We start from the raw sequence: 72089 nt of genomic DNA, 5'->3' as shown, positions 1-72089 counted from the left end.
GCTGTCCTAAACGATATCTAATAGTACCTATAGGGAGTACTGTCTGCGGTATCGCTAAATATATTAGTGTCATAAATCGTGACGGTTTTTTTTCTTTGAATCAGATCAAATTAGAACGGAATTACTTAACGAGGGATAAATACTCTGCCACTTCGAGTACGAACCATCGTTTAAGGAAGACTTGCACTAAAGAACAAGGTAAAACAATCGACCGCGTCCGTTTCCGCACTGGATTCGTTACACGCAAAGCAAAGCAAAAGCATCAGCTGCATATTGCCTCCCTCCGGACCAAAAGCTATGCGATTCAGGTCTTGGGTCTCGAGGTCACAACAGATTCTTGGTCTCCGGCAGGACCAGCACTTGGTTGACTCCCAGATGGTTGGTCACTTGGGGTGTGTTTGCCACCATAGTCCAGCAGCCTGGCTGCGCTCTCGGGTTGCAGCTCCCGTGTTTGTGTCGTCTGGCTTGCTCGGGAGACTGGCTGTTCGCGTATAAGTTTAAGCTCTCGGTCTGGCTCCACAGAAACGAGATCAAGGTCCGTTTACTGGGAGCCTGGCTGCTCGTGGCAAGTATTCCGCATTTAGGTAGTTTTAGTCTTCTAGCCCAGCTGCATACTGAGTGATAAACACCAGCTCGTATGAGCCAGACTCATATGGTAAAGTGCGCAAACAAAGTGAGTTACAGTAGCCGGGACAGACTAGCTTCATCCTGGACCAGTTGAACGGCCCGAGTTGGCCAGACACAGCGTAGCAAACACGCCCTTGGGTTCTCTTTGCTACAGTTCTTAGCGGCTCTACTTTCTCTCGCATATATACTATTTATTTACATATTATTTTTTATCCTTCATCTCATCAGTCCTTTTTTCTCCCACCGCTCTGGCTACAATAGAGAAGCCGGAGTGATAGGAGCTCTACCAAATTGACAAATGAGCTCATGCTTGACTCCAAAGAGGTTGTAAATCATGATGGGTAATGTCTACTACATCTCAAAACAAGTATATATATCTCCATTTATTATAGAGTGTAATACCCAAAATGTATAAAATGATAATATAGTTGATCTCCTGATTTCGTGTGCCATCTTATCATTATAACAAGAGAATAACTATAAATAAGAATGAGTAATTAAAACCAATGACACTTAAAAAATATGCATCATGCTGGGATTTATGGAGTGTGTGCATTTGGTGACAAATAAATCAACATTCAAATTGAGGATTTAATACCTACTTTGAATAAATAGAATAGAAGGAGAGAAACACTATAAATCACAAAATAAAACTTATTAATAAAATTTTATATTGGCAAGTTCAAATTTAATATCTAACCAAATTACAAATTTGCCACAAAAAGAATTTCTTTAGAGTTGAAGTTTTGAATTTGGAAAGGAATAAAAGAATAATAAAAAAAGAGAAAGCAGTTTTCAGCCGAGTGGGCCTCTAGTCCCTCCATTCAGCCCATCTTCGGATTCACCCCGCTAGCCCACGTTCCCTCAGCTCGCGCAGCCAGGTCCCACACGTCCAGCCCACTGCCAACTCTAGTCTCTCGCCGACTAGTGGTCCTGTTGGCTGCTCCCTCGCGTGCACACGGTCTTTGGCTGGTGGCCCACTGGTCAGGCTCTGCTATCGCGTGCGCCCAGGTCACCCTCACCGCTGGGTGGGGTACCGCGGCCGGTACGTCGTCTTCACCATGCCGCAAAGCACGGACTCCGCAGGTATGGCTGCCGTGATTCTTGGTCGGATCCGCAGCACCAGGAGAAGATTAGGTCTAGCCGCGGGGTATAAGGCCCTCCCCACCTCGTCCGCTCCTAGTCTCCGGGGTTCGTTGCGGCTGAGAGAATCACCCTGGCCACCTGAAGCTAACCCCAGCCGCGCCATCGACTGTGCGTCTACCGTCGACCTGCCCTCACACCTCCGTTCGGTGCCGGTTGGATGGCACGGGATAACCACCACGAGGCGGGGGCACCGTGTTCTTCCTCAGCTCGCGCGGATTTGGCCCACGGTGGGCACAATTCCTTACCAAAAGTCGAGGTTCTGCCATTGATTTGGGTGCGGCCGCCTCCATCGTTGAGAGATTATGTGCCTCCATCTCGGGTAAGCATCTGTTCATAGGGTTCGCCTTTGTCTCCGCTGTGGGTTGGGACTTCCATTTTAGGAGATCGTGAACTAAGTCGTTTGCACATCTCACCGGCGTGCGCCGCCGTGCTGCCTGTGTGCGCCGCCTTGACCCGGTGCGGGGTTAGGAGAAGGCCTCCTGGCCGTTGGATCGGTTAGGGGCGTCTAGGATTAGATCGGGATGGCGGTAGGATATTGACCGCAGATCCGAGAAGCAACGATTTAGATTAGATTATGTATACCCCTTCGTCCACATAGAATCTCGGTCGTGGATCACTCGATCGACGGTTCTGGATGAGCACTGTTTCATTGAATCGACGAAGTTGATCGAGGCCCTTGATTTCTAATCCTGCGGCGGGGGATCCACCGTAACCCTTCGTCGTTGCACTTTCGCAAAAGAGACCCCGTAGTTTTAAGGAATAAACCTGCCGTCCCGTATTGCTGTGCGCTGAGTCTTGGGAAAATTTATGCCGAGCCCCTGCACTTTCTAATAATAATGGCGCAGTCCAGGAATTAAATAAAACCGGAAAACAGATTTAGAAATGGATTTTGAGTATAAAAATAATTGTAAAACTTGGGCAATTCATAGAAAATTCATATTAAGCCCAAATTAATCCGTTCCAATTCCTATAATTTTGTAATATTATTGTATATCATCTAGTACCACTGTTTTGACATGAAAGTCACATTAAAATTTATATCTCATTTAATCTTGTACAAAACACACAGAATCTTCAGAAAATCATAACTCCTCCGTTTTAACTCTGATTTGATCCATTCAAGTTGCGTTAGTCTCATAGCAACACGTAGATTATTATTATTCAGATTGTTATTATGTTTGGTGTGATGTTAATTTTATCTATACCATGTTTGTTTGTATTGCTACGACTAGCGCGAGGACACGTGTCATCTGAAAAGCAAGTTGGTACCTGGAATCTCAAGTCCCAGGCAAGTTGTGCCCTTGATCACTTCTTTTTACCTACTCATGTTCTAATTAATCATAATGATCTGCATAGATTAATTTTGATGGGACCTAATAGGTTACCCTAGTTTGTCTATCTTTATACCTTGTTTACCACTGAACTTTTTTGGGTAGTACTTGCTAGTGCTATATGTGGTTTTGGGCATTGAGATACACATTATTTATGACTATACTTTTGTTATCCGTTGTTATTTACTGTTCATGTCAAGATCATTAATGTTAATTGGAACATAGAGTTTAACTTGAGAAACACGTGCCACCACAAGGGTTTATGGACGCCCTTGGCTGATTAATTAGGAAAGCTAGTGGAGGACTACCTTACCCGAAAGGGGCAAGGGCAGTAGGGGAGTGGTCAGTGTAGGGAGGTCCTTGGTTGATTTTGCTGCGATGGCGGTCAGGCAAGAACCCTGCATTGGAGCTTCCTATAACTATAGCGGGTTTTCTGAAGCTAGTGAAACTTTGTAAAGACCTCATAGTGTTACCCTGCCTCGCCTCCTCGGTAGAGGTGTATGGGAAGTCGCGATCCCTTGGCAGATGGGTAACATGACTTGTGGGTAAAGGGTACCACCTCTGCAGAGTGTAAAACTGGTATACTAGCCGAGCTCACGGTCATGAGCAGCTCAGGACTCTCTGATGATTAAATTATGGAACTAAATTCAATTTGTCATATGCATTGCATCGCAGGTGATGTTGTTACTTTTGTTCTACTACTTAATTGGGTTGGTATTTACTTATACTTAGTAATTGCTAATAAAATTTTGACCAACTTTAAAAGCAATGCTCAGCTTCAACCATCCTCTTTGGTAAGCCTTACACTTCACGTGAGCTCCCACCTTTGGCGAGTTCATGCACATTATTCCCCACAACTTCTTGAGCGATGAACGTATGTGAGCTCACTCTTGCTGTCTCACATCCCCCCACAGGTCAAGAACAGGTACTGCAGGATGAGGCGCATGGAGGATGCTGCGATGTGTTCGTGAGAGGTCTAGGCCGTCGTCTCCCAGTCAACTTTGGGTTGCTGGATCGTTTCCTCATATGATGTAATTATTTAATTATTTTTGTACAGAACTCCTATTATATAGTAAAGATGTGACATTCGATCCTGTGCCACTATGCATCATATGTGTGAGACTTGGTCCCAGCACACCTGGTGTTTATGTTCGCGCCCGGGTTTTGGACCCCTAAAATCCGGGTGTGACATAGAGCCAAACTTTATAAAACTAGTGCTCCCTCCGTTCTTTTTTTATTTTATCGCGTTTACTTCAAAAATAAACTAGCAGACAACAAATATTCGAGAACGGAGTTAATAATATTTTTATAATATATATAAAGTATCATCAAACTGATTATGAAATATATATTTAAAATAATGATGTCTAGAGATATAGACATTTATAAGTAAATTTAAGAAACGAGATTTACATTTATTTTAAGATAAATTGAGTACACTATTTGTAGCACAATCTTTATTTAACGTTGTGCGTCTCTTCAGGTTCCTAACGCGCAGTTCCTATTTTGACATTTCAATTGATTAATTTTCTTGCATAGTTAGTTAAACTTTCCTTTTCTTCTAGAATATAAGTAATTCCTTTCATTGCATGCTAGCTTCTTAAGGGCATGTACAACCTAGAACATGTTGTATGGTCCTTTAAGTATAAAATATAGCTAAGACATCTAACTTTATTTCTAGTTAATGTGTCTTAGGATGATGTTCCTTACACTCAAGATGGACCGAAGAATATACCGTTCCGTGCAAGTTTAGGAGTATAAAACCGGAGATGATTGAAGGGGCTAGATTCTCCTTTTTATTCAATTATGAATTAGAAGGGAAATTTAGCCCCTCCAATCTCCTACAGTTTTCTGGCTCCCAAACTAGTCCTCCATATACCCGGAGACACGAGCTAGAGACCATCCTTAGTCAAGAGCTGATTCTTGGAGTTTGTTTTCACTCAAGCCCCTAAAATCAACTCAAGTCACGATGCATTCATTTGCATTGTACTTGCCCTAATTCCTCCATTTTCTTTTTATAAATATCGATAAATATCTTTAATTAGTTTATTCTTTTGATTAGTTTTTTAAAGGTTGATGGATTTCATTCGCTGATTGTATTACTAACGAGTGAGCGCACAACAAAAGTTAAAACCTACATTGTTAATTACTACTACATGTTCCACAATATTTGCTCAGCACACATACCTAGACGGCATGTTATTTGAGAAACGTTTGATAAAATCCTTCTAATTTTACGATTTTTGGAATAATAGTTATTCTATCCAATGCAATAACAACAAACCACTTGTTGTATGGTGACTCAAATTCTATTAGTACTAGGACTCAATAGAGTTATACTAGAGATTTTAGTTCTATTAGAAGTTGAGTATAGAATCCTACAAGTATAACTTCTATTTGCATGTTTAAATACTTCGATCCTCAGGTCACGATGGGATTGGCTGCCACCCTCTCTAGTCTCTCCTCAGGTCGTTGGCTACTCATCGACTGACTTGGCATCTATGTTTCAACTATGGATGGTAATGGATCTCGATCCAAATGTTTCTTCATAATAAGTTAGAGCCTTTAATTGATTTTAGTTAAAAAATAATAGCAATAGAGTCTGATTCTAATCTGATTCAATCATTAAATTTTATAGTGTAAAATCTAGAGCCCATTACCATCCCTAGTTCCAACCAATACTAGAAAGGATCACCGTGTTAACACGGTGGTGGCTGGGAAGATCGCTGGTGGTGATCTCTTGAGATGGAGAAGCAGGGAAGGTAAGAATGGAGCAGGAGACAGGGAGAAACGGCAGCAGCCGAGAGAATCTTAGGAAACAGAATTCGGTTACAATCTTTGATGCCTTCCTCCAACTCCTTTCCACTACTTATTACATACCAGCACAAAGCCCACTGGCTTATAGCTCAAGCGACACCATTACAACCATCTTCTGCTGCAGCATTTGCCTCACGCCATCCACTCTGGCCCAGAAAGCCGCACGTTCTTCCTCCTAATTCTGACGCTCCTTTTCAGCCCATGGACACTTTCAGCCTTATCTTCCTGCCCCAACTCTCCAGTTACCTCTGCTGATACTGGTTTGCTGACATTCCCCGGTCAACGAAGTCCTGCTTGACCCCAAGCAGGTGACAGAGGAAAAGCCTGCTGCACAGCCTCCAAGTTCTCCCAAGTTGCCAACGAAGGAGGTAAGCCCGACCACTTGATCAAAGCCTGAGTATTGCCTTTGGAATCAAGACACCTTTGCAACACCAGTTCAGGGATCTGGAAACCTACCAACGACACCGGCAACTGATCCACGGTCACAGAAGAAGGAACAACTTTCTTTACCTGCGAAACGTGAAAAACTGGGTGAATATGCGATGAAGCTGGCAACGCCAATTTGTAGGCCACTGACCCAACTTTGGCGATGACCAGAAAAGGTCCAAAGAAACGGAAAGCAAGTTTCTGATTGGAGCGAGGTGCTAACGAGGACTGCACATAAGGTTGTAACTTGAGGTAGACGTTGTCACCCACTGCAAACTGTCGCTCCGATCGGTGCTTGTCAGCTTGAATTTTCATGCGCTGTTGAGCCCGCGCCAAGTGCTGATGTACCAATGCGGACATGACAGATTTCTCCTGGAGCCAATCAGCTAACTGAGGAGCTGGACAAGCATCCTGAAGATCAATGCCAAAATGCTTTGGTTTGTACCCATACAATACTTCAAATGGTGATAGCTGAAGAGCGGAATGCCAACTCACATTGTACCAGAACTCGGCCAAATAAATCCACTGCACCCATTTATGAGGACAGGCATTCACAAAACATCACATAAACGTTTCCAGACATTGATTGACCCGCTCTGTTTGTCCATCCGATTGTGGGTGATAAGCACTGCTCATATTCAATGCAACGCCTGTCAAGGAGAACAAACTCTTCCACAATTGACTTGTAAAAATTCGGTCTCGATCCGACACAATAGCAAATGGTAAGCCATGCAAACGGTATACTTGTTGCATGAACACGTGAGCCACCGAAGCAGCAGTAAAAGGATGCTTCAAAGGTATGAAGTGCCCGTACTTGGAGAACTTGTCTACCACCACCAAAACACAGTTTTTACCACGAGATAGAGGAAGACCTTCCACAAAATCAAGAGTGATTGTCTGCCAGGCACCGGCTGGAACAGCCAATGGTTGAAGTAACTCTGGATACTTGCTTCTATCCAGCTTAGCTTGCTGACAGATATCACATGAGGCCACAAACTCCTGGATACTCTTCATACCAGGACAGGAAAACAACTGCTTCACTCGATGATACGTGACAGGAAAACCCGAGTGACCTCCGACTGGAGAACTATGCATGGCCTTCAAAACAGTCTGTTGCATGGTCACATTAGAGCCTATCCAAATCCTGTCTTTGTACCTGATCAATCCATCACAGAGACTAAAATTTGGTACAGCAGTGCTGTCGAGGGAGAGCTTGGAAAGCAAATTCTTAGCATCTTCATCCGACAAATAGCCATCACAGATAGATTGACACCATTTGGGCTGAACCACAGAAATGGAATGACAGATTACCTCTTCATGTGTCCTCCGAGAAAGAGCGACAGCCACTCTATTCTGGATGCCTTGTTTGTAAACTACTTTGTAATGTAGGCCCAGTAGTTTAGTAAAAACTCGTTGTTGCCAGGGTGTATGTAATCTCTGATCATTAAGATGGACCAAACTCTTTTGATCAGTAAAGATAATAAACTCTGCGTGAAGCAAGTAAGGTCGCCACTGCTCCACAGCTATTAAAATAGCCAAATATTCTTTTTCATAAGTTGAAAGCCCTTGAGTTTTAATTCTGAGTGCCTTGCTAATAAATGCCAAAGGATGCCCCTCTTGTAATAAAACTGCTCCCACACCAGACTTGCAAGCATCAGTTTCAATACAGAAGGTTTTGTTGAAATCCGGAAGTGCCAACACAGGTGCAGTACATAGGGTTTGTTTGACAGCAGTGAAGGAAATTTCATGATCAGAAGTCCAAACATACAAGACACCATTGCGAAGTAACTCGGTTAAAGGCTTGGTCAAGACAGCAAAGTGACGAATGAACTTCCTATAATACCCTGCAAGCCCCAAAAAGCTCCTTAACTCTTTCACATTGAGAGGAGATGGCCAATCCCGAACAGCAGCCACTTTGGCTGAATCAGTTGCAACACCTTGCTCACTAATGATATGCCCCAAATATGAGACAATTCGTTGGGCAAAATGACATTTCGATAATTTAATGTGTCAATGATCCTGCTGCAATAGCAACAACACATCTCTCAAATGATTAAGATGCTCCTCAAATGTTCTACTGTAAACCAATATGTCATCAAAAAATACCAACACACATTTCCTCAACAATGTAGCCAGTGTGGTCTTCATAGCTCCTTGGAACGTCCCTGGAGCACCAGACAGCCCAAATGGCATGACCACAAATTCATAATGTCCACTATGAGTCTAAAAAGCAGTCTTAAATTCTTCACCTGACTTCAGACGAACCTGATGATATCCCGAGACCAAATCCAAGGTGGAAAACCAACTAGATCCTGCTAGCTCATCCATCAATTGATCGAAAACAGGTATAGGAAATTTGCCCTTCATAGTTAGTGCATTCAAATATCGATAATCCACACAAAAACGATAAGAGCCATCTTTCTTCCTGACCAATAAAACATGAGAGCTGAAGGGAGAGGAACTGGGCCTAATAAGGCCTTGTTGTAACATAAGAGTGACTTGTGCTTCGATTTCATCCTTAAGTGCAGGTGGGTACCTGTAAGGGCGGATGTTTACTGGTTTGGCTCCCACCAATAATGGTATAGCATGATCACAACTTCTTACTGGTGGCAACAAAGTTGGAGCCGAAGTCACAGAAGAAAACTGGGACAGTAAGGACTCAATCTCAGGGTAAAACTTGGAGCTCTCACTTGCAGGCTCGGGTACAGACACTGATGATATCTGAATTAGCAAGCTCTCACTAGCCCCATAGTCTGAGCCATACAATGTAACGAAAGATCCATGATATGTAATAGAAAGCCATTTGTGACGCCAATGCACATGCATAGGGCTGTGAACCTCCAACCAATCCATTCCCAAAATCATGTCATAATGCTGCAGGGGAAGGACCTTCAAATCTTGGTGAAAAACATAACCCTGTATCGTCCATTCAGCTCGAGGTAAAACGGAAGAGCAGTGCATAATACCTCCATTAGCCACCTTAACCTTGATATGTGCTTCCACTAACAGGGCAGTAGGTAATTGTTGAATCAAGCACTGGTTCACAAAAGAATGTGTACTGCCTGAATCAATTAAGATGGAAACCTCCCGCTGGTGTAGCCAACCCAACAATTGGAAAGCCTTTTTAGCTGGACCACCACTCACAGCCTCAGACAACACCACTAAAAACATTTGGTCTTCATGTACAGATTCAGACTCGGGCTGCTCTGGCAACTCCTCAGGGGTAAACAACTCCCATACCTCCTGCATGGCCTAGAGCTGCACCGTTGCTGCACAAGTATGGCCCTTATGCCACTTTTCTGCGCATCTATCACACAAGCCTTTGGCCCTACGAAAAGCCCGCAGTGCACCCAGTCGCTCATCCACTGACTTAGACGGTGGCACTGGACGTGTATCAGAGTTGGATGACACATTCCGATCCCCAGAAGGAGGAGAAGGTAAGGGAAAAGGCCCCTTGCCCTCTAATTTCGACCACGAACCCGATTCAAACCGAGGGAATGCACGACGTCGCCCTGAATCCGCGACCTCCTCCTGCAACAGAGCCAAAGAGCATGTTGTGTCCAAATCTCTCGGTCGCTGCATAATCACAACAGCACGGACCTCGTCCCATAAACCATCCATGAATCATGTAGTAAAGTATAACGGATCATACACAACACCATAGGCAGACAACTGATCCATGAGAGTGGAGAATCAAGCAATATAGTCAGACACAGAATTCGTTTGTCGAATCTTGAACAGTTGGCGTAGCAACGCCTGATGCTGGTTCTTGCCATAGCGATCAAGCAGTGACTGACAAAACAAAGGCCATTGCAAATCTGGGTGTTGACGCTGAACATCTTGGAACCAACAAGCCACAGAAGGCGACAAATACATGGAAGCTACCCGAATCCAGGAATTAGGATCAACAAAGTACATATCAAAATAATTTTCACATCGTGAAATCCAGAGACGGGGATTATCACCCTCAAACGTTGGAAATGATAGTTGTGGTAATTTACCCAACGAATGAAAACCGGACTCAAAATTCCTGTGACGAGATCCACCGGCATCAAACGCAAGACCAGGACAATGGGTACTGGACTGGACAGGAGGAGGCACAAAGTGATGCATACCCTTGTTGCTGGTTGGAACGTAGGTCGTGACGGAGCCAAAACCCTGCTCCGGCAGGATAGGTTCCTCACGGATGCCTCCAAAACCTTCTCCCTCAGGACCACCGAGTGTTCGACCGATAGCTGCAACAGGCTTCTGCAACAATCCTGGTTCCATCGTGGACTCCAGGGATGCCCGATCCCAGTGCTTGTTGAGCTTCCTCAAATCCAACTTGACGTCCTCCATGGTGGTGTCCATCTTGACGCGCTAGACCGCCAAGTCCTCAGCTGCCACCTCCACAACACTGAGGCGTTCTTCCTTGGCATCAGTGAACGCCGAGAAACGTTTCTCCCACTTGAGATCCATAGCCGAAAACTTCTTCTCCATTTCATCAAGGATCATCTTCGTATTAGGATCCATCACTCCTTGACGTCGCTGATGTCGCGTGAAATGAGGGTGAGGCGGTATGTACTCCAGATCGGAGAAGGACCGAGGATCGTTGCACCTTTGATACCAGATGTTAACACGGTGGTGGCTGAGAAGATCGCTGGTGGTGATCTCTTGAGAGGAGAAGCAGGGAAGGTAAGAATGGAGCAGGAGACAGGGAGAAACGGCAGCAGCCGAGAGAATCTTAGGAAACAGAATTCGGTTACAATCTTTGATGCCTTCCTCCAACTCCTTTCCACTACTTATTACATACCAGCACAAAGCCCACTGGCTTATAGCTCAAGCGACATCATTACGGCCATCTTCTGCTGCAACATTTGCCTCACGCCATCCACTCTGGCCCAGAAAGCCGCACGTTCTTCCTCCTAATTCTGTCGCTCCTTTTCAGCCCATGGACACTTTCAGCCTTATCTTCCTGGCCCAACTCTCCAGTTACCTCTGCTGATACTGGTTTGCTGACACACCGGAATTGCGATCGCAAGATCACTAGACGCAAGATGAGAACGAACATGAGATTTTTGGTTCCGTCAAAACAGCCCGCTTTTCTAGTCTCTTCTATTGACTGAAAAACAAACTTGATAGTTACAGACTTGTTACAACACGCTATAAAAACATCGTCCGAGTCCGTCCACAACCGCGCCATCACGCAGTTCAAGCTCGGTTCTAAGTCCACTAGTTTGCGATCTCCCTGAAAACGTGCCTAGCTGCTAGGCCTGCTACGGTATTGTTCGGTTACGTCTAGATCGAAGTGAATTGAGGGGGACTACGCGGGCTCAACTAATTCGGCTGCATGTCCAAGAACACAGCGGCAAGAGAAAAGACTAAAGCCTGACGAAAATAAGAAAACAGACCGACCAAACTGAAAGAAGCAAAGCTCTGAAAGTCTGAATCGAAGTTGCTGAACTCCTGAATGGTGACGGACACTTGTTGACACTCTCGCATCGGTGCCGCTCCTCCCTCCACGCGTCCTGCTTGTCGCGGCACCACCAACAAATCCTCGCTGCCCCATGCCCAGTGCCGTCGTGTGCACACAGGCTCCGCATGCCATGGAGCATGGTTCTAGCCAAGGTTGTGGCCTACAAGAACAAGGCTTCGATGTCCCTGCTTCCCCCGATCTACGGTCTCCTGTCCTGCAACTTGATTCCCCACATCTTCGATCACCATCAGCCCTTCATGCAGCTGCGGTCCTTCAGCGGCTAGGCTTCACACACTGGTAGTCTGGTTACTAATCTACTCCCTCCCCTCTCCTTACTCCCTAGATTTTGCTAGATATGGCTGAATTTGTGTTGTGTGTTCATGACTGGAATTGTTTTTCCCTATTGGACAGATACTGCTAGGGTGCTACCAATCTTATTTAGGAATTACCAAATTAGGATGTAATGCGCCTGGTCTATAGAATACCTGTGGATTTTCCAATTTTGATGATTGATTAGTTATTAATTAATCTACTGTGAATCCTAATATGGCCTTTATTCTCTTGAAATTGGTATTTGACATGTACTAGTACAACATAAATTCGCTAAATCCTAGGCTGAAGTTCTTGCTTATATAACACAGCTAATTTTGAGCCAAGTTTCATCTATGCTAGTGTGAAGGCAAATGAACAGTTACCGGGTAACAGGGTACTAACTTGGTAAGCATGGGGATTCTTCTGAAAGAGCTTACAATTCAACACATTTCCTCCATGCAGGCGACTTAATTTTGATTAGGAGAAAACATTCAGGTATGTGCTTTCTTTTCCATCACTAATAGTAATAAGTAGACAGTGAGAGAAACCATTCATGTTTGTGCATTGCTCGAAAGTCTATAGAAATGGTGCATTTCTTTTCACTTGATTTCTTTGCTGAATAGTTAAAAGTATTTCTTTACAATGAAATACTTGCTAAAGATTATATAATGTAGAAAGGCAATGTGCTGAATACTCCCCCTGTTTTTATATAAACGTTTTAACTTTTGTATATTCATAGCTTTTGTTGTGCACTTAGATCATACCCTAATCTAGACATGTAATAAAAATAATATATCTAGAAAAGTCAAAACGTCTTATAATTTAGAACAAAAGAATTATGTTTTGTCTAAAGATTAAACACTACCTAAAATGTATACTTACATGGCTCATTTATAAATGACATATCTGTACGTTAATTGCACTTAGGTTCTGTAAATTAATTTAACATGCGTAAACTTCGGATCTGAAAGTTTCATATTTGTATCTGTAGTTTTGTGGATATGACAAGTTTGTATTTGGTACCTTGAATTTAACACAACTGCACTGTATTGCTGTGGGGAATTAGAAACAACTGAGTCTTGCAATGAAATCATAAGGCTTTTAGACCTCTAGTGAAGAGCTAATGGAGTTGAGCTGCAGGCAACCATAATTGGGTTGTTATCCTTCAATTTCTTTGCAGGTGTCGTATCGGGCTTCGAAGTCCTTCAATTTCTTTGTATGCTCCTTAACTTTTTCGTCTGTCTTTCCCTATAATTCTTCGTTGTCTTTGCCGATTCTAAAAGTGTGTTGTTCCTCGCATATTTTGATTGGGTTGAGATACCCAACCCTTTTATCGGCATCCGAATAAAGATTCAGTCTATAACAGATCTCATATTGATCATATTGCATTCTGCATGATGCATGTGCATGTCAGATATTTAAAATTAATACAACTCATTAATAATAACACATGCATGTGTAAAAATGAGTGACACTTACAATACAAGCAACATTAGAAGCTGGACGTCGAGTCTCTTAAGGTTCATCATCAGCCACATGTCCTCGAACATAACAATTGCATGTTAATTGCCAATAGCAAAAGCATCTACTGGTATACAAACATTGATCGTGTTGATGCCAACAACAAATGCTCTTATATACCAGTCGTGTAACCTTTTTTATACTAGTTGGGACCTTTTTGAGTACATCCCAAGTGAGTAGAGGTCTGCTAGGCACATAATATTTAGGGACATTCTTGTAATCCTTCCCAGTTGGCTTCTTGATCTTTATGGTACGCATCTCATGCTTTTTTGCTAACAACTCGTGATCAACCAAATCAATACTCCATGTGGTGTGGCTCCGTGCAATCCTTGACAAATTTTTTGTTGTACCAGCGGTTTTCGGCTTCTTTGGATCGAACGAGGAAATCATTGTTGGTATAAAATTGTTTTTGGTTTTTAAGCTCTTTTGGGGGTGGAGAAAGTGGAGCCCTTTATAGAGATGCTGGTGGCGGAGGTAGTGGGTCACAAAGAGGATGAGTACGACAGAGAAGGTGGAGCCCTTAATGGCGATATTAGTGGCGGAGATGGGGGGCTAGAAAGATGTAACACCCGGTCCACTCCAAGACCGGGGTACTTACTCCTGGCAACCCTCTAGGACCATAGACCATCCCCACAGACCAACACGAGTCTTTTATGTGTACTTTGTCCTCACTCCTGTGCACCCGGGAAGACTTTTCGGTCGATCACCCATCCCAAAATTGCTCTAGGCCAAGCACACTTAATTGGAGGTTCTTTCGAGATAGGCTTCCAAAAAAAGATGCACCTTATTGATATGAGTACTATATTAATCCTATTAAGTCTTGGGCCAGTATATCACAAAAGCGGATGAGGAGGTGGCGTTGGTAGGTGAAAAGGAATAGACTAGGTAGCGGGTAAAGATTGAGGAGGTGATGACAGTTTAGCAATAGGACCTGCATGTGATGCCTCTTGAGTTAGGGGAGGTAATGGGATGATGGTGGTGGTGACTCAACCAATTGGACATCCCATTGAGGCAGAGAATGAAATTCTTGATAGCTTGTTGAGAGCACCTAGAGGGGGTGAATAGGTGATCTTGCAAAATATCACTTAAACCCACAAACTTGGTCTATAATATGAGTTAGAGTAAATCAAAACCAAGATTGCAAAAAGAGAAAGAGAGATAAGTTCCTTTTCACTTGATTGCTCTATCAAGATATGGTTTATACTTTGAGCAATATCACAAGTGAGAAGATGGAACTAAGAAGAGATAAAAATTGCAATAATGTAAATGACACAAGAGACATGACAAATTTTATCCTGTGATTTGGTCAAGCGTAATATGCTTGTCTACTCCATGTTGTGGCGTCCCAATGGACGAGGGTTGCACTCAACCCCTCTTAAGTGATCCAAAGATCAAACTTGAGTACCATAGTTCTTCATTATATCTTGAAATCCGTTTGTGTAGAATCTCCACAAGTTGGATTCTCTCACGCCTTACACAAGATGATCACAATCCAAAATCAGAGCAAGGGAGGGAGTAGAACACACACACAAGTACACAACGCAACAACAACATGCACAAAAGAAAAGACAAGAGCGCAACAACAAAACGATAGAGTAACGACTAAAAAATGTGCTCAAATCTCTCTCAAGTCACTCTACGGTATGGTCACGGAGTCTCGTAGTTGTAGTTGAAAGGGAAATATGCCCTTGGGCCAATTCTATAATGTTTTGGTGATTAAGTGTCCAACACATAGTGAGTGAGTTGCTATGTGCTAAACAAGCAAGAAGTGCAAATCATATAACAAGGTATGTTTCTAGACTTAGTAATTGGTTTTTGTATACTAATGTATTTGTCTGAGTGTTAGAAACAGAGCAGAGAAGAAAAGAAACAAATATGAAAAGACTTGGTTGTGTGCAGCCAAACAGCAACTCTGGTCAGGTGCACCGGACATTGTCCGGTGGTGCACCGGATAGTGTCCGGTGCGCCAGGCTGGTCCGCGGTGAACTCGCCGCTCTCGGAATTCGACGGCGGCGTACGGCTAAAATTCACCGGACTGTCCGTTGGTGCACTGAACTGTCCGGTGAGCCAACGGTCGCCAGCGCCAACGGTCGGGCGTGAAATCTGCGGGCGACGCGTGGCAGCTCCAACGGTCGGCAGGGGGCACTGGACTGTCCGGTGCGCCAACGGGCCCGGAGCTGCAACGGTCGTCAGTGCCCGATTTAGAAGGCAATCGCACACCGAACAAGCTACAGTGGCTGTCCGGTGGCGCACCGGACTGTCCGGTGCGCCACTCGACATAAGGCAAGGATAGCCTTCCTTGTTGGCCTCCAAAGGCTCCTAGCTGCCTTGGGGCTATAAAAGGGACCCCTAGGCGTATGGAGGAGTCACCTAAGCATTCTAAGACTCCAACACTCCGCCTCCGCGCATTTGATCGATTGTGTTAGTGATTTGAGCTTCGTTCGAGTTGTGAACTCTCTGTGCTACGTTTTGAGCTCAAGTCTTGGCTTGTGTGCGTGTGTACTGCAGATTTGTGTGTTGTGTGTGTTGCTCTCCTAGCCTTACTCTTGTGCCTTCTTTGTGGTCTTTATTCATTTGATGGAAAAGGAGTCTATCTTCAATGTAGCATCCCAAAAATTCAAATCCTGAAATTTTCTCAAACTCACCCTAAATTCAAAATGAATTTCAAGTTTCATTTCAAAATGTTTGTTTGCGAGTTGATATCAACAAATAAAATATAGTGGTCTATATTATCTCCAAAATCCTCCTCAAAATATCCTACAAATATTTTCTGAGTGATCCCCCTCAAATTCTTTCCAGAAACACTGCCCAGATATTTCCCACTGATCCCCTCTGATTCTTTCCAGAAATACTGCCCAAATATTCCACAGATAATCCTCCAAGCATTTTCCTCCTGAGAAATACCTTCAGAATCATTTTTCAAGTCCCTACAAATATTTTCTTCATAACTTTCCTCATGCCCATACGTATACGTATGCCTCCAGTGTCATACGGTGAGCTCTACAAGCTAATCTCACTTATACAAGACAAATACATGCTAATCTCCCACTAAACCTCTCATCCTCCCACTAATGCTCTCATCCCTCCCCCTAATCCCCCCACCATGGCTATAAATAGAGGGGCAAGGGCCTCCTCTCATCCCACCCCAAGCCATTTCATGGCAACTCTCTTCCCCCCCCCACACACACCCACTCCATGTTCCACACAAGCACACACTAGCACAAGGATCGTTCGATCGTTCTTCGATCGTTCGTCCCCCTGTTCTTAGTTTGTTCGTTCGTTCGTCCGATCGTTCGATCGTTCGTCCGATCGTTCATGGTTCGTTCGTTCGTTCGTCCGATCGTTCGATCGTTCGTCCGTTCGTTCGTCCAAATAATCTTTTTCCTGCCGTTATGCTGCCAAAATTCCGATCGTTCGTTTGTTCGATCATTCGATCGTTCATCGTTCGTTCATAGTCCCTATTCATCGTTCATCGTTCGTTCATAGTCCCTATTCATCGTTCTTCCAGATAATCTTTTTCCTGCCGTTATGCTGCCGAAATTCCGATCGTTCGTTTGTTCGATCATTCGATCGTTCATCGTTCGTTCATAGTCCCTATTCATCGTTCATCGTTCGTTCATAGTCCCTATTCATCGTTCTTCCAGATAATCTTTATCCTGCCGTTATGCTGCCGAAATTCCGATCGTTCGTTCGTCCGATCATTCGATCGTTCGTCCGTTCGTTCGTCCAAATAATCTTTTCCTGCCGTTATGCTGCCGAAATTCCAATCGTTCGTTCGTCCGATCATTCGATCGTTCGTCCGTTCGTTCATAGTTCCTATTCATCGTTCATCGTTCGTTCATACGAACTATTCACTGTCACTATTCACCATTACTATTCACTGTTACTATTCACATACACTATTCATCATCGTTACTATTTATCATTACTATTCATCATCGTTACTATTCATCGATGATATCTATAATTACTTTTCCATCGCCACTATTCATCGTTACTATTCATCGATTAGCCGATCACCCCAAATTTCAACTAGTACTCATACATCATGCTGTCCAGTCCACCTAAGACCAGCCAGACCCATATTCCAGTCATACGAACTCCGGTGACTGTGATTTTCCTTCCAGTAGGGAACTTCCCATCTGGTCACCCATCCTAGGTTTCTCCGAGTTGAGCACGCTTAACTTTGAGATTCCTTCGAACCAGGCTTCCAAACTCAGATTCCAATAATTCTTGTTTCTAAATTCTTATCAAATTATTCCCTATCCAACCATGTCATCCCTTAAGCATGGTTCATATTCCAGAAAACTCCCAAGGTACTCTTGTCCCATATTCTGCCTATAACTCTCCTGTTCATACTAAGTCAGACGATTCATTCGTCACTATTCTCAACAACAGTGAACTTCACTGTGCTACACCACATACACTCAGCTATAAATACACCCAGCTACCCTCTCCCTCTCCACACACTCAACACCCTCAGCCAAGGCAAACACCCCACCCACTCAGTTACTCTGCTCTGCCGGCTACACGCATAGTGTCGCTTCGCCTCCAGTCCACCCTCCTGGTAAGCACCTCCGCTCCACCACTATTAGTATCTCAACACCACATGACACAGATTCTACTCAAGACTCTACCCATCTATATATCGTTGTTCTGACCACTATACTAAATATTTGTTGGTATACTTGCTTGTTTGTATGTTTGCTTATTCATGTTGCATAGTTATCGGAGTGTTCGTGCCGTCTCGTGGAGGCCAGATCTGCAAGTCTACACCAAGCGGTGGAGCTAGAAGCCAGTTCCGCGAGCTCCCCTTCCCCCTTCGCCGAATAAGCACGACAAGCTCACTGGATCCCTTTGATGCATAAATTACCTATGATTTTTCAACCACAACCCTTAGCCTGTTATTTTATGCATGATATGATTTTAAGACAAGTTATTATGGCCACCCAGCCGCTTGCCGCAATCAATCCCTGATATATTTGTTACAAATGATTTGAGGAAAGGTGTGAGTTTTCAAAAGAAAATGTTTTTCAAAATGTGTATGATGAAGGGTTTTCACCCTTATCACCTTTGAGTAGGGATGATCAGGGACTCCCTGGTTTAGGGGAGGGCCTAAGGTGATGGCTCAGCTGGTTTAGGCGTGAGCAGAAGGATTGTCCCCTCACATAAGGACCGGTTTGTCATCTTTCACTACCTGTACTCATGATAAGTACAACCACTCGAGACTGTGTGGGCAGTCACTCAATCTGAACTCGTACGGTCCAACCCCAGGGTTATGAAGGCTGGGGAGCACCGGGAGGATAAGGAGGGGGAATGTTTTGTCCGGTTTGGACATGGTGGTGGCCTGACTCCTTCCGGTATAACCGTTAAGGTTAGGACGTGCGAGGAAAGAAAGAGATTCGGCATTCGGGTCTCACGACGGTGAGATCGCAGAAACCGGACTAGTGGGTAAAGTGTACACCTCTGCGCAGAGTTGAAACCTATTCGAATAGTCTGTGTCCAAAGGAATGGACGAGTCTGGTATGGTATGGCAATTAATGTTTTGTTTTCAAAAAAGGGTGCGTTTGAGAAAAATGGTTTTTAAAAGGTTCGGCGGTTTAGCCGTGAGCTATGGTGGACGGGAAGTCCAGTAGCTGTTTTTGAAAAGGAAAACCAGTGGGAAACTGCTGAGATACCTGTATGGTTTAGTCCAGGGGATTTTGTTATAATACTGAAAAACTTCCTGCTCCTTTTGGAGAGGATGCACTTTGCAAAATACAAAATGTTTTTCAAAACAACCCTGCATAAAATATTGCTGTTTCTGCAAATATCCTGAGCTCTACATATTCCATGCATTATATCTGATTTCCCCATTCTGCGGGTGAAGGTGGGCTGCTGAGTACGTTTGTACTCACCCTTGCTTATTTGTTGTTTTTCAGAAAAAGGAGATCGGGTAAGAGTTACGACTGTTCCCAACCTTGCCTGTGGCTGTTGGACCGCTGATTTGCTTCGCTGCGTATATCGGGCTGCTTCAGCCCCACTCTGATGATACGTCCCGAGTTGTGGACCAACTCTTAAAGTTGTTCGCCACCTTGTAGGTTTGTTTCGTTTGAGCAGATTTGGTATCATCTGATGTATAAATGTGTTTACTAGCCTCCTGGGACTAGTAATTGTATCACATTTGAGTCCCAGAGGATTGGGGACGCTTCAGGTGGTATCAGAGCTGTTAGGTTGTCCGCAGGACGTAACCCTTAGCCTGATCAAAAAGTTTTTGAGTCAAAACTATTTTCTTAAAAAAATTCTTGCTCTTATCCCTTCATTTCAAAAATGGTTTCCTCCTTTCCTTCTCTCAGAAGTCAGATGGAGGTTCGTTGCCAAACCAGCTTCTGCCAGAATGAAGATGGTTTCCCCAAGTTGCTGAGAGCATGCACAGTCCGCCTCGGAATCAGGAGCCAGCCAGAGTATGATGGTCGTGAATTCATCGAGCATGGCACAGAGAAGTGTGTCGTGACTGTATACATTGGATCCAGTCCGCACCATGCGGAATGGAGTGTCACTACTGCTGGGCACAGATTCAAAGACACCTGCCAAGTCGTCGCTCGCAAGGCATTGAGGGCCCTGTGTCAGATCTACGAAGAAGAAGTGGCCGACACTCCGCTCAGATTCTTTCCGCCCTTTCAGAGAGACCGTCCCGCTTGGATGGCCAGGATGCGTGCATTGGAAGAGCAGCAGCTGCTTGAGGACGACCCCACAGTCGTGTACCTCACTGCATACCTGCTCACCCTTGATACACAGTATGATTTCTTGGCTCGGCACCAGCATCAGATGATTGCCCGAGTAGAAGATGAAGAGAAGCTCAACTGTAAGCTCCATGTGGATCTCACCACAGCTCAAGCCCGTGTAGCTGCCTTGGAAAGTCGTGAAGTCATTGCTGTTGAAGCCCTGAAGCAAGCCAAGGATGAGCATGTCCAGAAGTTGATGGAGGCCTACTTGGTAACCCATAACCAACGTAGAGCCCTGCGGATCCAAGAGCCCGCTCCATCCAACCCAGTTCAACCCAGGAGAGCTAAAGACCCTCAGATTCTTGAAGGTAACCCGGTCTCTATCAGAGGAGAGAAGAAGGCTTGGGAACTACCGGAAGGAGTCATAGTCTTAGAAGGAATTCCAGTCTCCCCTAAGGCTATGGATAAGCAAGAGCACCCCGAGTCCTCCCAAGATCCCCCGCCGGAGTTGTGTGAGCCCCTCACCATGAAGAAGATTCCAGCACCGTCCCTTGAGGTCAAGGAAGAAGCTGCAAGCACCCCGTCAGCACCGCCGCCCTCTGAGGAACTACAAGAGCCAGTCCAGCCGCTCAGTCAAAAGGACCGACCGTGAGAATCAAAGCACTGCCCCTGAGTCAAAGTAAACAGAAAAAGAGGACAGAAGGAGTTATTACCATACAGAGAGGCAAAGATTCTTGGAACCAAAGTCCACAAACATCAGGGTCATTGACCCCACCACTCAACCGTGCCCCCCCGCATGCGTGCCCGCCTCCATGCGCACTAGCACCGCCGCCCATGCCCCCTTTGCAGCGCACTACCGCCGCCCACCTCCCTTTGCAGCGCACCCACCGCCGCCATCATCGCCGGCAACACCAGGCCCCCCCCTTCCCTTGTTGCACCCGCTGCCGCGTGGCACTTGCTCCATCACCGCCACTCCGCACCCGAGCACCCACACTCGCCTATAAAACCCCCCCACCAGCTCCCTCAGTTCCCATCCCAAGCAAAACACTCCAGATAAAACCCCCTCTGCTAAATCGCAAGCAACTCCATTTTCCACTCCCTCGCCCCTAAGATCACAATGCTCGGTGATTCTTGGGTTGAAGACTGTTGCACATGGTTCATAGTCTTTGGTTTCCTCCAGTGTATGATAGTAATACTCTTTGATAGAATCCTCGAGTGGGAAGAGCAAAGAGAAAGAAAGAGGCAGTGAAAAGTGAGAAGTGAGAAGAGAAAAGAAGATAGTGAAGAAAAGATGAGAAGAAGGTTGTCCCAGAATCAACCCTGTGTCAGTCATTTCTCCACAGCCTGTTCAAGCAGCAACAGCAGAAGAAGGCCCCATAACACCCTTGTTATGAGGTACTTCAAGGAGTTCAAATCCCCAAGATTCAGGAGTTCTACCCTCATCCATTTTAAGTGGGGTAGTGTTCCAGTAAGGTTCCTGCTATGGAGAAAAAGAAGAAGGCCTGTAGCAAGCTTGTGGAGGACCCGATCATCAAAGCATATAAGTTTCTGGATGAGAAGTGGTCACCCAAGTTTTGTTGATAAAGCACCAGAAGACCAATCAAGGAAGGAATCCATGTGGGAGTTCGCAAGAGAAAGGTTTGCGTGTTGGCATCAATGCTTCTTCAATAAGCTAGCTGCCAAGCGAAAGCTGAAGCCTGTAGATGATCTTTGAGTAGCCAGAATCAGCGCTGGCAATCGGCAACCAGATGCTCCGCAAAGGCCAGATTTAGTTGAAGTTCCATCTCCTCGAAGAGTTGCAAAGTGAAGATATGTAGCTGAAGTAAAGCTATACCCATAACCCTTCTAAGCCGAATCTCGAGGACGAGATTCCTTTTAAGTGGGGTAGATTTGTAGCATCCCAAAAATTCAAATCCTGAAATTTTCTCAAACTCACCCTAAATTCAAAATGAATTTCAAGTTTCATTTCAAAATGTTTGTTTGCGAGTTGATATCAACAAATAAAATATAGTGGTCTATATTATCTCCAAAATCCTCCTCAAAATATCCTACAAATATTTTCTGAGTGATCCCCCTCAAATTCTTTCCAGAAACACTGCCCAGATATTTCCCACTGATCCCCTCTGATTCTTTCCAGAAATACTGCCCAAATATTCCACAGATAATCCTCCAAGCATTTTCCTCCTGAGAAATACCTTCAGAATCATTTTTCAAGTCCCTACAAATATTTTCTTCATAACTTTCCTCATGCCCATACGTATACGTATGCCTCCAGTGTCATACGGTGAGCTCTACAAGCTAATCTCACTTATACAAGACAAATACATGCTAATCTCCCACTAAACCTCTCATCCTCCCACTAATGCTCTCATCCCTCCCCCTAATCCCCCCACCATGGCTATAAATAGAGGGGCAAGGGCCTCCTCTCATCCCACCCCAAGCCATTTCATGGCAACTCTCTTCCCCCCCCCACACACACCCACTCCATGTTCCACACAAGCACACACTAGCACAAGGATCGTTCGATCGTTCTTCGATCGTTCGTCCCCCTGTTCTTAGTTTGTTCGTTCGTTCGTCCGATCGTTCGATCGTTCGTCCGATCGTTCATGGTTCGTTCGTTCGTTCGTCCGATCGTTCGATCGTTCGTCCGTTCGTTCGTCCAAATAATCTTTTTCCTGCCGTTATGCTGCCAAAATTCCGATCGTTCGTTTGTTCGATCATTCGATCGTTCATCGTTCGTTCATAGTCCCTATTCATCGTTCATCGTTCGTTCATAGTCCCTATTCATCGTTCTTCCAGATAATCTTTTTCCTGCCGTTATGCTGCCGAAATTCCGATCGTTCGTTTGTTCGATCATTCGATCGTTCATCGTTCGTTCATAGTCCCTATTCATCGTTCATCGTTCGTTCATAGTCCCTATTCATCGTTCTTCCAGATAATCTTTATCCTGCCGTTATGCTGCCGAAATTCCGATCGTTCGTTCGTCCGATCATTCGATCGTTCGTCCGTTCGTTCGTCCAAATAATCTTTTCCTGCCGTTATGCTGCCGAAATTCCAATCGTTCGTTCGTCCGATCATTCGATCGTTCGTCCGTTCGTTCATAGTTCCTATTCATCGTTCATCGTTCGTTCATACGAACTATTCACTGTCACTATTCACCATTACTATTCACTGTTACTATTCACATACACTATTCATCATCGTTACTATTTATCATTACTATTCATCATCGTTACTATTCATCGATGATATCTATAATTACTTTTCCATCGCCACTATTCATCGTTACTATTCATCGATTAGCCGATCACCCCAAATTTCAACTAGTACTCATACATCATGCTGTCCAGTCCACCTAAGACCAGCCAGACCCATATTCCAGTCATACGAACTCCGGTGACTGTGATTTTCCTTCCAGTAGGGAACTTCCCATCTGGTCACCCATCCTAGGTTTCTCCGAGTTGAGCACGCTTAACTTTGAGATTCCTTCGAACCAGGCTTCCAAACTCAGATTCCAATAATTCTTGTTTCTAAATTCTTATCAAATTATTCCCTATCCAACCATGTCATCCCTTAAGCATGGTTCATATTCCAGAAAACTCCCAAGGTACTCTTGTCCCATATTCTGCCTATAACTCTCCTGTTCATACTAAGTCAGACGATTCATTCGTCACTATTCTCAACAACAATGAACTTCACTGTGCTACACCACATACACTCAGCTATAAATACACCCAGCTACCCTCTCCCTCTCCACACACTCAACACCCTCAGCCAAGGCAAACACCCCACCCACTCAGTTACTCTGCTCTGCCGGCTACACGCATAGTGTCGCTTCGCCTCCAGTCCACCCTCCTGGTAAGCACCTCCGCTCCACCACTATTAGTATCTCAACACCACATGACACAGATTCTACTCAAGACTCTACCCATCTATATATCGTTGTTCTGACCACTATACTAAATATTTGTTGGTATACTTGCTTGTTTGTATGTTTGCTTATTCATGTTGCATAGTTATCGGAGTGTTCGTGTCGTCTCGTGGAGGCCAGATCTGCAAGTCTACACCAAGCGGTGGAGCTAGAAGCCAGTTCCGCGAGCTCCCCTTCCCCCTTCGCCGAATAAGCACGGCAAGCTCACTGGATCCCTTTGATGCATAAATTACCTATGATTTTTCAACCACAACCCTTAGCCTGTTATTTTATGCATGATATGATTTTAAGACAAGTTATTATGGCCACCCAGCCGCTTGCCGCAATCAATCCCTGATATATTTGTTACAAATGATTTGAGGAAAGGTGTGAGTTTTCAAAAGAAAATGTTTTTCAAAATGTGTATGATGAAGGGTTTTCACCCTTATCACCTTTGAGTAGGGATGATCAGGGACTCCCTGGTTTAGGGGAGGGCCTAAGGTGATGGCTCAGCTGGTTTAGGCGTGAGCAGAAGGATTGTCCCCTCACATAAGGACCGGTTTGTCATCTTTCACTACCTGTACTCATGATAAGTACAACCACTCGAGACTGTGTGGGCAGTCACTCAATCTGAACTCGTACGGTCCAACCCCAGGGTTATGAAGGCTGGGGAGCACCGGGAGGATAAGGAGGGGGAATGTTTTGTCCGGTTTGGACATGGTGGTGGCCTGACTCCTTCCGGTATAACCGTTAAGGTTAGGACGTGCGAGGAAAGAAAGAGATTCGGCATTCGGGTCTCACGACGGTGAGATCGCAGAAACCGGACTAGTGGGTAAAGTGTACACCTCTGCGCAGAGTTGAAACCTATTCGAATAGTCTGTGTCCACAGGAATGGACGAGTCTGGTCTGGTATGGCAATTAATGTTTTGTTTTCAAAAAAGGGTGCGTTTGAGAAAAATGGTTTTTAAAAGGTTCGGCGGTTTAGCCGTGAGCTATGGTGGACGGGAAGTCTAGTAGCTGTTTTTGAAAAGGAAAACCAGTGGGAAACTGCTGAGATACCTGGATGGTTTAGTCCAGGGGATTTTGTTATAATACTGAAAAACTTCCTGCTCCTTTTGGAGAGGATGCACTTTGCAAAATACAAAATGTTTTTCAAAACAACCCTGCATAAAATATTGCTGTTTCTGCAAATATCCTGAGCTCTACATATTCCATGCATTATATCTGATTTCCCCATTCTGCGGGTGAAGGTGGGCTGCTGAGTACGTTTGTACTCACCCTTGCTTATTTGTTGTTTTTCAGAAAAAGGAGATCGGGTAAGAGTTACGACTGTTCCCAACCTTGCCTGTGGCTGTTGGACCGCTGATTTGCTTCGCTGCGTATATCGGGCTGCTTCAGCCCCACTCTGATATATGTCCCGAGTTGTGGACCAACTCTTAAAGTTGTTCGCCACCTTGTAGGTTTGTTTCGTTTGAGCAGATTTGGTATCATCTGATGTATAAATGTGTTTACTAGCCTCCTGGGACTAGTAATTGTATCACATTTGAGTCCCAGAGGATTGGGGACGCTTCATTCAACGAGCCAAGAGACGACAAGCCTACTGACTCAGGCTCAAGTCAAAAGAAGAGAGAAGGGAAGAAGAAGAGGCGCATCAAGAAGATCATCTACTACGACAGCGATGCCTCGTCTTCTTCACCACACGACGACGACGACTCTTCAAAAAGGAAAACGGTCAATCAAAACTATTCATTTGATTACTCTCGTATTCCATTTAATTCAAATGCTCATTTGCTATCAATTCCACTTGGGAAACCTCCACACTTTGATGGAGTAGACTACTCTTTCTAGAGTCATAAAATGTGTAGTCATTTATTTTCTCTTCATCCTAGTATCTGGGTGATTGTTGAAAACGGAATGCATTTTGATAGTACTGACAATCCCGTTTTCATAAATGAGTAAATTCATAAAAATACACAAGCTACTACTGTCTTGCTAGCTTCACTTTGTAGGGATGAATATAATAAGGTGAGCGGATTGGACAACGCCAAGCAAATATGGGACACCCTCAAGATATCTCATGAGAGAAACGACACCACCATGATTACCAAAATGGAGCTGGTGGAAGGCGAGCTGGGGAGATTCGCGATGATCAGGGGAGAGGAGCCAACTCAGACCTACAACAGGCTCAAGACCCTCATCAACAAGATTCGAAGCTATGGAAGCACAAGATGGACAGATCATGATGTCGTCCGACTCATGCTAAGGTCATTTACTGTAATTGACCCTCATCTTGTCAATCTTATTCGTGAAAACCCCAGGTACACAAAGATGACGCCCGATGAGATCCTTGGAAAGTTTGTAAGCGGGCGTATGATGGTGAAGGAGGCTCGATATGTGGACGACGCACTAAACGGTTCACTACCCGTCTACGAGCCACAACCCGTTGCTCTCAAAGCAACCAGCAGCAGGGAGGCGCTACCAAGCAAGATAGCACAAGTAGAGGCTACCGGGCTCAATGAAGATGAAATGCCGCTTATCATCAAGCGCTTCAAGACCGCACTTAAAGGACGCAAGGAGTACCCCAACAAGAACAAAACAAAGGGAAAGCACTCCTGCTTCAAATGTGGTAAGACTGGTCTTTTTATTGCTCAATGCCCCGATAATGATAATGACTAGGAACAAGAAAAGTACGGGAAGAGGGAGAAGAATAAGGTCTACAAAAAGGTGAAGGGTGAGGCGCACCTTGGAAAAGAATGGGATTCAGACTGCTCCTCTTCCGACTCCGATGACGAAGGACTTGCTGCCTCGGCCTTCAACAAATCCTCACTCTTCCCCAACGAAAGCCATACATGTCTTATGGCCAAGGAGAAAAAGGTACGTATTCGGGACACACCCAAGTACACTTCATCTAGTGATGAAGAATCCTCCGATGATGAAGTAGATTACTCGAGTTTATTTAAAGGTTTAGATAGAGCCAAAGTAGAAAAACTTAATGAATTGATTGATACTCTAAATGAAAAGGATAGACTTTTAGAAAAGCAAGAGGACATTTTATATGAAGAACATGATAAATTTGTTAGTGTTCAAAAATCTCTTGCTCTAGAAATTAAAAGAAATGAAGTCCTATCTTCTGAGTTGTCTGCGTGCCATGAATCTGTCTCTAGTTTAAGGAGTTTAAATGATGAATTAAGTGCTAAGCTAGAGGAAGTTAATAAATCTTGTTTATGTGTAGAGCATGTTGTTATTTGTAATAGATGTAAGGATTTTGATGTCGATGCATGTGATGAACATCTTATTTTTATTACTAAATTGAATGATGAAGTGACAAGTATTAATGCTCAACTTAAGACTTGCAAAAGTGATTTTGATAAATTAAAGTTTGCTAGGGATGACTACACTGTTGGTAAACACCCCTCGATTAAGGATAGACTTGGTTTTCGAAGGGAAACCAAGAACTTAACAAGCCAAAGGCTCCCATTCTCAACAAGGAGAAAGGGAAGGCCCCTATGGCTAGTAGTCCTCAAAGGAACCATGCTTTTATTTATGATAGGAAAATTGCTAGTCGTCCTCATTATAATAAGAGTCATATTCATGTTGCTTATAATGACTCACATGCTATGTTTGCCTCTAGCTCTACTTTTGTGCATGGTATAAGTAGGCCTAGGAGAAATAAGGTTGTGTATCATATGCCTAGGAAAGTGTGCAATGAACCCACTACTGTTTTTCATGCTTGCAACACTTCTTTTGTTCTTTCATGTAAGAATGCAAAAGTAGTTGCTAGGAAGTTGGGATCAAATGCAAGGGAGACAAAACTTGCATTTGGGTTCCAAAAGTTATTGTGACTAACCTTGTAGGACCCAACAAGAGTTAGGTACTTAAAACCCAAGCGTAAATTGTCTTGCGGGTTTATGCATCCGGGAGCTCAAGCTGGATTATCGACAGCGGATGCACAAACCACATGACAGGGGAGAAGAAGATGTCCACCTCCTACGTCAAAAACAAGGATTCCCAGGATTCAATCATCTTTGGAGATGGGAACCAAGGCAAGGTTAAAGGATTGGGAAAGATAGCCATTACATCTGAGCATTCTATCTCCAATGTGTTCTTAGTTGAATCGCTCAGGTACAATTTATTGTCTGTGAGTCAATTATGTAACATGGGTTATAATTGTCTATTTACAAATATTGATGTATCTGTTTTTAGAAGAAGTGATGGTTCACTAGCATTTAAGGGTGTACTAGATGGCAAGCTCTATTTAGTTGATTTTTCGAAAGAGAATGCCGATCTAGATGCATGCTTAATAGCTAAGACTAATATGGGCTGGCTTTGGCATCGCCGTCTAGCACATGTTGGGATGAAGAACCTTCATAAGCTTCTAAAAGGAGATCATGTGTTAGGACTAACCAATGTCTGTTTTGAGAAAGACAGACCTTGTGCAGCCTGTCAGGCAGGGAAACAGGTGAGAAGCACTCATCATAGCAAGAATGTGATGACAACATCAAGACCACTGGAGCTTCTTCACATGGACCTCTTCGGACCCATTGCCTACCTTAGCATTGGGGGAGTAAGTATGGTCTTGTAATTGTTGATGATTTTTCTCGCTTCACTTGGGTGTTCTTCTTGCAAGATAAATCAGAAACCCAAGGGACCCTAAAGCGCTTTCTAAGGAGGGCTCAAAACGAATTTGAGCTAAAGATGAAAAAGATAAGGAGCAACAACGGGTCCGAGTTCAAGAATCTACAAGTTGAGGAGTATCTTGAGGAGGAAGGCGTCAAGCACGAGTTATCCGCTCTCTACACACCACAGCAAAACAGTGTGGTAGAGAGGAAGAATAGGACGCTTATCGACATGGCAAGAACGATGCTTGGAGAGTTCAAGACGCCCGAGCGGTTTTGGTCGGAAGCTGTGAACACAGCTTGCCACGCCATAAACCAGCTCTATCTGCATCGCCTTCTCAAGAAGACCTCCTACGAACTCCTTACCGGTAACAAACCCAACGTCTCCTACTTTCGTGTATTTGGGAGCAAATGTTACATTCTGGTGAAGAAAGGTAGAAATTCTAAATTTGCTCCCAAGGCAGTAGAAGGGTTTTTACTAGGGTATGACTCAAATACAAAGGCGTATAGAGTCTTCAACAAATCATCGGGTTTGGTTGAAGTCTCTAGCGATGTTGTATTTGATGAGACTAATGGCTCTCCAAGAGAGCAAGTTGATCTTGATGACATAAAAGAAGATGATGTTCCAACGGCCGCAATGCGCACGATGGCGATTGGTGATGTGCGACCACAGGAACAACAAGAGCAAGATCAGCCATCTTCCTCCACAATGGTGCATCCTCCAACTCAAGACGGTGAACAGGTACCTCAAGAAGAGGGACATGATCAAGGGGGAGCACAGGAAGAACAAGTGATGGAGGAAGAAGCACCACGTTCCCCTCCAACTCAAGTCCGAGCAACAATCCAACGACATCACCCCGTTGACCAGATTCTGGGTGACATAAGCAAGGGAGTAACTACTCGCTCAAGATTAGCTAACTTCTGTGAGCATTACTCGTTTGTCTCTTCTATTGAGCCTTTCAGGGTAGAAGAGGCCTTGCAGGATCCGGATTGGGTGTTGGCCATGCAGGAAGAGCTCAACAACTTCAAGATAAATGAAGTTTGGAGCCTGGTGCCATGTCTAAAGCAAAATGTTGTGGGAACCAAGTGGGTGTTCCGCAACAAGCAAGACGAGCACAGAGTGGTGACAAGAAACAAGGCTCGACTTGTGGCAAAAGGTTATGCCCAAGTCGCGGGTTTGGATTTCGAGGAAACTTTTGCTCCTGTGGCTAGGCTAGAATCTATTCGAATATTATTAGCCTATACCGCTCACCACTCTTTCAGGTTCTTTCAAATGGACGTGAAGAGCGCTTTCCTCAATGGGCCAATAAAGGAGGAGGTATACGTGGAACAACCCCCTGGCTTTGAGGATGACAGGTACCCCAACCATGTGTGTTCAAGCTCTCTAAGGCGCTCTATGGACTTAAGCAAGCCCCAAGAGCATGGTATGAATGCCTTAGAGATTTCTTAATTGCTAATGCCTTCAAGGTTGGGAAAGCCGATCCCACTCTTTTTACAAAGACTTGTGATGGTGATCTTTTTGTGTGCTAAATTTATGTCGATGACATAATATTTGGTTCTACTAACCAAAAGTCTTGTGAAGAGTTTAGCAGGGTGATGACTCAAAAGTTTGAGATGTCTATGATGGGCGAGTTGACCTACTTCCTTGGGTTCCAAGTGAAGCAGCTCAAGGACGGCACCTTCATCTCCCAAACGAAGTACACACATGATCTTCTCAAGCAGTTTGGGATGAAGGACGCCAAGCCCGCGAAGACACCAATGGGAACCGATGGGCATGTTGACCTCAACAAAGGAGGTAAGTCCGTTGATCAAAAGGCATACCGGTCCATGATAGGTTCATTGCTTTATTTATGTGCTAGTAGACCGGACATTATGCTAAGTGTATGTATGTGTGCTAGATATCAATCCGACCCCAAGGAATGTCACCTTGTGTCCGTTAAGCGAATTCTTAGTTATTTAGTTTCTACGCCTTGCTTCGAGATCTGGTATCCAAAGGGGTCTACCTTTGACTTGATTGGATATTCAGACTCCGATTATGCCGGGTGCAAGGTTGATAGGAAGAGCACATCGGGGACGTGCCAATTTCTAGGAAGGTCCCTGGTGTCCTGGAGTTCCAAGAAACAAACATCCGTTGCCCTATCCATCGCTGAGGCCGAGTATGTTGCCGCAGGATAGTGTTGCGCGCAACTACTTTGGATGAGGCAAACCCTCTGGGACTTTGGCTACAATCTGAGCAAAGTCCCACTCCTATGTGACAATGAGAGTACAATCCGCATGGCGGATAACCCTGTTGAACACAGCCGCACTAAGCACATAGACATCCGACATCAATTCCTGAGGGATCACCAGCAAAAGGGAGATATCGAGGTATACCATATTAGCACCGAGAACCAGCTAGCCGATATCTTTACCAAGCCTTTGGATGAGAAAACCTTTTGCAGATTGCGTAGTGAGCTAAATGTCTTAGATTCACGTAACTTGGATTGATCTATAGCATACATGTGTTCTATGCCTTTGATCATGTTACTTCATGCATTCATGTTGCTCAAGTTGTGCAAGGGATCCCCGGACCTCACAAGTCCATGTGTGAATGATGCACATATTTAGGGGGAGATGTGCTACAACTTGACCCTTTGAGACTAATCTATTTGTTTGAGTATACTTGATGTAGTCTCAAAGGTGCATTGAAAGGGAAATGTGGACTTGGACGATGCAAAGACTTCCACTGCACTCCGATATTCGTGTAATTAATTCCAAGTTCATTCTTATGCTCTATTTGCCTTTTGCTCTGACTTGACATTTTTGGTGAGGCAATAGGGTTATAGGGCCAAAAATGATCCCGTTTTGGTGCTTAATGCCAAAGGGGGAGAAATTAAGGCCAAAGCAAATGGATCCGCCAACCACTTGTGATTTTTGAAAATAATAGAGTTAGAATTTTTTATTTGTCCAAAATACTCTTATTGCAAAATTTGGTCTCTTGTAGGGGAGAATTTTGATTATGGGAAAAAGGGGGAGTTTTTGGCACTTGATCAATTTTACTCTTGGAATAACTCTCTATGTGCCCAAACAAGTGTGTTTGACTTAGAGATAGGAAAAAGGATTTGATTTGCAAAAACAAACCAAGTGGTGGCAAAGAGTGCTCCAAATATGCCAAATCATAAGCAAAGAAAATTTGGTCTTCAATTGCATTGATATTGCACTTCTTTTGTTGCTTTTTGATGTGTTGGCATAAATCGCCAAAAAGGGGGAGATTGAAAGGGAAATGTGCCCTTGGGCCATTTCTATAATGTTTTGGTGATTAAGTGTCCAACACATAATGAGTGAGTTGCTATGTGCTAAACAAGCAAGAAGTGCAAATCATATAACAAGGTATGTTTCTAGACTTAGTAATTGGTTTTTGTATACTAATGTATTTGTCTAAGTGTTAGAAACAGAGCATGGAAGAAAAGAAACAAATAGGAAAAGACTTGGCTGTGTGCAGCCAAACAGCAACTCTGGTCAGGTGCACCGGACTGTCCGGTGGTGCACCGGACACGCCAGGCTGGTCCGCGGTGAACTCGCCGCTATCGGGATTCGACGGCGGCGTACGTGAAAGGGAATTAGGCTGACACCTAGTTCCTATATAATTTTGGTGGTTGAATTGCCCAACACAAATAATTGGACTAACTAGTTTGCCCAAGTGTATAGATTATACAGGTGTAAAAGGTTCACACTCAGCCAATAAAAAGACCAAGTTTTGGATTCAATAAAGGAGCAAAGGGGCAACCGAGGGCACCCCTGGTCTGGCGCACCGGACTGTCCGGTGTGCCACCGGACAGTGAACAGTACCTGTCCGGTGCACCAGGGGACTCAGACTCAAACTCTTCACTCTCGGGAATTCTCGGAAGCCGGCGCGCTATAATTCACCGGACTGTCCGGTGTGCACCGGACATGGCCGGTGCTCCAAGGAAGCTCGGCCTCCTGAACTCGCCAGCCTCGGGTTCGCGCAGCAGCCACTCCGCTAAAATTCACCGGACTGTCCGGTGTGCACCGGACTGTCCGGTGTGCCAGCGGAGCAACGGCTCCCTGCGGCGCCAACGGCTCCCTGCGGAACATTTAATGCGCGCACAGCGCGCGCAGAAGTCAGAATCGCCCATACCGGTGCACCGGACATCAAACAGTACATGTCCGGTGTGCACCGGACACCCAGGAGGGCCCACAAGTCAGAAGCTCCAACGGTCAGAATCCAACGGCAGTGATGACGTGGCAGGGGCACCGGACTGTCCGGTGTGCACCGGACTGTCCGGTGCGCCATCGAGCAGAAGCCTCCCGCCAACGGTCAAGTTTGGTGGTTGGGGGTATAAATACCCCAACCACCCCACCATTCATTGCATCCAAGTTTTCCACTTCTCAACTACTACAAGAGCTCTAGCATTCAATTCTAGACACACTAAAGAGATCAAATCCTCTCCAATTCCACACAAAGCCCTAGTGACTAGTGAGAGTGATTTGCCGTGTTCATTTGAGCTCTTGCGCTTGGATTGCTTCTTTTCTTTCTCACTTGTTCTTGAGATCACAACTCCATTGTAATCAAGGCAAGAGGCACCAATTGTGTGGTGGCCCTTGCGGGGAAGTTTTGTTCCCGGCTTTGATTAGAGAAGAGAAGCTCACTCGGTCCGAGGGACCGTTTGAGAGAGGGAAGGGTTGAAAGAGACCCGGCCTTTGTGGCCTCCTCAACGGGGAGTAGGTTTGCAAGAACCGAACCTCGGTAAAACAAATCTCCGTGTCTCTCTTGCTTATTCGCTTGGGATTTGTTTTGCGCCCTCTCTCTCGGACTCGTTTATATTTCTAACGCTAACCCCGGCTTGTAGTTGTGTTTATATTTGTAAATTTCAGTTTCGCCCTATTCACCCCCCCTCTAGGCGACTATCAATTGGTATCAGAGGAGGTGCTTCATTAGAGCCTAACCGCTCGAAGTGATGTCGGGAGATCACGCCAAGAAGGAGATGGAGACCGGCGAAAAGCCCACTACAAGCTACGGGAGCACTTCATCGGAAGAGTCCCGCACCAAAAGGAGGGAGAAGAAGAAGAGCTCCTCCAACAAAGGGAAGGAGAAGAAATCTTCTTCTCACCACAAAGAGAAGAAGGAAAAATCTTCTTCCCACAAGCCGCATCGGAAAGGCGACAAGCACAAGAGGATGAGGAAGGTGGTCTACTACGAGACCGACACTTCATCAACTTCTACCTCCGACTCCGATGCGCCCTCCGTCACTTCTAAGCGCCAAGAGCGCAAGAAGTATAGTAAGATCCCCCTACGCTACCCTCGCATTTCCAAACATACACCTTTACTTTCCGTCCCATTAGGCAAACCACCAACTTTTGATGGTGAAGATTACGCTAGGTGGAGCGATTTAATGCGATTTCATCTAATCTCGCTCCACAAAAGTATATGGGATGTTGTTGAGTTTGGTGCACAGGTACCGTCGGTAGGGGATGAGAACTATGATGAGGATGAGGTGGCCCAAATCGAGCACTTCAACTCTCAAGCAACGACGATACTCCTCGCCTCTTTAAGCAAAGAAGAGTATAACAAAGTGCAAGGATTGAAGAGCGCCAAGGAGGTTTGGGATGTGCTCAAAACTGCGCACGAGGGAGATGAGCTCACCAAGATCACCAAGCGGGAAACGATCGAGGGGAGCTCGGTCGGTTCCGGCTTCAAAAAGGGGAGGAGCCACAACACATGTACAACCGGCTCAAGACTTTGGTGAACCAAGTACGCAACCTCGGGAGCAAGAAGTGGGACGACCACGAAGTGGTAAATGTTATTTTAAGATCTCTCATTTTTCTTAATCCCACTCAAGTTCAATTGATTCGTGGTAATCCTAGATATACTAAAATGACCCCCGAGGAAGTTATCGGGCATTTTGTAAGTTTTGAGTGCATGATAGAAGGCTCGAGGAAAATCAACGAGCTTGGCGACCCATCCGAAGCCCAACCCGTTGCATTCAAGGCAACGGAGGAGAAGAAGGAGGAGTCTACACCAAGTAGACAACCAATAGACGCCTCCAAGCTCGACAATGAGGAAATGGCGCTCGTCATCAAGAGCTTCCGCCAAATCCTAAAGCAAAGGAGGGGGAAGGACTACAAGTCCCGCTCCAAGAAGGTTTGCTACAAGTGTGGTAAGCCCGGTCATTTTATTGCTAAATGTCCTATATCTAGTGACAGTGACCGAGGCGACGACAAGAAGGGGAGAAGAAAGGAGAAGAAAAGGTACTACAAGAAGAAGGGCGGCGATGCCCATGTTTGTCGGGAATGGGATTCCGACGAAAGCTCAAGCGACTCCTCCGACGACGAGGACGCCGCCAACATCGCCGTCACCAAGGGACTCCTCTTCCCCAACGTCGGCCACAAGTGCCTCATGGCAAAGGACGGCAAAAAGAAGAAGGTTAAATCCAACTCCTCCACTAAATATGAATCTTCTAGTGATGATAATGCTAGTGATGAGGAGGATAATTTGCGTTCCCTTTTTGCCAACCTTAACATAGCTCAAAAAGAAAAATTAAATGAATTAGTTAGTGCTATTCATGAAAAGGATGACCTTTTGGATGCCCAAGAGGATTGTCTAATTAAAGAAAACAAGAAACATGTTAAGGTTAAAAATGCTTATGCTCTAGAAGTAGAAAAATGTCAAAAACTATCTAGTGAGCTAAGCACTTGTCGTGAGATGATTGACAACCTTAGAAATGAAAATGCTATTTTAAATGCTAAGGTTGATTCACATGTTTGTAATGTTTCAATTACCAATCTTAGAGATGATAATGTTGACTTGCTTGCTAAGATTGATGAATTGAATGCATCTCTTGCTAGCCTTAGATTAGAGAATGAAGATTTAATTGCTAAGGCTAAAGATTTTGATGTTTGCAAAGTTACAATTTCCAATCTTAAAGATAAAAATGATATTCTTCATGCTAAGATTGTGGAACTTGATTCTTGCAAACCCTCTACATCTACCATTGAGCATGTCACTATTTGTGCTAGATGTAGAGATATTGATGTTAATGCTATTCATGATCACATGATCTTAATTAAGCAACAAAATGATCATATAGCTAAACTTGATGCTAAAATTGCCGAGCACAACTTAGAAAATGAGAAATTTAAATTTGCTCGTAGCATGCTTTATAATGGGAGACGCCCTAGCATTAAGGATGGCATTGGCTTCCAAAGGGGAGACAATGTCAAACTTAATGCCCCTCCTAAAAATTTGTCTAACTTTGTTAAGGGCAAGGCTCCCATGCCTCAGGATAACGAGGGTTACATTTTGTACCCTGCCGGTTATCCCGAGAGCAAAATTAGGAAAATTCACTCTAGGAAGTCTCACTCTGGCCCTAACCATGCTTTTATGTATAAGGGTGAGACATCTAGCTCTAGGCAACCAACCCGTGCCAAGTTGCCTAGAAAGAAAACTCCTAATGCATCAAATGATCATGCCATTTCATTTAAAACTTTTGATGCATCTTATGTGCTTACTAGCAAATCCGGCAAGGTAGTTGCCAAATTTGTTGGGGGCAAACACAAGGGTTCCAAGACTTGTGTTTGGGTACCCAAAGTTCTTGTTTCTAATGCCAAAGGACCCAAAACAGTTTGGGTACCTAAAGTCAAGAACTAAATATGTTTTGTAGGTTTATGCATCCGGGGGCTCAAGTTGGATACTCGACAGCGGGTGCACAAACCACATGACCGGGGAGAAAAGGATGTTCTCCTCATATGAGAAAAACCAAGATCCCCAACGAGCTATCACATTCGGGGATGGAAATCAAGGTTTGGTCAAAGGACTTGGTAAAATTGCTATATCTCCTGACCATTCTATTTCCAATGTTTTTCTTGTTGATTCTTTAGATTACAACTTGCTTTCTGTTTCCCAATTATGTCAAATGGGCTACAACTGTCTTTTTACTGATATAGGTGTCACTGTCTTTAGAAGAAGTGATGATTCAATAGCATTTAAGGGTGTGTTAGAGGGTCAGCTATACTTAGTAGATTTTGATAGAGCTGAACTTGACACATGCTTAATTGCTAAGACTAACATGGGTTGGCTCTGGCACCGCCGACTAGCCCATGTTGGGATGAAGAATCTTCATAAGCTTCTAAAGGGAGAGCACATTTTAGGATTAACAAATGTTCATTTTGAGAAAGACAGGATTTGTAGCGCATGCCAGGCGGGAAAGCAAGTTGGAGCTCATCATCCACACAAGAACATCATGACGACCGACAGGCCGCTTGAGCTACTCCACATGGATTTATTCGGCCCGATTGCTTACATAAGCATCGGCGGGAGTAAGTATTGTCTTGTAATAGTGGATGATTATTCTCGCTTCACTTGGGTATTCTTTTTACAGGAAAAATCTCAAACCCAAGAGACCTTAAAGGGATTCTTGAGACGGGCTCAAAATGAGTTCGCCTTAAGGATCAAGAAAATAAGAAGCGACAACGGGACGGAGTTCAAGAACTCTCAAATTGGAAGCTTCCTTGAGGAGGAGGGCATCAAGCATGAGTTCTCTTCTCCCTACACGCCACAACAAAATGGTGTAGTGGAAAGGAAGAATCGAACTCTTTTGGACATGGCAAGAACCATGCTTGATGAGTACAAGACACCGGACCGGTTTTGGGCCGAAGCGGTCAACACCGCCTGCTACGCCATCAACCGGTTATATCTTCACCGAATCCTCAAGAAGACATCATATGAACTCCTAACCGGTAAAAAGCCCAACATTTCATACTTTAGAGTTTTTGGTAGCAAATGCTTTATTCTTGTTAAAAGAGGTAGAAAATCTAAATTTGCTCCTAAAACTGTAGAAGGCTTTTTACTTGGTTATGACTCAAACACAAGGGCATATAGGGTCTTTAACAAGTCCACTGGACTAGTTGAAGTCTCATGTGACGTTGTGTTTGATGAAACTAACGGCTCTCAAGTAGAGCAAGTTGATCTTGATGAGATAGGTGAAGAACAGGCTCCATGCATAGCGCTAAGGAACATATCCATTGGGGATGTGTGTCCTAGGGAATCCGAAGAGCCTCCAAATGCACAAGATCAACCGTCCTCCTCCATGCAAGCATCTCCACCAACTCAAAATGAGGATGAAGTTCAAGTTGATGAAGGGCAAAATCAAGGAGATGAGCCACCTCAAGATGATGGCAATGATCAAGGGGGAGATGCAATTGATCAAGAAAAGGAGGATGAGGAAGAACCAAGACCGCCACACCCAAGAGTCCACCAAGCAATACAACGAGATCACCCCGTCGACACCATCCTTGGCGATATTCATAAGGGGGTAACCACTAGATCTCGTGTTGCTCATTTCTGTGAACATTACTCTTTTGTTTCCTCTATTGAGCCACACAGGGTAGAGGAAGCACTTCAAGATTCGGATTGGGTGGTGGCAATGCAAGAGGAGCTCAACAATTTCACGAGGAATGAGGTATGGCATTTAGTTCCACGTCCTAACCAAAATGTTGTAGGAACCAAATGGGTCTTCCGCAACAAGCAAGATGAGCATGGTGTGGTGACAAGGAACAAAGCTCGACTCGTGGCCAAAGGGTATTCACAAGTCGAAGGTTTGGATTTCGGTGAAACCTATGCACCCGTAGCTAGGCTTGAGTCAATTCGCATACTATTGGCCTATGCTACTTACCATGGCTTTAAGCTCTATCAAATGGACGTGAAAAGTGCCTTCCTCAACGGACCAATCAAGGAAGAGGTCTATGTTGAGCAACCTCCCGGCTTTGAAGACAGTGAGTATCCTAACCATGTTTATAGGCTCTCTAAGGCGCTTTATGGGCTCAAGCAAGCCCCAAGAGCATGGTATGAATGCCTAAGAGATTTCCTTATTTCTAATGGCTTCAAAGTTGGCAAGGCCGATCCTACACTCTTTACTAAAACTCTTGAAAATGACTTGTTTGTATGCCAAATTTATGTTGATGATATTATATTTGGGTCTACTAACGAGTCTACATGTGAAGAGTTTAGTAGGATCATGACACAGAAATTCGAGATGTCGATGATGGGGGAGTTGAAGTATTTTCTAGGATTCCAAGTCAAGCAACTCCAAGAGGGCACCTTCATTTGCCAAATGAAGTACACTCAAGACATTCTAACCAAGTTTGGAATGAAGGATGCCAAGCCCATCAAGACTCCCATGGGAACCAATGGGCATCTCGACCTCGACACGGGAGGTAAGTCCGTGGATCAAAAGGTATACCGGTCGATGATTGGGTCATTGCTTTATTTATGTGCATCTCGACCGGATATTATGCTTTCCGTTTGTATGTGTGCAAGATTCCAATCCGACCCTAAGGAATCCCACCTTACGGTCGTAAAGCGAATCTTGAGATATTTGGCTTACACACCTAAGTTTGGGCTTTGGTACCCTCGGGGATCCACATTTGATTTGATTGGTTATTCGGATGCCGATTGGGCGGGGTGCAAAATTAATAGGAAGAGCACATCAGGGACTTGCCAGTTCTTGGGAAGATCCTTGGTGTCTTGGGCTTCAAAGAAGCAAAATTCGGTCGCTCTTTCCACCACCGAAGCCGAGTACATTGCCGCAGGACATTGTTGCGCGCAATTGCTTTGGATGAGGCAGACCCTGCGGGACTATGGTTACAAATTAACCAAAGTCCCTTTGCTATGTGATAATGAGAGTGCAATCAAAATGGCCGACAATCCCGTCGAGCATAGCCGCACTAAGCACATAGCCATTCGGTATCATTTTCTTAGGGATCACCAACAAAAGGGGGATATCGAGATTTCTTACATTAATACTAAAGATCAATTAGCCGATATCTTTACCAAGCCACTTGATGAACAATCTTTTACCAGACTTAGGCATGAGCTCAATATTCTTGATTCTAGAAATTTCTTTTGCTAGCTTGCACACATAGCTCATTTGAATACCTTTGATCATATCTCTTTTATATGCTATGACTAATGTGTTTTCAAGTCTATTTCAAACCAAGTCATAGGTATATTGAAAGGGAATTGGAGTCTTCGGCGAAGAAAAAGGCTTCCACTCCGTAACTCATACTTCGCCATCACTCCGAGCAACTCTCTCTTCTTTGGGGGAGAAATGAGCATCAAGGAAAAGGACTTCATCCTTTGGGGAGAGAGTAAAAGCTCAAAAGCAAAAGGACCGGATTTTGTCTTTGGTATAATCTTAACTCATTTACTTATGACCAAAGGGGAAGAAATTACAGGAGGGCTCTAATGATTCCATCTTTGGCGATTCATGCCAAAAAGGGGGAGAAATGAGCCCAAAGCAAAAGGACCGCACCACCACCACCAAATTCAAAAACTTAGTGCTTTCCAAAAGTATTTATCATTTGGTATCCTATTGTGTTTAAAAGGGGGAGAAAAGTAGTATTTCAAAAATGGTATATCAAAACCCTCTTGAACACTAAGAGGTGGATCTCTTTTAGGGGGAGTTTTGTTTAGTCAAAGGAAAAGCATTTGAAACAGGGGGAGAAAATTTCAAATCTTGAAAATGCTTTACAAACTCTTATTCATTTACCTTTGACTACTTGCAAGAGATCTTTGAAATGAATTTACAAAAATTTTGCAAAAACAAAACATGTGGTGCAAACGTGGTCCAAAATGTTACATAAGAAAGAAACATTCCATGCATATCTTGTAAGTAGTTATATTGGCTCAATTCCAAGCAACCTTTACACTTACATTATGCAAACTAGTTCAATTATGCACTTCTATATTTGCTTTGGTTTGTGTTGGCATCAATCACCAAAAAGGGGGAGATTGAAAGGGAATTAGGCTGACACCTAGTTCCTATATAATTTTGGTGGTTGAATTGCCCAACACAAATAATTGGACTAACTAGTTTGCCCAAGTGTATAGATTATACAGGTGTAAAAGGTTCACACTCAGCCAATAAAAAGACCAAGTTTTGGATTCAATAAAGGAGCAAAGGGGCAACCGAGGGCACCCCTGGTCTGGCGCACCGGACTGTCCGGTGTGCCACCGGACAGTGAACAGTACCTGTCCGGTGCACCAGGGGACTCAGACTCAAACTCTTCACTCTCGGGAATTCTCGGAAGCCGGCGCGCTATAATTCACCGGACTGTCCGGTGTGCACCGGACATGGCCGGTGCTCCAAGGAAGCTCGGCCTCCTGAACTCGCCAGCCTCGGGTTCGCGCAGCAGCCACTCCGCTAAAATTCACCGGACTGTCCGGTGTGCACCGGACTGTCCGGTGTGCCAGCGGAGCAACGGCTCCCTGCGGCGCCAACGGCTCCCTGCGGAACATTTAATGCGCGCACAGCGCGCGCAGAAGTCAGAATCGCCCATACCGGTGCACCGGACATCAAACAGTACATGTCCGGTGTGCACCGGACACCCAGGAGGGCCCACAAGTCGGAAGCTCCAACGGTCAGAATCCAACGGCAGTGATGACGTGGCAGGGGCACCGGACTGTCCGGTGTGCACCGGACTGTCCGGTGCGCCATCGAGCAGAAGCCTCCCGCCAACGGTCAAGTTTGGTGGTTGGGGGTATAAATACCCCAACCACCCCACCATTCATTGCATCCAAGTTTTCCACTTCTCAACTACTACAAGAGCTCTAGCATTCAATTCTAGACACACTAAAGAGATCAAATCCTCTCCAATTCCACACAAAGCCCTAGTGACTAGTGAGAGTGATTTGCCGTGTTCATTTGAGCTCTTGCGCTTGGATTGCTTCTTTTCTTTCTCACTTGTTCTTGAGATCACAACTCCATTGTAATCAAGGCAAGAGGCACCAATTGTGTGGTGGCCCTTGCGGGGAAGTTTTGTTCCCGGCTTTGATTAGAGAAGAGAAGCTCACTCGGTCCGAGGGACCGTTTGAGAGAGGGAAGGGTTGAAAGAGACCCGGCCTTTGTGGCCTCCTCAACGGGGAGTAGGTTTGCAAGAACCGAACCTCGGTAAAACAAATCTCCGTGTCTCTCTTGCTTATTCGCTTGGGATTTGTTTTGCGCCCTCTCTCTCGGACTCGTTTATATTTCTAACGCTAACCCCGGCTTGTAGTTGTGTTTATATTTGTAAATTTCAGTTTCGCCCTATTCACCCCCCCCTCTAGGCGACTATCAGTACGGCTAAAATTCACCGGACTGTCCGGTGGTGCACCGAACTGTCCGGTGAGCCAACGGTCGTCAGCACCAACGGTCGGGCGCGAAATCTGCGGGCAACGCGTGGTAGCTCCAACGGTCGACAGGGGGCACCGAACTGTCTAGTGTGCACCGGACAGTGTCCGGTGCGCCAATGGGTCCGGAGCTGCAATGGTCGTCAGTGCCCGATTTGGAAGGCAATCGCGCACCAGACAAGCTACAGTGGCTGTCCGGTGGCGCACCGGATTGTCCGGTGCGCCACTCGACAGAAGACTAGGATAGCCTTCCTTGTTGGCCTCCAACGGCTCCTAGCTGCCTTGGGGCTATAAAAGGGACCCCTAGGCGTATGGAGGAGTCACCTAAGCATTCACTAAGCATTCTAAGACTCCAACACTCCGCCTCCGCGCATTTGATCAATTGTGTTAGTGATTTGAGCTCTATTCGAGTTGTGAACTCTTTGTGCTACGTTTTGAGCTCAAGTCTTGGCTTGTGTGCGTGTGTACTGCAGATTTGTGTGTTGTGTGTGTTGCTCTCCTAGCCTTACTCTTGTGCCTTCTTTGTGACCTTTATTGTAAGGGCGAGAGACTCCAACTTGTGGAGATTCCTCGCAAATGGGAGAAAAACTATAAGGAATAAAGCCGTGGTATTAAGTTGATCATTGGATCACTTGAAAGGGGTTGAGTGCAACCCTCGTCCATTGGGACGCCACAACGTGGAAGTAGGCAAGTGTTACTTGGCCGAACCACGGGATAAAAATCGCGTGTCTCTTGTGTTGCCTTCTCTGTGATTGTTTTATCCACAAGAACTCGCTTCTAAACTACTTAGTCGCGCTAACACTTTAATAACCAAGTTTTGTGGCTAATTAGTGTTTGATTTTATAGGATCACCTATTTACCCCCCCTCTAGGTGCTCTCAGTAGTGTGCACTTGTGATGCTTGGGTGCTGAATAGAAGCGCCATGGGGTCCCTTTTATAGCCCTAGGGGCCTAGGAGCCATTAGAAGCTCCATTTGGAAGCTTCATACTTGCCTTGTCTGTGTGTGCACCAGACTGTCCGGTACACACCGAACAATGCACTATGCAATGGTCACGAATCCCCTGATTGATGCTTTCCTGATCTGGGGGCACCAGATTGTTCGGTGACCTAGTTGACCGTTGGCGCTGTTGACATGGACGATGTAGCCATTGGTCGCCAGACACATCGGATTGTCCGGCGCTCTGCCTGGACTGTTTGGTGATTTTTAGCTGACGAGGCCCAGCCATGGCCAAGGCTGACCAGTTCGACCGTATAGGCATCAAACTATTCGGTGCACACCGGATTGTCCGGTGGGTGGCACCGGACTGTCCGACGCTTCCCAGACCTACCCACTTTCTTCTATTTTGTGCTAAACCCCTTTGCTTCTTTTGGCTCGACTTGAGAGGTTCTCTCGCACTTAGAAAAACATAGTTAGCAAGTAGAACAAGTGATTAAGTGTTAGGATCTTACCTTTATCACTCTATTTCAAAAGTATTTGCAATATGTGCAAACTCAAGCCCAAAAAGTGTTTTTCTCTAAAAATAGGTTAGAACCCAAACAAAAGTACTAGAAACATTGTAATGGACCTATGCAACATATTTACAAGTGCAAACCTTACAATTGTACCATTTTACATCAAGTCGCTCACTTGGTTTCATGTTTGTGCTTTCTTTACACCTCTGCTCATGCTCTTATCAATATGGTTAGTGCAAAAATGGTGTGTTGGGCATTTAATCACCAAAACAACTAGAAATGGCCCAAGGGCACATTTTCCTTTCAATCTCTCCCTTTTTGGTGATTTATGCCAAAATACCTAAAGCAACTCAAAAATACTAACTTAACTAGATATGAGCTGTCAAGCTCTAATTGAATAAGTATAGGATTTGGCAAATTTTGGTCATTTAGCCACCACTCATTTTGAATTTTGCAATCAAACTCATTTTTCTCACTTATAAGTCAAAACTCTTTAGCTTTGCAACTCAAACTATTTTTAGAGACTAGTTTTGATCAAATGCCAAAGCTCCCCCTTTGTCCCATAAGAAAGATTTCTCCCCCATAAGAGAATAGTTTTGCAATAAGAGAGCTCCTCTTTGCAATCAAGAGGGTTTTGATAAAAAAGACAAGTTTAGAACTATTTTTTTTAAAAAAACTCTAAGTGGTGGTTGATCCAGTTGCTTTGGCCTTAATTTCTCCCTCTTTGGTATTAAGCACCAAAACTGAGAAACTAGCAGCCTCAAACCTCATTGTCTCACCAAAAATAGCAAATTAAGAGCAAAAGGCAATGAAATACCAAGTGCGACTTGGAACAAAATACAATGATATCATTATGTAGTGGAAGCCTTTTTCTTTGTCCAAGTCCACATTTTCCCTTTCAAACCACCTTTGAGACTACATCAATACAACTCAAGCAAACATATTAGCCTTAAAGGGTCAAGTTGTAGCATATCCTCCCCTAAATGTATGCATGAATGCACAAGGACTTGTGAGGTCTGGGGATGATGTTGGGGGCCTTCGGCTTACGAAGGTCCTCAAAAACAGGATTTAACAGTATTTCTGGAGTTTAATGTGTGAACAGGTATCTTCGGACTCAAATCGGTATCACAGCAGACCAGAATAATACGAAGGTTGATACATCGCCGAAGGTGTGAGCAGGAAAGCTTCGGCATGATAGCAACAAAATGAAACCGACTTAAAGATGAAAAGGCTATTCAGACCTCGATAGATTACAATAGAATTATTATCAAATGTAAAGGGCATGAATGTAATTTTGCATAGGCTGTGACCTGTGCCTATAAATAGGTGAACAGTACCCCCGTACTGGTGGGGGCTGATTGGGCATTCACTTTTACGTCACGCTTGTACTTTCATCTCCTTCAAGTTGAAGGTACATTTGTAATTCAATGATTATTTCTGTTTATATATGATAATAAGACATGGTTGTTTATGTTGTTCATTATATTTCTTATAATTCATCCTTCGTCATTATACAATATATTTATGAAGGTATGCCCTTCATAACCTTCGTCCGAAAACCATTATACCCTGAGAGGAATAATGCTTCGAAGGACGAAGGACTTTACCGATTAACATTTTCTATGTTGCCTTGTTCTTGACTTATAGCATTTGAGAACAAGTCCCCAACAGATGACATTCTACAACTTGAGCACCAAGATAAGCAATAAAGTACAACAAAGCTTAAGAACATGGTCAAAGGGCATAAATACACATGTATGCTATAAATCAATCCAAGTTCCACGAATCTAAGACATCAAGCTCACTACGTAGCTCACAAAACCTTCTTTCTTCTAAAGCCTTGGTGAAGATATCAGCTAGCTGGTGATCAGTGCTAACATGGGAAATATCGATATCTCCCCTTTATTGGTGGTCTCTCAAAAAGTGATGTCGGATGTCTATGTGCTTAGTGCAGTTGTGTTCAACTGGATTGTCCGCCAAACAGATTGCACTCTCATTGTCACATAAGAGTGGGACTTTACTCAGATTGTAGCCAAAGTTCCAAAGGGTTTGCCTCATCCAAAATAGTTGCGCGCAACACTAGCCTGTAGCAACATACTCGATCTTGGTGGTGGATAGGGCAACATAATTTTGTTTCTTCAAGCTCCAAGACACCAGGGACCTTAGAAACTGACAAGTCTCTGATGTGCTCTTCTTATCAACCTTGCACCTGGCATAGTTACTGAGTGCTCGAAAAAACTCGGTAAACTATTTGACACTAAGCAAAGATGGTCTTTTCGGTAGTGTACAATCCTAAGTACCTAGATCATAAATATAGTTAAGAGACAATATCTATAGAGAGTTGCATAGAGACAACCTTTTCGCGAAGATATTGTCTCTTTTTATTTTCTTACACCCTAAATAGTGTTGTAAATACATATATCTCATACTAGACGAACAACATATATCACATTTGCCACGATAAAAAAGGTTACTAAGATCAAATTAATAAGCAAGTGAGTACTAGTCACATTGACACCTCATCTATACCACAATATAATCCATCACTTTAAACTTCGCAAAACCCATCCAACTAAATCACTCTCACACCCATGATCTCCACTAAATACACCAAACAAAATGCACATAGATTTAACACTATCAAAACCAACGATTCAGATCATTGGATAATCCATCATCTCTTAATCACTCAAATACAATGGACAATATTATTTGGATCATCTCTCACCCACGACCCTGCCGCCCTCAACCCCCCCTCCCCCCTCACTCGCGTCGTCGCCACCGTCACCCCCTCCCCTCGTGTCGCCACCACCGTCAACCCCTCCCTTCTACAGGATCATAGAGTTAGCACGGGCTATATGCTAGTAGTGTAAGTCCTCTTGCCCTCTTCCTTTTGTGTGTAGCTTCTTTACTAACTCAGTACGTGACCAAGTCCAAAGTGCTCTCCATTTGAATTTTCCCGTGGAGGATCTTTTAGGTCTAACTGTAGGATTATAGTGAGGCTACGCTAGTGCAAAACAAAATTTTCAACCCTATAAAACTAAGATCTACTGCTGGTATAGGTCATGACATTACCACTAGACGCGCAAGATAGCAAAAACCATCTCGATGTAGATGAATGTGTCGAGCAGTGCCATGCAGTCATCGGTGTCCTTCACGTCCTCGCGTCGTTCGTCCTAGTGCTCCAGATGCAGCACCTTTGAGGTATCCACACGTGTAGGGAGGAAGCATCACGTATCTGACTACTAGGTCCACTACGACGACATGGTGAGAGGAGCGCGACTGTTGGTGTTCTAGTGGGCAAATTAGGTTAACCCTAACCCCACCCCATCCCTCATTACATAGGTGTCTTGATGGGCTTCTAACTCTGAGACCCACCAGCAACCCTAAACCCAGTCTAATTCAGATCCTATCCAAATTAAGCTTTCCTTCTCCTTAAGTGTGTGACCTTATAGGTTCACATATACATAGACATGATCCAAGTACTCTTATTTATCCCAATAATTAACAGCGACATCTAGCAAAACATATCAACTCCTATTTAAATTAGTGCCCTTAGTTTTAGTGGTGTGCTCACCTATACCCTTAGTCGTGTTTTTTGCTCAGCTGTGCCCTTCTGTTCTATAGCACTGGAAGGGCACAGCTGAGAAAAAAACACGACTAAGGGTATAAGTGAGCACACCACCAAAACTAAGGGCACCAATTTAAAAAACTAAGGGCATGATTCTAACAGTAACACCAACTAGGACAAAAGGTTCAACCGGGCCATGACTAAAAAGTGACTTTTAAACATCAACCAAAACAAAAGACCCTTTGATGGCCATAAAATTTAGACCTAGGACTGACGCTTACATGAGTCCTGGACCCCAACACGATAGGGGATAAATGTGCGAAAATTTCTCTAGGTATAATAATAACAATAAAACCTAACGCTAGTGCAAAACAGGTCCTTGCAGCAAGCTTCTTTTTTAAAGAAAAATGCCTGCTTTGAGAAGCTCCCCCTTGAAGAATGCAATTCTGCATACAGCAGCAAGAAGGAATGCAATGGCATACACTACTAAACTCCGTCACCTACCGAAAAATTTACTAGTACGTACTGGACAGCTCGTCGTCATTTCATTGCCAAAGATGTGGCCGACGCCTCGGCGATCAACGAGAGAGGCTGGCGAGCTTGGAGGCAGGCAACGATGTCAAACGGGTGCAACTCAGTTCCATCGAATATCAGATTGACTCCTGGCAAGGCCACGTCCTTGGTGTTGGCGTCCTCGTGATCCGGTTTCGCTGCGGGCGTGGTAGGCTGCTCTTCGGAGACCGATCTTGTAGCAGCCTCATACACAGGAGTGAGCGCATATGACCTGTCGAGATCCAGAAGCATGACAACGAATCAACAAAACTAGGACTGCAAGAACCTTACTCGAACTATGCATGTATGTATGTATATACCTGAGGATCCTCCCATCAAAGCTCAGAACTTCGGTGAAGCATCTCTGCCGTCTCGCTGGTTTGGCTCTTTCGTGTTCAGCGGGGGGGCTACTGGAGTGAGTGGGCGTAGACGGATCATGGAACGGGCTCCATCTGCCGCTGACAATCTGCACCAGTTTGCGCGGGGAGTTGTTCTTGGAGCCTCCCCGCTGATTGAACAGCCTCGCCGTTGGGCCGGTCGCTTGGTACTCGGTGCACAGCTCTCTCAGCCTCCTCCTCACGTTCTGCATCGTCTCGTAGTGCTCAGCGATGTCGTCTTTCTGAAGCATCTGTGACTCGACGACCCTCTCGCAGATCCTCTCGCAGAGCTGTGGGCTAAACAAAGGGATGCCGAACTCTATGGTCAGAGGCACCCACTCAAAGCTTCCGTGCTCGGACGACTCATTCGCCCTGTGAAGCCTTAGCAACCGAAGGTACCCAACCGTGCTCAGCTCGACTCTATTGGACAGGTCCTCTAACAAGAGGATCAGACTCGAGACCTGGTCCTCCGGCAAGTCGGTGCCGACTACCGTGGATGGAATCGACCCATCGGCATTTTTCAGCGGCAGCGGGACGTCTATGGTGACGATGCTCCCTGTCTCGTCAAGATCGTGTTCGCTTAATGGCTGCACCACCACAGCAGAATGCTTTGTCATCGAGTTCAGGTAGTGCAGAAGAAGGCTTCCTTTCACCAAGTTCCCTTCGAACTTGCCGCCTAGTCCGCCCACCACAGACTGATCCCAGGACCATATCAGCGCCTTCTCGCAGCTGGCCAATGGTTCAGGCAGCAACCTCAGCCGCTGCCCCTTCATGAAAACGGCAGATACCGGGCCACAGGTCCCTGATGTGTACAGCGCCAGTTTCATCCAAGGTGTCATGGAAGAGTAGGAAGGCGGACCAAAATGCACTAGACCAGATGGGCAGGGCAGGACTGAGGAAGATGGGAGAGGGATCATGGACACTACGATGTCGTAGTCCCTAGCAAGGAGTCTCTCTAGCGTCGATGGGGCCAGAGAAGCTAAGCTCTCGCAGCGAAGAATGTTGACTCGGTAACTTCTTTTGCTCTTGGACGATGGACCGTTAGCAGCTGAAGCACCCAGCTTTGGAGCCTGGACGCTGTCACAGTCGTGTTTGAGTATGCTTTCCTTGCCTTCAGACACGATCGTCGAAGATGCTGATGATCTATTCGCATCTGCAGCATCAGAATCACCCATCTTGTTGTCCTGCAGTGATAGTTGGCCACCATCAGAGGATTCTGAAATTTGAGTCGAGTTCTCAGCAGCATTATCGACACCGTCGTTTCCCTTGTTTTCCTTAGCACAAGTGGTGTCTAAACCGTCCTGGACAGAGCTCTCCTGGTTATTTGCTTCACTAGTAGTCAGGTCAGCTGTTTCAGTTGAAGTTCCGCCAGACAGCAAGCACTCGAGGAAGGATCGGAGGCTGAAAGCATGGTTTGCGAATTCCTGCAGCACACCTTCAAACCGTTTCCCCTCTAAACTGGCAAGATCATTGCATAGATCAGCAATACAAGAATCGCCAAGCTTTCCTGCCTCGTATAGTGTCACAGCATGCGACTTCAAACCTGCAACAGGTCAGTGGCAACTGTACTGTCAGTTAGAAAGTTCAGACACATCTCGCTGGATATCAGTGATATCGCACGTAGATTTCTGCCAAACATCTGTCAGGCAATTAAATGCAAGGGAAATCTATCTAACCTGGAGACAGTGAGCCCATCATTAAGTATGAAGTTACATTAGCATCGACAATGAAGCCCACATAAGCCATCCCGGAGTTCTTGTGTCCATCAGAATCACTGCTAAGCAACTCATGACCAGACTTTTCTGAGGCGACACTCGTACGAGAGCTTTCAACTTCATCGCTGAGAATGTTGTTGGACAGTGCAGGAGTGCTCGAATCCCTAAGAACAGAGTCGGTATCCAGAAGCTTCACAGCCCATCCTAATCGGCAAGCAAACGATGCAGCTGCCTGGAGCTGGTAAAGGTCGACTTGTAAAGTTGTAGCCAGTTCAGCAACCGTGGCATTTTCACTTGATACAACGAATACAGCATACAGTAGCCTGCGGTGTAAAAAAAATCGGGCACTGGTTTTAACAGCTACATAAAAATCTAGCAGTTGGCTACAGTTAAGTAGGGAATGCAGTTCGTTACAGCTTCACAGAAGACTACTGATGGAAACTACTCACTCTTCAATTGGATCTTCGTAGGACTGATCCTTGTTTGAAACAAAACCTTCAAGCCTGGAAACTGAAGTGGTGGTATGAATTCAAAACTGAAGCGTCACAAAATAGATGGTTGGCTACAACAAACCAGAGACCTAAGGTGTCTATGGTCCATATATTCCTTTTTAGAGACAGCATGACAGATTCAAGCTTCTTCCTGACCTTTTCTTCAGCAGCACAAAAAAAAGGAGAAAAGAAGAGAGGCAACTATGCAGATGAATATGGCCATATGGGCCCGCATGGCAATGATCTTAAAATGGGCCCAAGTCATGAAATCATAGAGTTAAATAGTGACAAAGCTAAAAGCTTTGCTGATGCTTCTTACCTCTAAAACGATCATCAGGATAAACAGGGACATCGAAGTATACCATCCCTCTCCTATAAAGGCCCCGTACTACCTCCGGGTCAAATAGAACATATGAATTGACTTCCTCCTTACATATTTTATCTATCGCTGATGTCTCGTCTTCTGAAAGCTTCTACAGCAATGTAGCGCATCAGTTCCCATCAATGCAAGATACTACTAATGTATTTTTTTTTTTTGCATTGAGAGCAAACAATGTATGCTTTACGTGATAGGAAGATAGCACTGTATTTCTTTTTTTCTTTTTCCTGTCAAATTGCAATGCCCTTAATCGACAGAAATAAAAATCACCATGAATGGATCTGACCTTAAATTCTTCCAGTGTGAAGTTGACAAATCGAACGCCCCACCATGGTTCTATTGCTAAATCTGCAGGTTCTGCTGGGAGCAACTCTTTCGCAATTGATTTGTTCAGTTTCCACATTATCTTCTGAAATATCCGAAAATGGGGTTATTTTTGTAACAGGAGAAAACATGGAAAAGGTCATTTTCAGTATGTTCTCGTTAATTCCATTCAGGCCCTGTTCGGTTAGATCAAATTGAGGTCAGGTATAAGGGTTAGTTTGGCAACTCTATTTTTCCATGTAATTTCTATTTTTTCCTTGATAAAATAAAAATCTCGTCAAAAAAATAGGGTTGCCAAGCTAGCCCTAAATAAACTTAACCGTTCTAGAGTAAACGAACATGCCCTTAGGAAATAATAACCCAAGTGTGTCCATTCCTATATCACAGCAAGACTACACATGCCAACAATAATGTTAATGAAAGATCATGGTACAGTTGATAAATACCTTTGATCTGCACTTATTCATGATATCAATAAATTCATTTCTTCCTACCCCTGTAATCCTCAGAGCATCTGCAGCACTGAAATTTGGAATACTGTCGTATGGTTGCTCTGCCAATATTATAAACAAGTCAGATAAAAAAAACCCCTATTATTTGCAACAACAAAAAAGCTATCCACAATCAGTATGTACCCCCCCCCCCCCCAATTTCAAATTATAGGCCACTTTAGCTATTCTAGGTCAAACTTTTCTAACTTCGACCAAATTTATAGAATGAACCAACATCTACAACATGAAACTAGTTTCCTCAAATTCTCCATGAAATATGTCTTGATAGTGCATTTATTTGAGCTTGTGCATGGTAATACATTTTTCTAAAAACTTAGTCAAAGCTAGCAAATCTGACTTCGAACAAAGCTAAAGTAAGCTGAAATTTGAACCGAGTATTAGTACAAAGGATCAAAGAACGGGTGTACAATAATCTCCATAATATAGATGCTTTGAAAAGTGAAAAGTGCATATTGCCGTAAGCCTAGTCAGACTTTTCTAGTCTCCAGAATGAGCAGAAACCAATTACAATTTACAAATAGGACATATACAAGAAACAAAACTTATTAGCATGATGCGAAGATTGTGTCGTAGGTTCTCAAGAAATGATGTTTACGAGTTATATCATTCCTTTCTTTCATGGTGGAAAGTATTGAAATATCCCTATTAATTAAGGTTTTAGGCATGACGGCAGCTGAACTAGTGGAATGCGATGGCATAAAAATTAATGTTATCTATAACAAACGGTTACCATTCTTCATAGCTTCGAAAAGGACATCACAGTAATATCTGAAGGGTGATATCCTCATCACTCGGCATATGAAGTCTGCAAGATGGTATGGATATAACTGCAAAAATATTGTTCCATGGCAGTCATGATATAGATGTTTTACAAAAGTACCCACGGGCCTAAGAATATTAGTAAAAGAACTGTGTTACATGAGCAAGCTTCAGTCATAGTATTTAGCATTTCGAAGAAAGAAAGAAAGAAGTATGGAAACAGGTAGATTAAAATTGTTTATGATCGTTTTGAAGCCTGGCTAGGAACTCTGCTGTTCAGTATAAGTTTCCCAGTTACTTGTACAAGTAGCTTATAAACAAGATATCATCAGAACAGGAATACAGGATACAGATTTTTCTCTTTTCTGCGGGATATCCTAAAATAACTGACTAATTAAGGATCGGAAGAAGAAAGATGTGGACAACGTACTGCAAGGTTTTTGCGGAGATAGCGCATCAGGTCCTCATAGTAGTCCCCTTCCTTGCATACTTTTCTGGCGAAACAGGAGCTCCATGGCAACCTCTTACGTATACAGTAATTCACAACCCTGTGGCAATATTTGTATGTAAACCAGAGGAATCCAGACATGCATGTGTGACAACAAATGAATGAGGCGCTGTGCAATCAAAAAGGTCGCTGCTCATTATACAACAGGGATGATGGCTTTGAATTATGTTCTGCAACAAATTTGGTATTCACGAACTGCATGGTGTAGAGATATTGATTATGGTTATTTGCAAATTTTTTTCATCGTGTCCATTGCCTTCTGCTCTTTTTAGGTAGCTAGAATCATTGCGTTTTTAAGGACGCATATAATGCTTCTAATTCTCTTCGCATTTTTAACAGATGTCAACAGCAACTATCAGTAGTTCAAACAAACGCCCCCTAATTGTCGGGGTTTGATCTGTCGCTGACATTTACGTACCTGCGGTGCCATTCTTCCTTGGAGACCAGCGCTGCCTGGATGCGCTTGGGGAGGACCTCCCACGACGACTCCTCCCTGATGGCCTTCACCATCATCTGCTCCTCCACCGTCGCCGCCATCTGCTGCTGCATTCTCCGATCCTCCCCTCTCGACGACCTGCCTGCTTCCCTTTTGTTTTTTTTCCCTCCTCGATCGAGCAATGCAAGCGGCACGGCCGTCTCGGATCCCGCCCAATATACTCCTGATGAGAGAGGAGAGGGAGATGCGGTCATGCGGACGAACTCGGCGTGGAGAGCTGCTGCGAGACCCGCGCGAGCTCGCCCGCGAGTTCCTCCACGACCACGACGGAAGGTTTTTATTTGGGGGCATCAGGACATGCAGCCACGCGTTACTATGATGCGAACAATTTTATTCATTTTTGCTCGAGATGTAATTGCAATAATGTTGTCTCTTTAATAAGTGTGTTTGATCTCTACCCCTTAAACCCACCAGTTTAAACTAAACTAGGTACACCCCACAAATCATCCCATGCACTCATGTCTCTACTAAAGCCACCAAAAAATTTAACCCTAGATAAATCCCACTATAAAAAACCAACGGTCCAGATCGTTTTATTTGTCTATTCTCTCTTACTTAAACACATCGGACGGACATTTTTTAATGGATCATGCATCAACGCTACTCATCAATCATCTAAGCGCCTCCCTTCCCACGAAACCCCTTCCCCAAACTACCTCATCCCCAATTCTCTCTTCTACCTACTTGCCTCCATCTCGGCGAGCAGTTTGTTGTAGACTACGGACGACGGATGTTCGCGGAGGACGACGCACGAAAGCCTATTTTGTTTTTCTCATTTTCTGTAACCTATAAAACGTTTTGCAGCCATTTTTTCCGCCAAAACGATTTCTGCAGCCTTAATGACAGGTTCATCATGACAATCTTCAACCATGGCAACATTCATCACATACCGAAATTTGTAATTTTAAATGTGAAAACGCGATTTGATTCAACAAATAAACAATCATGAGCAAGGGAACCCCGACCACACACCAGAGCAATGTTACACCTTAAGCGTCAGGATCAAATGATCATTGAACGTTCGAAAAATGAACACCTAAATAAAACTACTTCATCTCTATCTCTACCCCTTAAACCCATCAGTTTAAACTAAACTACGTACACCCCACAAATCATCCCACACACTCATGTCTCTACTAAAGCCACCAAACAATTTAACCCCACATAAATCCCATTATAAAAAAATCAACGGTCCAGATCATTTTATTTGTCTATTCTCTCTTACTCAAACATATCCGACGGACATTCTTTAATGGATCACGCATCAACGCTACTCATCAATCATCTAAGCACCTCCCTCCCCACGAAACCCCCTTCCCCAAACTACCTCCGCTGCTCTCCTTGATCCCTAATTTTCTCTTCTGCCTACTTGCCTCCATCTCGGCCTCCCCCTCCACTCCTCGCCCCCGAACATCCGGCGCCGTCCACACCCCCTGCACCCCGACTCCCCTCATTCTTCGCGGCCGCGATGGCGGCGTCCATGGCATCGCCGTAGGGCGCGCTCCGAGGCGTGGAGGGCCTCTCCCAAGAGGAGCTCTTCGTCTGGCTCCCCGTCAAGGGCATCCTCGTCCAGGACCAGGAACCCAGGGTCCCTGTTCGACATCGGGTTAGCCCACAAGAGCCTGTCGAAGGTCGCTCTTCGAGGACCCGCCAGACTGCAAGCCGTCGGCCTCCAGCGGGATGAGCGCCGCCACCGCCGCCAGGAGGGAGGGCATGCAAGGTGAGATTCTGACACGTCACTGTTTCAGATTTGTTCAGGGGAACATGGTTCCCTTCTCGATTCGTTAGGAAACTATTTTTCTCGCTTGGCCGGTAGATAGATGGCATGTTGCGTCGCCGTGCTTGTTCGGACGTCTACTCCATGGAATTCTGTATATATCACCCCAAGATTCCATCCACTCGTGTGAAGGTTTTAGTCGAATTCATTTAACTTAACCTCTGATTTCGATATCCAGATCGCCGATTGGAGTTAAAATCGGTTGTAAATCCCAGACAAGTCGATGAGATGTAGCTTCGCTAGATTCCGAGAGTTGATTTATTAGAATTTAAAAAAAATGTGATCTCGGTTCGTGCCCACTTGTATCAATGGACGCACCAGTTACAAGTTAACAAGCGGTTCGTTCTTAGTGGTTCTGTGACGGAGGGGAATCTGAGAAGACTGAAATTTGATGGCGTGTTAGAGTTGGAAGCTTGTGGAGGAGTAATTCTCGTCGTGGGGGTAGGGGATTCGTTAAAGACTACAGTTACATCTGAATTTTTTTTGTCATTAACTCCATAGGAAACTCGTTCCTCTGCCTGCGAAATGAAGTAATGGCTTCGGCAGTGGAATTCCGAGCCCCTTCAGGTTCATTTATTTCAAAAAAACTCTTAGATGCTTAGCAGCATTACTTGGATTGGATGGACAACGAAAATCCCTTTCTGGGTTTGCAAGTGTGTGGTGATTGACTGAATCAGCTGTCATTGGACTCAGGGCACTTGGTCAGATTACAGTGGTAATCGCGATGAGGTTAGGGGGCAAGTTGCTTGTATCCTCTTGAGCTGCTTCAGAAGTTATAGAACGAGAAATGGTTCTCTTTTGCTCTCTCTCGTTATTCCGATCACTTTTGCCACGTTTCTTAACGTCTATTTATTTCATTGTATTTTAAATTTATCGTATCATTAGTACGGGCACTTTACTAGTCTCACTAACGTGCGTGACCAACTGCAACCAAGACCGTGATGTCGGTTATGACAACTACTAGAGCTACATGGATAAGTAGCTGCTTCATTTACAAAATATCTTCATTTACTGATTCTTGCAAAATAGCTTGATTCTAGTTATGTCAGTCAAGGTTTAAGCGAGACTGAATAAGATAGTTTTCCCCCATAAGCTACGGGCCTGTTTGGTTCGGCTTTTTTCTGAAGAGCTTTTCTGAAAAGCTGGCTGTGGGGAAAAGCTGGCTGTGCAGAGAAGCTGGTGGTTAGAATCTAGGTGTTTGGTTCGCCTGTTGTGGAGAAAAGCTGGTGGTTAGAATCTGGGTGTTTGGATACGCAGATTCTGAGATTGTAGATTCTGATTCAAAAAAGGAAACAGATATAAACACCGAACCAACAAGAAGGTCATTACATTAAAATTAGTAGAGTTCATTACAACATAACTATCGATACATTGACATATTAAACTACAACACTAATGCATTTGTGTATTTACAACACTAATGCATTTGTGTATGATGTGAAAATTGGTCAAAAATGCCCTTGTTGTCTTATGTGCGTGATATAAATAAGCTCATTTGGACATCACTTATTAATTATGTTCTTTTAGTGCTACCGTATTCGGTATTGATTTTTTATACGAAATATATTCGAAAGCGTGTAAAAGTTAAGGCACAGAAAAAGAACTGTCGTCAGACGCTTCTGGGCGACGCGGCCTTTCCACCGCTTCCGCTTCCGCGTGTAACAACTGTGGCCGCCAGAATCGCGGCGCACAGAAGCTGTTCCAAAAGCGATGCGTTTGGAACCTCAAAGCGCTTATTCCGGCCAGAATCGGCTCCAAAAGCCGATCCAAACATGGGCTACGATTTGACACTTCCTTTAGATGTCATGTGAAATGTACCTGCCAACTACTTCAACTACAGTCTATTACTTCACCATTCTTAGCAGTAGAATTTGAATCATCCTCTCTTGAGAACCTAAATCATAGTCCAATACATGGTTGTCCGTAGTATCCCAGCTGAATCTAGTACCCAAGTTCTAATATATGCATGTGGTTTTGTGCTTTTCGCTACTACACTCACTCTATTTCGGTTGTCCGCAACAGATCGTGTAAAATAAAATATTATGGCTCTAGATTACGGTGTTTATAGACTGAAGTTTAAAATAGGGGATGATATAGTATAGCTGCTGGAGTCAACCTTATGTGGTGATTCTAGATTTGTAGTGAAGACCATCCAAAATTTTGGTATCTTTGTTCAAATTTAGCGATAAGGATGCCCAAAAGTGTTGATGGAGACATTGGAATGCATGAATCATGAAATAGGTATAGAATTTAGAAATTGGTATTGTGCCAGCCGAATGTCATTTGTTTGGATGTCCATGTAATCACAGTTAGACCGTTCTGCTCGCTTGTCTTTGTCAAAATGTCCCACCTGGTAACGTCCACGACTGACGAGTGGGCCTTGTTGACCGTTCTGAATATGTTTGAATTCTGAATATGCCTGGGTGAATTCTGAATATGGATGGTGGTGTCTGAAAGCATCATTGTTTGGTTTTGAAAGCAGTGACTGGAAGCAGCAGCAGCAGCATTACCTGTTGTTTGGTTTTGAAAACGGCGGTAGAACTGTTAGAGACTTGTTCTCAAATGCTATGAATTAAGAACAAGGCAACACAGAATGTTAAACGTTAATGCCCTTCGTCCTTCGAAGCATTATCTCCCTTAGGATATAATGATCTTCAGACGAAGGTCATGAAAGACATACCTTCATCATCGTAATATTTATCAATAAAAGAAGAAGTATATGAGATATAAGAGGCAAGATAAGCAATTATACAACATCATTAATTCATTATCATTATATTATCCTAAAAAGACATACAATATTGAATTACAAATGTACCTTCGGCTTGATAGAAGGTAAAAAGTACAAGCGTGACGCAAAAGCAAATACAGGTCAGTGTGAACAGTACGGGGGTACTGTTCACCTATTTATAGGCACAGGACGCAGCCTATGAGAAATTACAGTCATGCCCTTTACATTTACTATTGACTTATAGACAAATCTATGAGGACTAGATAGTCTTTTCCCCTTTAAGTCGGTTCCTTTTTCCGTGATTGAGCCGAAGCTCCCTTACGCGTAGCTTCGGAGCAACGGCAACCTTCGTCACGATCATACTCTTCTTATCGTATATGCTTTTAACCTGAGTCCGAAGGTACCTGTCCATAAATCATGCTTGAAAGACATTGTTAAATTACGTTTTTGAGGACCTTCGGAGGACGATGACCCCCAACAGTAGCCTCTCGCAGTATTAATTTGTTTAAGATAACGAAATCAGACTGCGACATGGACGAAGGCCTTAAGCCGAAGGTCCGAAAAAACACCTTCCCTTTGCTAGAATAGCAACAATCAATGACGGACGGGACCCTCCAATTTGGGGCGTGCCGAGCGTATAAATAAGAACTCGCGCCAACCTCATTTGGTACGCTGATTGTGCCATTTGCTTTATTTTCTCAATTTTATAACTCTTGCTCACTAACGCTTGCTAGTTTCTCAAGCTTCCTGAGCTTCGGTTAGGAAGACACATTTTCGTTATTTCTGAAGGGAAAAATGTCTCAAGACAAGAAGGTTGCTGCTGAGACGAAGCTAACTGAAGAGGAGAAGCTCTTTGAAGAGAAGAAGGCTGTGAATCCTTACATAGCTGGGTTTATCGAGTCAATGGCAAAATCAAATACAAAGAAGATTACAAAGGAGATACTGGAGGGTCTGTCTGAAGATATTGGTGACAGTGACAGTTATGATGCAGAAAGTGGAGACGAAGATTCCGAGGATCGACCCTGGAGACCAAGTCATGCAATTTTCGGAAAATTGAGTATCAAGCAAAGTCACCTCGAAAACATGAGGGGAAGGTACTTTCGGGATATGTCTATTGTGAGAGCTGGCGGAGACGACAACGTTCCTGCACCTGAGAAGAACGAAGTTGTGATTTTCCGAAGCTTCTTCAAAGCTGGGCTTTGGTTCCCACTAAACAGGTTTGTAGTTGAAGTGTTGAAAACCTTCCAAATTTTCCTTCATCAATTGACCCCCGAAGCTATATTAAGGATGGGATTCTTCGTCTGGGCAGTAAGAAGCTAAGGGATAGAGCCAAGCGCAAAATGCTTCTGCAGCATGCACGAACTTCTGTATGAAACGAAGGCCACAGGAAAAGAACAGTATCACAACAACTTCGGTTGTTATGGATTTATCGCCCGCCCCAACGCAAGCCACCTAGTGCCAACATTTCAGAAGAGATGGCCAGGAAATTGGATGGAAGAATGGTTTTATGTGAAGAATGACTTGGTAGCAAGAGAGGACATCAAGGAGGTTATTATGCGCCCCATATGGTCCCGCTTCGGCCTCCGAAAGCCGAAGGTTGAAATTGACGAAGCCGCCGAAGCATGTCAGAAGGCATTTGGTACTGTCTGCTTCTTTATTGGTACGAGAGATTTAATTCAAGAGCACATAACATTCATAGTATGGCCGCTTGTAGAGAGCTGGGAAATGTCGAAGGAGACCATCACCGTATCTAGTGAAGGTGAACTGGTCCGGCTGAAGTACACATTCAGATATGGGGATAAATTCGATGAACCAAACGATGACTGGCTAAAATGCATCGAAGTTACAAGTGATGAACTGCTTGGATCATATTCCAAGGCAGAAGACAATGCATTATTCACAGCCTTCGGAGGCCGGGGAAAAAAGAGATTGAACAGAGTTTTTGATGCCATTGGCTTTGTTTACCCCGACTACCGCTATCTGCTGCGAGGTCATGGAAAGAAGAGAAAAGCTGCTACTTTGGCCACTCCAGACGAGCCTGTGCCGAAGGGCGAAAAGTTAAAGGTTCTTACCCACCGGCCGCGTTATATTGAACCGGCTGTGGTGCCTAAATATGGCGGGGAGACATCTTTAGCTGCTGAACCAAGGGAATCTGTTCCTCCCACACAGGAGGCTGAAGAGCCGGCTATAATGCCGAAGGCACCTTCGGTTGAGCTAGTTGAAACGAAGGTTGTCAAAGATAAAGTTGAAGAGTCAAAAACTGAAGAAGTAACAAAGATGCCGGGAATTTTAAGTCCTTCAACAGAAACAACAGCGCTAAAGGCAGAAAAGAGTTCTGCCACAACTCCTAAGAGAAGGAGGATGGTAAATGTATTAGACATTTTAGAAACAATCGACTCCATAAGTCCTGCTCCTACAGGGAGGGTTGCCGAAGCTGACAAAACGCAACCCAAAGCTGATACTAAGCAAATAGAAGTTGAGACTACAATATCCCAGGCTGAAACCGAGGCAGGGCCCACAGTGCCTGCTACGACGAAGCCTTCAGAATTTGAAGAAAAGGCAACAGAAGAAAAGGCCACAGAGCAAATTTCGTTTGAAAAGGTTGCCACTCCTGCTCCCGAAGCTTTAAAAGAGAGCATTGATTACATCATCCGCCATGCTTCGGGAAAGAGGCTTTCCCAGGAAGAAGAACGAGACGCTCAATATTATGCCCAAAAATTGAAATACCTGAAGGGGGCATTAGTGTTCAATGGTAGCGGGGAAGAAGATTTTTTGTACTGTCTCCTGGATAAAAAAGAGATATCCGTCTGCCGAGAGATAGGTAGAAGCTTCGGATTTCCGAAGCTTGAAGATGGCCTTTCAATACTATCAAAGGATGAACTGGCTGACATCTTAGCATATAATAGCTTAAAGGTATAAAAGTCAATTTTGTATTTGAAAACAAATTACTTCATTTGTTTATACTTAAACTTGCCCTCATCTTGCAGGGCTTAATCCTTAGCAATGCTCTTAGAGCACAGAAAAACATTGAAGATGAAGGGTATACAATGGCTCTGAACAACCTTCGTTCAGAGATGATTGAACTAAGGAACGAAGGCCTTGAAAAAGACAAGATATTAATTTCATTGGTAAACAAAGTAAAAGAAGACGGAGCTAGTTCCAAAGCTCAAGCTGAGGTCCAAAAGAATGAGATCGAAGACCTTCGGAAACAATTAGCAGAGGCCAAAGAAAAATGCGCTGTCGTAGAAGCTAACCGAGAGGCCAGTTAATATTGGAAAAACTATTTAGAAAAAACAGTTGAAGAACTTCGCGCATCCAAGGAAAGATGTTTTGAAAAATCTTTGTGCTGCATGGAGAATATAAAGGCTAGCTTCGCAAATGTGGGTGCCTATTCAAACGAAGATAACTTCATACGAGGCTACCCTGAGGGTGTTATCGAGTGGATCAGCGGAGAAGTCGATGCTTTTGAGGAAATTTTAAGTGATCGTGGGGATGTCTGCACGTTCTCTGGTGCGAGAGGAGTTTCAGCCATCTTGGAGAAGGCGGGTTGCAATCATGTTAAAACCTTGGCCCAGGCCGAAGCTGCCATCTCCGTGGATGACACAAAGGATCCCTCGGTCGAAGCAAGTTTAATGGGCGGAAAATTTTTTACTGACATCTAGGAAAATGGCGGTCGAGAAATGGCTCACGAAATAATGAAGAAAAGTGAAAAAGATATTCATGACACTCGAGAAGCAGCGAAAAAAGCTGACGAAGCTGCAGAACGCGAGAGACGGATAGGTATCGTTTAATGGCTTTTAGCTTCATTGTTTGTTTTCGTGACTTCGAACTGATTGATTTTTTCTATCGCAGCTGAATTATCTCCTCCACCGGAGCCGTTCGACCCTCTAGCCGACCCAGAAACGAAGAAAGCAATAGAAATCATCAACATAGCCGAATCTATTGTTGACGAAGTCGTTAACAAATTGCTTAACGAAGTTGCGGAGAAGGTTCTGAAGGAAGAGTAGTAGTTATTGTAAAAACGTTCTTAGGTGATTAATGTAACATTTGTTGAACTAAGTCTGTAATATTTGATGTGTATAGTTTTGAATCTAATATGTAAACTATTTTGCAATTCACTTCTTTGCGATGCATGAAACTTTTATATACATACCTGTCGGTACCCTAAATCAGGGGTACCCTCTTCTACAGCATGAAGGCGCCGCACCCATGCGACGTCTCCAGGCCACGCGGAGGACGGCGCCTGACCCCACCGCATGGGCAGGCCAAAGGGCGCCAGGTGGCAAGGAAAGACTACACATCCCAGTATGTATCGTGGGGTCCGGACCTCCACAGAAGGACACCAGACCCCTATACGTATAAGTCCGGAGCCTCCGAGTAAGGTCCGAACCTCTGCAAGGTCCCGGAACGAGGAGGACCCTGGCATAAGTAGGGGTCCGGTGCTGACACGTGTCTAGGCCTTGCCCTTCACTTCCCGCTCAGGCGGAGACCCGCTGCTTGTGGCCCATGACATAAGCCATTGGGCCGAGCCTGACATAAAGCCGTGCAACCCCTGTATTTATTGAGGAGAGGACGCGCCGCCTGCCACTGCGCTGATGGGCGACGTGCCCTCTCAGCATTTAATGCGTCTCGTCCCATCCGCTGGCAGGTGGCGTCAAGGTCATCCAGCAGGCGGCGCGCCTGCTGGGTCTGCTGGCTAACAGTGCGCCCGTGCCAAGCAGCGCACTGTGTTATCCCTTCTACAAGAAGCTTCCCCTGCCCGCCAAAGATACACAGATCTCAGACGACAGGACACAAAGGGATTGCCCCGGCAACAAATATTTATAAGTCCCAAGTGTTATATTCTCTAGGTCCCTGGGCCCACATGTCAGGGCTCAGTGCCTTTGTGCATGCCCCCTTCAGCTATAAAAGGGGAGGCATGCGACGTTACAAGACAGATGGAGGCTCAGACTCACAATACATTACACAGTGGAATAGGGTGTTACGCCCCAGCGGCCCGAACCACTCTAAACCCTCGCGTGCTCTCGTGTGTTCATACACCAACCTCGTAACAAGCAAGACGCTTAGGCCCCTCCTCATTTTAGGAATTAGGGCGGGTGCAATCCACCACCCGGCCGGAGAGATTTACCCTCCGACATTTGGCGCGCCAGGTAGGGGGCTAGGCTTAAAGTTTTTGCTTGTTCCCTCACTCAGCATGATGGTGCGAATCATCGAGCACCGCGCCGAAACTTCGGAAGATTTGGCGATGGAACAAGAAGTTGCATCCTCTGCGCCGCGAGTACCCGACCGCCCTGAGTCTGGGGCTGCTGCTGTACACGCCGTGCAACAGCACACGCCTGCGCAAGTTGAAAGTCGCCTAGAGGGGGGTGAATAGGGCGAAACTGAAATTTACAAACTTAAACACAAACTACAAGCCGGGTTAGCGTTAGAAATATAATCGAGTCCGAGAGAGAGGGTGCAAAACAAATCGCAAGCGAATAAAGAGTGTGACACACGGATTTGTTTTACCGAGGTTCGGTTTTCGCAAACCTACTCCCCGTTGAGGTGGTCACAAAGACCGGGTCTCTTTCAACCCTTTCCCTCTCTCAAACGGTCCCTCGGACCGAGTGAGCTTCTCTTCTCAAATCAATTGGGAACCAAACTTCCCGCAAGGACCACCACACAATTGGTGTCTCTTGCCTTGTTTACAATTGAGATGATCGCAAGAACGAATGAGAAAGAAGAAGCAATCCAAGCGCAAGAGCTCAAAAGAGCACAACAAATCTCTCTCACTTAACACTAAAGCTTTTGTGGAATTGGGAGAGGATTTGATCACTTGGGTGTGTCTTGTATTGAATGCCTAGCTCTTGTAAGTAGTTGGAAGGTGGAAAACTTGGATGCCTTGAATGTGGGGTGGTTGGGGGTATTTATAACCCCAACCACCAAACTAGCCGTTTGGTGGAGGTTGTCTGTCGCATGGTGCACCGGACAGTCCGGTGCACACCGGACAGTCCGGTGCACACCGGACAGTGTCCGGTGCGCCAGCCACGTCGCCAGGTCGTTGGGTTCCGACCGTTGGAGCTCTGACTGCTGGGCCCGCCCGGATGTTCGGTGGCGCACCGGACATGTACTGTAGAGTGTCCGGTGCGCCACTTGGCGCGTGCCTGACTTCTGCGCTCTGGCGCGCATTTAATGCTTCTGCAGGTGACCGTTGGCGCGAAGTAGTCGTTGCTCCGCTGGCTCATCGGACAGTCCGGTGTACACCGGACATGTCCGGTGAATTATAGCGGAGCAAATTCGCGAAGGTGGCGAGTTCTAGAGACGCTTCATTCCTGGAGCACCGGACACTGTCCGGTGTGTACCGGACAGTCCGGTGAATTATAGCGGAGCCCCTCTGGATTTTCCCGAAGGTGAAGAGTTCATCGTGAAGTCCCCTGGTGCACCGGACACTGTCCGGTGGCACACCGGACAGTCCGGTGCGCCAGACCAGGGCACACTTCGGTTATCCCTTTGCTCTCTTTGTTGAACCCAATTCTTGGTCTTTTTATTGGCTAAGTGTGAACCTTTGGCACCTGTATAACTTATACACTAGAGCAAACTAGTTAGTCCAATTATTTGTGTTGGGCAATTCAACCACCAAAATCAATTAGGAAAAATAGGTGTAAGCCTAATTCCCTTTCAATCTCCCCCTTTTTGGTGATTGATGCCAACACAAACCAAAGCAAGTATAGACATGCATAATTGAACTAGTTTGCATAATGTAAGTGCAAAGGTTGCTTGGAATTGAGCCAATATAAATACTTACAAGATATGCATGGATTGTTTCTTTGTTTTTTAACATTTTGGACCACGCTTGCACCACATGTTTTGTTTTTGCAAATTCCTTTGTAAATCCTTTTCAAAGTTCTTTTGCAAATAGTCAAAGGTAAATGAATAAGATTTTGCAAAGCATTTTCAAGATTTGAAATTTCTCCCCCTGTTTCAAATGCTTTTCCTTTGACTAAACAAAACTCCCCCTTAATGAAATCCTCCTCTTAGTGTACAAGAGGGTTTTGATATTAATTTTGAAATTATATCACAAGTGAGATACCAAATTGAAAATACTCTTTGAAAAACTAAAATTTTGGAAATTGGTGGTGGTGGTGCGGTCCTTGTGCTTTGGGCTCATACTCTCTCCCCCTTTGGCATTAATCGCCAAAAACGGAATCATTAGAGCCCTTTGAAATTACTCTCTCCCCCTTTGGTCATAAATAAATGAGTGAAGATTTATACCAAAGATGGAGTCCTTTTGCTTTGAACTCTCCCCCAAAAGATGGAGAGATGCGTGGAGCGACGGCGAAGGATGAGTTGCGGAGTGGAAGCCTTTGTCTTCGCCGAAGACTCTAATTTCCTTTCAATACACCTATGACTTGATTTGAAATATACTTGAAAACACATTAGTCATAGCATATGAAAGAGTCATGATCAAAGGTATATAAATTAGCTATGTGTGCAATTTAGCAAAAGAAGTTCCTAGAATCAAGAATATTTAGCTCATGCCTAAGTTTGTTAAAAGTTTGTTCATCAAGTGGCTTGGTAAAGATATCGGCTAATTGATCTTTAGTATTAATGTAAGAAATCTCGATATCTCCCTTTTGTTGGTGATCCCTTAAAAAGTGGTACCGAATGGCTATGTGTTTAGTGCGGCTATGCTCGACGGGATTATCCGCCATTTTGATTGCACTCTCATTATCACATAGAAGAGGAACTTTGGTTAATTTGTAACCATAGTCCCTAAGGGTTTGCCTCATCCAAAGTAGTTGTGCGCAACAATGGCCTACGGCAATGTACTCGGCTTCGGCGGTAGAAAGAGCAACAGAATTTTGCTTCTTTGAAGCCCAAGACACCAAGGATCTTCCCAAGAACTGGCAAGTCCCTGATGTGCTCTTTCTATTGATTTTACACCCCGCCCAATCGGCATCCGAATAACCAATCAAATCAAATGTGGATCCCCTAGGATACCAAAGCCCAAACTTAGGAGTATAAACTAAATATCTCAAGATTCGTTTTACGGTCGTAAGGTGAGCTTCCTTAGGGTCGGCTTGGAATCTTGCACACATGCATACGGAAAGCATAATATCCGGTCGAGATGCACATAAATATAGCAAAGAAACTATCATCGACCGGTATACCTTTTGATCGACGGGTTTACCTCCCTCGTCGAGGTCGAGATGCCCATTGGTTCCCATGGGTGTCTTGATGGGTTTGACATCCTTCATCCCAAATTTGCCTAGAATATCTTGAGTATACTTCGTTTGGCTTAGGAAGATGGCCTCTTGGAGTTGCTTCACTTGAAATCCTAAGAAATACTTCAACTCCCCCATCATAGACATCTCAAACTTTTGTGTCATGATCCTACTAAATTCTTCACATGTAGATTCGTTAGTAGACCCAAATATGATATCATCAACATAAATTTGGCATACAAACAAATCATTGTCAAGAGTTTTAGTAAATAATGTAGGATCGACCTTGCCGACTTTGAAGCCATTAGCTATAAGAAAATCTCTTAGGCATTCATACCATGCTCTTGGGGCTTGCTTGAGCCCATAAAGCGCCTTAGAGAGCCTATAGACATGGTTAGGGTACTCACTATCTTCAAAGCCGGGAGGTTGCTCAACATAGACCTCTTCCTTGATTGGTCCATTGAGGAAGGCACTTTTCACGTCCATTTGATAAAGCTTAAAGCCATGGTAAGTAGCATAGGCTAATAATATGCGAATTGACTCAAGCCTAGCTACGGGTGCATAGGTTTCACCAAAATCCAAACCTTCGACTTGGGAGTATCCCTTGGCCACAAGTCGAGCTTTGTTCCTTGTCACCACACCATGCTCATCTTGCTTGTTGCGGAAGACCCATTTGGTTCCTACAACATTTTGATTAGGACGTGGAACTAAATGCCATACCTCATTCCTAGTGAAGTTGTTCAGCTCCTCTTGCATCGCCACCACCCAATCCGAATCTTGTAGTGCTTCCTCTACCCTGTGTGGCTCAATAGAGGAAACAAAAGAGTAATGCTCACAAAAATGTGCAACACGAGATCTAGTGGTTACCCCCTTATGAATGTCGCCGAGGATGGTGTCGACGGGGTGATCTCGTTGGATTGCTTGGTGGACTCTTGGGTGTGGCGGCCTTTGTTCTTCATCCTCCTTGTCTTGATCATGTGCATCTCCCCCTTGGTCATTGCCGTCATCTTGAGGTGGATCATTTGCTTGATCTTCTCCTTCATCAACTTGAGCCTCATCCTCATTTTGAGTCGGTGGGGATGCTTGTGTGGAGGAGGATGGTTGATCTTGTGCATTTGGAGGCTCTTCGGATTCCTTTGAACACACATCCCCAATGGACATGTTCCTTAGCGTGATGCACGGAGCCTCTTCATCACCTATCTCATCAAGATCAACTTGCTCTACTTGAGAGCCGTTAGTCTCATCAAACACAACGTCACAAGAAACTTCAACTTGTCCGGAGGACTTGTTAAAGACTCTATATGCCCTTGTGTTTGAACCATATCCTAGTAAAAAGCCTTCTATTGTCTTAGGAGCAAATTTAGATTTTCTACCTCTTTTAACAAGAATAAAGCATTTGCTACCAAAGACTCTAAAATATGAAATATTAGGCTTTTTACCGGTTAGGAGTTCATAAGATGTCTTCTTGAGGATTCGGTGTAGATACAACCGGTTGATGGCGTAGCAAGCGGTGTTGACCGCCTCGGCCCAAAACCGATCCGAAGTCTTGTACTCATCAAGCATGGTTCTTGCCATGTCCAATAGAGTTCTATTCTTCCTTTCCACTACACCATTTTGTTGTGGCGTGTAGGGAGAGGAGAACTCATGCTTGATGCCCTCCTCCTCAAGGAAGCCTTCAATTTGAGAGTTCTTGAACTCCGTCCCGTTGTCGCTTCTAATTTTCTTGATCCTTAAGCCGAACTCATTTTGAGCCCGTCTCAAGAATCCTTTAAGGTCTCTTGGGTTTGAGATTTTTCCTGCAAAAAGAATACCCAAGTGAAGCGAGAATAATCATCCACAATAACTAGACAGTACTTACTCCCGCCGATGCTTATGTAAGCGATCGGGCCGAATAGATCCATGTGTAGGAGCTCCAGTGGTCTGTCGGTCGTCATGATGTTCTTGTGTGGATGATGGGCGCCAACTTGCTTTCCTGCTTGGCATGCGTTACAAACCCTATCTTTCTCAAAATGAACATTGGTTAGTCCTAAAATGTGTTTTCCCTTTAGAAGCTTGTGAAGATTCTTCATCCCAACATGGGCTAGTCGGCGGTGCCAGAGCCAACCCATATTAGTCTTAGCAATCAAGCAAGTGTCGAGTTCAGCTTTATCAAAATCTACCAAGTATAGCTGACCCTCTAACACTCCCTTAAATGCTATTGAATCATCACTTCTTCTAAAGACAGTGACACCTACATCAGTAAAAAGACAGTTGTAGCCCATTTGACATAGTTGAGAAACGGAAAGCAAATTGTAATCTAAAGAATCTACAAGAAAAACATTAGAAATGGAATGGTCAGGTGATATAGCAATTTTACCCAATCCTTTGACCAAACCTTGGTTTCCATCCCCGAAAGTGATCGCTCGTTGGGGATCTTGGCTTTTCTCGTAGGAAGAGAACATTTTCTTCTCCCCAGTCATGTGGTTTGTGCATCCGCTATCGATGATCCAACTTGAGCCCCCGGATGCATAAACCTACAAAACAAGTTTAGTTCTTGACTTTAGGTACCCAAACGGTTTTGGGTCCTTTGGCATTAGAAACAAGAACTTTGGGTACCCAAACACAAGTCTTGGACCTTGTGTTTGCCCCTAACAAACTTGGCAACTATCTTGCCGGATTTGTTAGTTAAAACATATGATGCATCAAAAGTTTTGAATGAAATGTCATGATCATTTGATGCATTAGGAATTCTCTTCTTAGGCAACTTAGCACGGGTTGGTTGCCTAGAACTAGATGTCTCACCCTTATACATAAAAGCATGGTTAGGGCCAGAGTGAGACTTCCTAGAGTGAATCCTCCTAATTTTGCTCTCGGGATAACCGGCAGGGTACAAAATGTAACCCTCGTTATCTTGAGGCATGGGAGACTTGCCCTTTACAAAATTAGACAATCTTTTAGGAGGGGCATTAAGTTTGACATTGTCTCCCCTTTGGAAGCCAATGCCATCCTTGATGCCGGGGCGTCTCCCACTATAGAGCATACTTCTAGCAAATTTAAATTTTTCATTTTCTAAGTTATGCTCGGCAATTTTAGCATCTAATTTTGCTATATGATCATTTTGTTGTTTAATTAAAGCCATGTGATCATGTATAGCATCAATGTTAACATCTCTACATCTAGTACAAATGGTAGTATGCTCAATGGTAGATGTAGAAGGTTTGCAAGATTTCAATTCTACAACCTTAGCATGCAATATATCATTCTTAGTTCTAAGGTCGGAAATGGTAGCATTGCAAACATCTAATTCTTTAGCCTTAGCAAGCAATTTTTCATTTTCAATCCTAAGGCTAGCAAGAGACATGTTTAATTCTTCAATCTTAGCAAGCAAATCATCATTATCATTTCTAAGATTGGGAATTGAAACATTACAAGCAATAGAATCAACCTTAGCTAATAAATTAGAATTCTCATTTCTAAGGTTGTCTATAGTCTCATGGCAAGTGCTTAGCTCACTAGATAATTTTTCACATTTTTCAACTTCTAGAGCATAAGCATTTTTAACTTTAACATGCTTTTTGTTTTCCTTGATTAGGAAGTCCTCTTGGGAGTCCAAGAGATCATCCTTCTCATGGATGGCACTAATTAATTCATTTAATTTCTCTTTTTGTTGCATGTTTAAGTTGGCAAAAAGAGTACGCAAATTATCTTCCTCATCACTAGCATTATCATCACTAGAGGACTCATATCTAGTGGAGGATTTAGATTTAACCTTCTTCTTTTTGCCGTCCTTTGCCATGAGGCACTTGTGGCCGACGTTGGGGAAGAGAAGGCCTTTGGTGACGGCGATGTTGGCGGCGTCCTCGTCGTCGGAGGAGTCGCTAGAGCTTTCGTCGGAGTCCCACTCCCGACAAACATGGGCATCACCGCCCCTCTTCTTGTAGTATTTCTTCTTCTCCTTTCTTCTCCCCTTCTTGTCGTCGCCCCTGTCACTGTCACTAGATATAGGACATTTTGCAATAAAATGACCGGGCTTACCACATTTGTAGCATACTTTCTTGGAGCGGGGTTTGTAGTATTTCCCCCTCCTTTGCTTGAGGATTTGGCGGAAGCTCTTGATGATGAGCGCCATCTCCTCGTTGTCGAGCTTGGAGGCATCGATGGGTGTTTGACTTGGAGTAGCCTCCTCCTTCTTTTCTTCCGTTGCCTTGAATGCGACGGGTTGTGCTTCGGGCGTGGAGGAGGTGCCTTGCTCGATGATTTTCTTTGAGCCTTTAATCATTAGCTCAAAGCTCACAAATTTTCCTATAACCTCCTCAGGAGACATTAGCTTATATCTAGGATCACCTCGAATTAATTGAACTTGTGTAGGGTTAAGAAATACGAGGGATCTAAGAATAACCTTGACCATCTCATGGTCATCCCATTTTTCGCTCCCGAGGTTACGCACTTGGTTCACCAAGGTCTTCAAGCGATTGTACATAGCTTGTGGATCCTCCCCTTGGTGAAGCATGAAACAACCGAGCTCCCCCTCGATCGTTTCCCGCCTGGTGATCTTTGTCACCTCGTCTCCTTCGTGCGCGGTCTTGAGTACGTCCCAAATTTCTTTCGCACTTTTTAACCCTTGCACCTTATTATACTCCTCTCGACTTAGAGAGGCGAGGAGTATAGTAGTGGCTTGGGAGTTAAAGTGGTGAATTTGGGCCACCTCGTCCGAGTCGTAGTCTTCATCCCCTACGGATGGTACATGTACACCAAACTCAACAACATTCCATATGCTTGTGTGGAGTGAGGTTAGATGATGCCTCATTTTGTCACTCCACATATTATAATCTTCACCGTAAAAAACCGGTGGTTTGCCTAATGGAATGGAAAGTAATGGAGTATGTCTAGAGGTACGAGGATAATGTAAGGGAATCTTACTAAACTTCTTGCGCTCATGGCGCTTAGAAGTTATGGAGGGCGCGTCGGAGCCGGAGGTAGAAGGTGATGAAGTGTCGGTCGCGTAGTAGACCACCTTCCTCATCTTCTTAATTTTGTCGCCACTCCGATGCGACTTGTGGGAAGAAGTCTTCTTTTCCTTCTTCTTCTCCTTCCTCTTCTCCTTGTTGCGGGACTCTCCCGATAGAGCTTTCTCGTTGCTTGTAGTGGGCTTTTCGCTGGTCTCCATCTCCTTCTTGGCGTGATCTCCCGACATCACTTCGAGCGGTTAGGCTCTAATGAAGCACCGGGCTCTGATACCAATTGATAGTTGCCTAGAGGGGGGGTGAATAGGGCGAAACTGAAATTCTCAAAAAATAATCACAACTACAAGCTGGGTTAGCGTTAGAAATATAAACGAGTCCGCGAGAGGGTGTAAAACAAATCGCAAGCGAATAAAGAGTGACACGCGGATTTGTTTTACCGAGGTTCGGTTCTCGCAAACCTACTCCCCGTTGAGGTGGTCACAAAGACCGGGTCTCTTTCAACCCTTTCCCTCTCTCAAACGGTCCCTCGGACCGAGTGAGCTTTTCTTCTCAATCACTTGGAACACAAAGTTCCCACAAGGACCACCACAAGATTGGTGTCTCTTGCCTCAATTACAAGTGAGTTTGATTGCAAGAAAGAATGAGAAAGAAAGCAAGCGATCCAAGCGCAAGAGCTCAAGAGAACACGACAAATCACTCTCACTAGTCACTAATGCTTTTGTGGAGTTGGGAGAGGATTTGATCACTTGGGTGTGTCTAGAATTGAATGCCTAGCTCTTGTAAGTAGTTGGAAGTGTGAAAACTTGGATAACTTGAATGTGGGGTGGTTGGGGGTATTTATAGCCCCAACCACCAAACTAACCGTTTGGTGGAAGCTGTCTGTCGAATGGTACACCGGACAGTCCAGTGCACACCGGACATGTCCGGTGCGACAGCCACGTCACCAGGCCGTTAGGGTTCCGACCGTTGGAGCTCTGACAGCTAGGCCCGCCTTGATGTCCGGTGGCGCACCGGACATGAACTGTAGGATGTCCGGTGCGCCAGCATGGGCGTGCCTGACCTCTGCGCGCGCTGGCGCGCATTTAATGCGCTGCAGGTAGCCGTTGGCGCCTGAAGTAGCCGTTGCCCCGCAGTTACACCGGACAGTCCGGTGTACACCGGACATGTCCGGTGAATTATAGCGGAGCAGCCGATGCGAATTCCCGAGGCAGCCGAGTTCAGAGCCGTGCCTTCTTGGAGCACCGGACACTGTCCGGTGTACACCGGAC

The 72089-nt window shown here is 44.6% G+C and overlaps 1 protein-coding gene and 1 long non-coding RNA gene across 4 annotated transcripts; one reads left to right on the top strand and one right to left on the bottom strand.

Annotated features, from left to right (window-relative positions):
* The first annotated feature begins 11783 nt into the window (after positions 1-11783).
* Positions 11784-18373, top strand: LOC111589518 (uncharacterized). The gene is made up of 3 exons (XR_002748554.2): positions 11784-12099; positions 12577-12609; positions 13295-18373. It is a non-coding gene; the product is annotated as an uncharacterized lncRNA (long non-coding RNA).
* A 28909-nt stretch (positions 18374-47282) lies between these two features.
* LOC103630387 (protein FAM91A1) lies at positions 47283-53446 on the bottom strand. 3 transcript variants are annotated; one of them, XM_008651441.2, is made up of 10 exons: positions 53089-53446; positions 52593-52710; positions 52134-52230; positions 51338-51444; positions 50854-50976; positions 50508-50661; positions 50147-50207; positions 49659-50020; positions 47926-49525; positions 47283-47837 (listed from the first exon to the last, which is right to left on the bottom strand). In XM_008651441.2, exons 1-10 carry the CDS (start codon positions 53358-53360, stop codon positions 47594-47596), a joined length of 3138 nt encoding a protein of 1045 aa, XP_008649663.1. In that variant the 5' UTR covers positions 53361-53446; the 3' UTR covers positions 47283-47593. The 3 variants fall into 3 exon arrangements, with proteins under 3 accessions (XP_008649663.1, XP_020395156.1, XP_020395157.1); XM_020539567.1 differs by having other exon boundaries at positions 50508-50658; positions 53089-53411; XM_020539568.1 differs by having other exon boundaries at positions 50508-50651; positions 53089-53410.
* Positions 53447-72089: the final 18643 nt, after the last annotated feature.

The sequence above is a fragment of the Zea mays genome, chromosome 6 (assembly GCF_902167145.1).
Source record: "Zea mays cultivar B73 chromosome 6, Zm-B73-REFERENCE-NAM-5.0, whole genome shotgun sequence".
Taxonomy (NCBI): domain Eukaryota; kingdom Viridiplantae; phylum Streptophyta; class Magnoliopsida; order Poales; family Poaceae; genus Zea; species Zea mays.
Note: the sequence above shows the minus strand (reverse complement) of the source record. Positions and strands in the feature narration are given on the sequence as shown.

Bases quoted from the DNA above. Each gene is read 5' to 3' on its own strand.
- LOC103630387 (XM_008651441.2), bottom strand. From the start codon at position 53,360: ATGACCGCATCTCCCTCTCCTCTCTCATCAGGAGTATATTGGGCGGGA. The intron at 52,711-53,088 runs GTACGTAAATGT...ATATTGCCACAG, and splicing joins AAGGAAGAATGGCACCGCAG to GGTTGTGAATTACTGTATAC. The intron at 50,662-50,853 runs GTCAGATCCATT...ACATTGCTGTAG, and splicing joins TCACACTGGAAGAATTTAAG to AAGCTTTCAGAAGACGAGAC.